Here is a 72,089-nt window from a genome sequence, read left to right as displayed (position 1 = left end):
TTTGGTTACTTCCTTTTAAAATGTTTTCATAACATTTACACCCTCTCTGAGATGAAAGGGTAATTTGTAGATCTTCTTCCCATTGCTCCATGGGTTTACATTTCAAGTCAACCTTGGATTTATTGAATTTATTATATAAATCTGATACAAGGCCCTTTTTCAGAGGGTCGTGTAAGCACTTCAGTTCATAAGTGGTTGGTTTTGGATTTGGTGCATTAATAGTTAAGGTCTGCAAGAAGTGAAATATTTGTTCTAATCTGAAATCTTCGGACGTTGGTACTTGTCGTTTTATAATGAACGTTTGTTTCGACATTAATTTTAAGTGAGTAGTTAAACGCTTGTATCTAGTTATGTTATTTTGCTTCCACCCGGAGTGATTCCTGGATGCTACTCCCGGGGGAAACATGGGGTTATCAAACAGTCCTAAAAGTGGTGATGGTTGTCACTGTAGAGCAAATTGAAACCTGTTGGCTCTCCATATACGTAGTGAGTGGGATGTAAATGGTGAGTGTATAGCCAGGTCTTTTGGTAAAGGTCCAATAGCCCAAATGAGACTTTCCAGAGAGTAAGGCGCTAGATTTGAGCTTTCTATTTGAGGCCAGAGAGACGAGTGTTGATCTGCATTCACGGCTGCCAATTGTGCAATCTGGGCTGCTCCGTAATAATGAGCAAAATTCGGTAAAGAAACCCCTCCCTGTCGTTTGTGTCTGAATAATATCTGTTGTGAAATACGAGTTTTTTTTGCTATTCCATATAAAATGTCGTTTGTGCGAGTGGAGTGTTCTAAAAGTCATGGAAGGTATCGGAATTGGCAGTGAACGAAATAAATATAGACATTGATGCAGCGTTACCATTTTTGTGGAATGAACTCTCCTTAAAAAGGAAAGAGTGGACCATTTGGATAGATTTTGTATAAATTTTTGTGGCAAAGGAGTGTAATTGTCTTTAAACAAAGTATTTTTGGAAGGCGTGAGATTGATTCCCAGATATGTGATATATCGCTTTGAGTGTTGGAAATGGAAATTAGTTAAAATAAAATTTTGAGCTGTAAGAGGGGTATTGAGAAACATAATCTCCGATGTGTCAACGTTGACCTTCAGGCCGGAAATTTCTTCAAAATGATGAAGGGTTTTTATAAGGTTTGGTAGGGATAAATGAGGGTTCGTTAATGTTAGCAAGAGATCATCAGCAAATAAGCTGTCCTTATATTCATATTTACCTATTGTTTGGCCCGAAATATCGGGATGTAAGTGAATCTTTTGAGCTAAAGGTTCCATGACCTAAGCGAATAGGGCTGGAGATAAGGGGCACCCTGGCCTGGTTCCCCTATTGATAATTATTGGTTCAGGAGATGTTGAAGGTAATTTTAGATAAGCCTCTGGATTGTTTTAGAGGAGTCTAAGTGAATCAATTAATTGCAGTGATATCCCCATTGTGTTCATGATAGTGAACAGGTATGGCCAGATAAGTGTCGAAGGTCTTCTCTATATCCAGAGTCCAAAGAGTTTTACGTTTGTTAGCAGCATGGACAAGGTTAAGATTTTTGCGAATATTATCTGCAGCTTGTTTTGTTGGTATGAATCCAACCTGATCTTTATGGAACAAGCTGGGAAGACACCTATTGATCCTATTCGCTATAATGGCCGAGAAGATTTCAAGATCTAAATTTATTAAAGATATGGGCCCGTCATTTTTCGTACGTAAGGGATCTCTCTTTGGTTTTGGAATGACTGTTATATGTGCGGTATAAAATTCTAGAGGCATTGCTCGACCCTTCAGCATGTTGTTGCAATATACTTGAATGTGTTTTGTTAAAATGTTCAAGAATTTTTTATAATATAAGGCAGTCAGCCCATCTGGGCCTGGGGCTTTTTCTGCTTTTAATCGGTTTATGGTGAACTTGATTTCATCCTCAGAGATGGGAGAATGCAGCATTGCAGCGAAACTTAGAGTCAGGGCTGGTAAGGGAACTTCCGTTAGGAAGGCATCTATGAGACATGGAGAAATTCGTAGTGTCAGTATACAATTTCTGGTAATAATTTTGAAATGTTTTATAGATTTTATTTGGATTAGAGGTGATTTGAGATTGTTCATCTTTTATAGAGAAAATGGAATTCAAGCGTTCTTTGTTTTTTAGTTTACGTGCTAGCATTCGATGACATATAACAGCTAGGGCATGAGAATTATTTTAACAAGATTTGTGTGACCCACAAAAGATAATGGTAATTGACACCAGGTGTTGACTTTTGCTTGGAATTTCATGTATAGCGGATCCAAATTGTGGTATAAACGATCTAACATTTGTTGAAACTTGAATGCTCAAATATTTAACCCCTACCCCACTATAGTGGGTACGGAAAGTATTCAGACCCCTCTAAATGTTTCAGACTATGAGAAATAAGATTCTCTGGTCTGATGAGGTGAAGATAGATAAAGAATAACCCCAAGATCACTGTGGCTAAGCTCCATAGATGCAGTAGGGAGATGGGAGAAAGTTCCACAAAGTCAACTATCACTGCGGCCCTCCACCAGTCAGGCCTTTATGCCAGAGTAGCTAGACGAAAGCCTTTCCTCAGTGCAAGACATATGAAAGCCCACATAGTTTGCTAAAAAACACCTGAATGACTCACAGACTATGAGAAATAAGATTCTCTAGTCTGAGACGAAGATAGAACTTTTTGGTGATAATTCTAAGTGGTATGTGTGGTGTAAACCAGGCAATGCTCATCACCAGTCCAATACAATCCCAACAGTGAAATATGGTGGAGGCAGCATCATGATATGGGGTGTCTTTCAGCTACAGGGACAGGATGACTGGTTGCCATTGAAGGAAACATGAATGCGGCCAAGTATAGAGATATCCTAGATGAAAACATCTTCCAGAGTGCTCTGGACCTCAGACTTGGCAGAAGGTTCACCTTCCAACAAGACAATGACCCTAAGCACACAGCTAAAATAACAAAGGAGTCACTTCAGAACAACTCTGTGACCATTCTTGACTGGCCCAGTCAGAGCCCTGACCTAAAGCCAACTGAGCATCTCTGGAGAGACCTGAAAATGGCTGTCCACCAACATTCACCATCCAACCAGACGGAACTGGAGAGGATCTGCAAGGAAGAGTGGCAGAGGATCCCAAAATCCAGGGGTGAAATACTTGTTGCATCATTCCCAAGAAGACTCATGGCTGTACTAGCTCAAAAGGTGCTTCTACTCAATGCTGAGAAAACTGTCTGAATACTTATGACCATGGGATATTTCTGTTTTTCTTTTTTAATAAATTTGCAAAAATTTCTACATTTCTGTTTTTCTTTCAGTCAAGATTGGTGCAGAGTTTACATTAACCCCTTTACCCCCAAGGGTGGTTTGCACGTTAATGACCGGGCCAATTTTTACAATTCTGACCACTGTCCCTTTATGAGGTTATAACTCTGGAACGCTTCAATGGATCCTGGTGATTCTGACATTGTTTTCTCGTGACATATTGTACTTCATGACAATGGTAAAAATTCTTTGATAGTACCTGCGTTTATTTGTGAAAAAAATGGAAATTTGGCGAAAATTATGAAAATTTCGCAATTTTCCAACTTTGAATTTTTATGCAATTAAATCACAGAGATATGTCACACAAAATACTTAATAAGTAACATTTCCCACATGTCTACTTTACATCAGCACAATTTTGGAACCAAAATTTTTTTTTGTTAGGGAGTTATAAGGGTTAAAAGTTGACCAGCAATTTCTCATTTCTACAACACCATTTTATTTTAGGGACCACATCTCATTTGAAGTCATTTTGAGGGGTCTATATGATAGAAAATACCCAAGTGTGACACCATTCTAAAAACTACACCCCTCAAGGTGCTCAAAACCATATTCAAAAAGTTTATTAACACTTCTGGTGCTTCACAGGAATTTTTTGAATGTTTAAAAATAAAAATGAACATTTAACTTTTTTTCACAAAAAAATTAATTCAGCTCCAATTTGTTTTATTTTACCAAGGGTAACAGGAGAAAATGGACCCCAAACATTGTTGTACAATTTGTCCTGAGTATGCCAATACCCCACATGTGGGGGTAAACCACTGTTTGGGCGCATGGCAGAGCTCGGAAGCGAAGGAGCGCCGTTTGACTTTTCAATGCAAAATTGACAGGAATTGAGATGGGACGCCATGTTTCGTTTGGAGAGCCCCTGATGTGGCTAAACATTGAAACCCCCCACAAGTGACACCATTTTGGAAAGTAGACCCCCTAAGGAACTTATCTAGAGGTGTGGTGAGCACTTTGACCCACCAAGTGCTTCACAGAAGTTTATAATGTAGAACCGTAAAAATAAAAAATCATATTTTTTCACAAAAATTATCTTTTCGCCCCCAATTTTTTATTTTCCCAAGGGTAAGAGAAGAAATTGGACCCCAAAAGTTGTTGTACAATTTGTCCTGAGTACGCTGATACCCCATATGTGGGGGTAAACCACTGTTTGGGCGGATGGGAGAGCTCGGAAGGGAAGGAGCGCCGTTTGACTTTTCAATGCAAAATTGACAGGAATTGAGATGGGACGCCATGTTGCGTTTGAAGAGCCACTGATGTGCCTAAACATTGAAACCCCCCACAAATGACACCATTTTGGAAAGTAGACCCCCTAAGGAACTTATCTAGAGGTGTGGCGAGCACTTTGACCCACCAAGTGCTTCACAGAAGTTTATAATGCAGAGCCGTAAAAATAAAACAAAATTTTTTTCCCACAAAAATTATTTTTTTAGCCCCCAGTTTTGTATTTTCCTGAGGGTAACAGGAGAAATTGGACCCCAAAATTTGTTGCCCAATTTGTCCTGAGTGCGATGATACACCATATGTGGGGGGAACCACTGTTTGGGCACATGGGAGGGCTCAGAAGGGAAGGAGTGCCATTTGAATGCAGACTTAGATGGAATGGTCTGCAGGTGTCACATTGCATTTGCATGGCCCCTAATGTACCTAAACAGTAGAAACCCCCCACAAGTGACACCATTTTGGAAAGTAGACCCCCTTAGGAACTTATCTAGATGTGTGCTGAGCGCTTTGACCCACCAAGGGCTTCACAGAAGTTTATAATGGAGAGCCGTAAAAATAAAACAAAAATTTTTTCCCACAAAAATTATTTTTTAGCCCCCAGTTTTGTATTTTCCCGAGGGTAACAGGAGAAATTCGACCCCACAATTTGTTGTCTAATTTGTCCTGAGTGCGCTGATACCCCATATGTGGGGGGGAACCACTGTTTGGGCGCATGGGAGGGCTCGGAAGGGAAGGAGCTCCATTTGGAATGAGGACTTAGATGGAATGGTCTGCAGGTGTCACATTGCATTTGCAGAGCCCCTAATGTACCTAAACAGTAGAAACCTCCCACAAGTGACACCATTTTGGAAACTAGACCCCCTAAGGAACTCATCTAGATGTGTTGTGATAGCTTTGAACCCCCAAGTGTTTCACTACAGTTTGTAACGCAGAGCCGTGAAAATTAAAAAAAAAATCTTTCCCCCAAAAATTATTTTTTAGCCCCCAGTTTTGTATTTTCCCGAGGGTAAGAGGAGAAATTCGACCCCAAAAGTTGTTGTCCAATTTGTCCTGAGTACGCTGATACCCCGTATGTTGGGGGAAACCACCGTTTGAGCGCATGGCAGGGCTCGGAAGGGAAGGAGCGCCATTTGGAATGCAGACTTAGATGGAATGGTCTGCAGACGTCACATTGCGTTTGCAGAACCCCTAATGTACCTAAACAGTAGAAACCCCCCACAAGTGACCCCATATTGGAAACTAGACCCCCCAGGGAACTAATCTAGATGTGTTGTGAGAACTTTGAACCCCCAAGTGTTTCACTACAGTTTATAACGCAGAGCCGTGAAAATAAAAAAATCCTTTTTTTTCCCACAAAAAATATGTTTTAGCCCCGAGTTTTGTATTTTCCCAAGGGTAACAGGAGAAATTGGACCCAAAAAGTTGTTGTCCTATTTGTCCTGAGTACGCTGATACCCCATATGTTGGGGTAAACCCCTGTTTGGGCACACGGGAGAGCTCGGAAGGGAAGAAGCACTGTTTTACTTTTTCAACGCAGAATTGGCTGGAATTGAGATCGGACGCCATGTCGCGTTTGGAGAGCCCCTGATGTGCCTAAACAGTGGAAACCTCCCAATTATAACTGAAACCCTAATCCAAACACACCCCTAACCCTAATTCCAATGGTAACCCTATCCACACCTCTAACCCTGACACACCCCTAACCCTAATCCCAACCCTATTCCCAACCGTAAATGTAATCTAAACCCTAACTGTAACTTTAGCCCCAACCCAAACTGTAGCCCTAGCCCTAACCCTAACCCTAGCCCTAACCCTAGCCCTAACCCTAGCCCTAACCCTAGCCCTAACCCTAATGGGAAAATGGAAATAAATACATTTTTTTAATTTTTCCCTAACTAAGGGGGTGATGAAGGGGGGTTTGATTTACTTTTATAGCGGGTTTTTTAGCGGATTTTTATGATTGGCAGCCGTCACACACTGAAAGACGCTTTTTATTGCAAAAAATATTTTTTGCGTTACCACATTTTGAGAGCTATAATTTTTCTATATTTTGGTCCACAGAGTCATGGGAGGTCTTGTTTTTTGTGGGACGAGTTGACGTTTTTATTGGTAACATTTTCGGGCACGTGACATTTTTTGATCGCTTTTTATTCCGATTTTTGTGAGGCAGAATGACCAAAAACCAGCTATTCATGAATTTCTTTTGGGGGAGGCGTTTATACCATTCCGCGTTTGGTAAAATTGATAAAGCAGTTTTATTCTTCGGGTCAGTACGATTACAGCGACACCTCATTTATATCTTTTTTTATGTTTTGGCGCTTTTATACGATAAAAACTATTTTATAGAAAAAATAATTATTTTGCATCGCTTTATTCTCAGGACTATAACTTTTTTATTTTTTTGCTGATGTTGCTGTATGGCGACTCTTTTTTTGCGGGACAAGATGACGCTTTCAGCGGTATCATGGTTATTTATATCTGTCTTTTTGATCGCGTGTTATTCCACTTTTTGTTCGGCGGTATGATAATAAAGCGTTGTTTTTTGCCTCGTTTTTTTTTTTTTTTCTTACGGTGTTTACTGAAGGGGTTAACTAGTGGGCCAGTTTTATAGGTCGGGCCGTTACGGACGCGGCGATACTAAATATGTGTACTTTTATTGTGTTTTTTTTTTTATTTAGATAAAGAAATGTATTTATGGGAATAATATTTTTTTTTTTTTTCATTATTTTGGAATATTTTTTTTTTTTTTTTTTTACACATTTGAAAATTTTTTTTTAACTTTTTTACTTTGTCCCAGGGGGGGACATCACAGATCAGTGATCTGACAGTTTGCACAGCACTCTGTCAGATCACTGATCTGACATGCAGCGCTGCAGCCTTCACAGTGCCTGCTCTGAGCAGGCTCTGTGAAGCCACCTCCCTCCCTGCAGGACCCGGATCCGCGGCCATCTTGGATCCGGGGCTCGAGCAGGGAGGGAGGGAGGTAAGACCCTCGCAGCAACGCGATCACATCGCGTTGCTGCGGGGGCTCAGGGAAGCCCGCAGGGAGCCCCCTCCCTGCGCGGTGCTTCCCTGCACCGCCGGCACATCGCGATCATCTTTGATCGCGGTGTGCCAGGGGTTAATGTGCCGGGGGCGGTCCGTGACCGCTCCTGGCACATAGTGCCGGATGTCAGCTGCGATAGGCAGCTGACATCCGGCCGCGATCGGCGGCGCTCCCCCCGTGAGCGCCGCCGATCGCGCTGGACGTACTATCCCGTCCATGGTCATAGGGGCCCACCCCACATGGACGGGATAGTACGTCCGATGTCAGAAAGGGGTTAATGAGAAAAAAATGAACTTTTTTGAATTTACCAAATGGCTGCAATGAAACGAAGAGTTAAAAATGTAAAGGGGTCTGAATACTTTCTGTACCCACTGTAACAGCTGAGGATCATTTTAACCATATTTGTGCGACCCACTACTGATAATGCTAATTGACACTAGGTTTTGATTTTTGGTTGGAATTTCATGTATAGCAGATCCAAGTTCCGAGGTATAAACGATCTAACATTTGTTGAAACTTGAATGACCAAATATCATCATGGGTGATTTCAATGTCCCCATTGACACTTTCACCTCAGCTACCTCTAAACTTTTATCACTGACTGCCTCCTTTGGCCTCACTCAATGGTCCTCTGAGGCCACTCACAAAGATGGCCACACGCTGGACCTCATCTTCACCCGCCTCTGCTCCCTTACTAATCTCACTAACACACCCCTCCCCCTGTCTGACCACAACCTACTGACATTCTCGTCCCTCTCCTCTCCTAGTGTGCAACCCCCACTCCACAAACTCACTCACCCTCGCAGAAATCTCAAACATCTCAACTTACAATCACTCTCGGAGTCCCTTCTCCCTCTCACAGACATAGCTTCCCTTCATGACACAGATGCTGCTGCCACTTTTTATAACACCACAATAACAACAACACTCGATTCGGCCGCCCCACTCATGCATAGTAAAACTCGTACAATTAACAGGCAGCCCTGGCTGACCAGCCTGACCAAAGAATTGAGACGGGCTTCCAGGATTGCCGAGCGGAGATGGAAGCGATCCCACTCTGCCGACCACTTCACTGCATACAAGCAGTCCCTCGCCAGCTTCAAGTCTGCGCTCACTGCCGCAAAACAAACTTACTTCTCATCCCTCATATCCTCCCTGTCCCACAACCCTAAACAGCTTTTCAACAGTTTCAATTCTCTACTCCGTCCCCCCGCACCTCCTCCCTCCCCCCTCATTTCTGCTGATGACTTCGCCTCTTTCTTTAAACAGAAGATCGATACGATCAGAGAAAGCTTTGGCCCACAGCGCCCACTGCCCCTCTTAGCTGCTCAACCCTGCTCCTCCAAAACCAGCTTCTCCACCATGACAGAAGATCAGCTCTCCACCCTCCTGTCAAGATCACACCTCACCACCTGCACGCTTGACCCGCTCCCATCCCACCTCATCCCTAACCTTTCCACGGTCTTCATCCCAACCCTAACGCACCTCTTCAACCTCTCACTCACAACAGGTGTCTTTCCCTCATCCTTCAAGCATGCCAAGATCACACCCATCCTCAAAAAGCCCTCCCTCGACCCATCCTCTGTGTCTAGCTATCGCCCAATATCTCTTCTCCCTTATGCCTCCAAATTGCTGGAGCAACACGTCCATCTTGAACTGTCCTCCCACTTCTCCTCCTGCTCCCTCTTTGATCGGTTACAATCAGGCTTCCGTTCCCATCACTCAACTGAAACTGCCCTAACTAAAGTCACCAATGACCTACTAACTGCCAGGAGCAAGCGACACTACTCTGTCCTCCTTCTCCTGGACTTGTCTTCTGCCTTTGACACTGTTGACCACTCCCTTTTGCTACAAATCCTCTCATCCCTTGGCATCACAGACTTGGCCCTTTCCTGGATCTCGTCATATCTGACAGACCGAACATTCAGTGTCTCCCTCCCCCACACCACCTCCTCACTTCGCCCCTTGTCAGTCGGTGTTCCTCAAGGCTCTGTTCTAGGACCCCTACTCTTCTCCATCTACACTTTCGGCCTGGGACAGCTCATAGAATCCCACGGTATGCAGTACCATCTCTACGCTGACGACACGCAGATCTACCTCTCCGGACCGGACCTCTCCTCCTTGCTTACCAAAATCCCGCACTGTCTGTCTGCCATTTCAGCCTTCTTTTCTGCTCGCTTTCTACAACTGAACATGGACAAAACAGAATTCATCATCTTTCCCCAATCTCACTCTACCCCTCCACCACATCTATCCATCAATGTCAATGGCTGCTCACTATCCCCAGTCCCACACGCCCGGTGTCGCGGGGTGATCCTCGACTCTGCCCTCTCTTTCAAGCCACATATCCAAGCCCTTGCCTCCTCCTGTCGTCTCAAACTCAAAAATATTTCCCGGATCCGTGCTTTCCTTGACCGCAACACTGCAAAAACGCTAGTGCATGCCCTTATCATCTCCCGCCTCGACTACTGCAACCTCCTACTCTCTGGACTCCCCTCTAGCACCACTCCAATCCATCCTACACTCTGCTGCCCGACTAATCCACCTGTCCCCCCGCTATTCCCCAGCCTCTCCCCTGTGTCAAGCCCTTCACTGGCTTCCTATCGCCCAGAGACTCCAGTTCAAAACCCTCAGACTGACATACAAAGCCATCCACAACCTGTCTCCTCCATACATCTGTGACATGGTCTCCCGGTACCTACCTACACGCGACCTCCGATCCTCCCAAGACCTCCTTCTCTACTCCCCTCTCATCTCTTCTTCCCATAACCGCATCCAAGACTTCTCCCGTGCTTCGCCCATACTCTGGAACTCTCTACCCCAACACATCAGACTTGCGCCTACCATAGAAACCTTCAAAAAGAACCTGACGACTCATCTCTTCCGACAAGCCTACAGCCTGCAGTGATCCTCAACCTACTGAACAGCCGCACAGCCAGCTTTTCCCTCTCCTAGTGTATCCTCACCCACCCCCTGCAGACTGTGAGCCCTCGCGGGCAGGGTCCTCCCTCCTTATGTACTCGTGTGCCTTGTTATCTGCTCATGTTTAATGTATTTGTCTATATTTGCCCAGTATTCACATGTAAAGCGCCATGGAATAAATGGCGCTATAAAAATGTATAATAATAATAATATTTAACCCCTTTCCCACTTTCAGTCTCGTTTGACTCACTTTGGATGCTTGAGAAAGTTCATCTACTGGCATCAACATAGATTTCTCCCAATTAATACAAATCCCCGAAAAATCCCCAAACTGGTTAATCATAGATATAGCGTTTATCAATGACTCCTCTGTATCCTCAAGAAATCCCAACAGGTCATCTGCATCCAATGCCGCCCTTCCTTCCACAGAGCGATGCACAAAGCCCTTTATCTCCCCACTAGTCCGGAGTTTAATAGCCGGGGGTTCTATCACCAATGCGAGCAGGACAGGGGGCAGCCCGGCCTAGTTCCCCTATACAGCGCAAAAGCCGCTGACCTACAACCATTTATAATTTTGGCAGATGGATTAAAGTATAAAAGCTTCATCCAGGACAGGAATACGGGACCGAAAACCAAGACCCTCATGACCGACCACAAGTACTCCCACTTTAGGTTATCAAAAGGTTTCACCGCATCGAGCGATGTGCCTGTAGATTAATAGAGATGTCGCAAATTTACACCTCGAACACACGGCTCCACACACCCCGTACACACACACGGCTCTGCTCCGTACACCCCGTACACACACGGCTCTGCTACATCCACACTGTAAACCCCTCCTGACCCCACATAAACTTCCCCTCATCCAGCTCCATGACAACCAGCACAGCAGAGTCCTGTAGACACTGAGGCCCTGATCATGTGACCACTGACTCCTCCCCTCCTGTGACCTCATCACAGGTCCTGTGCACACAGAAAAGCCATATATGTGGAGTGCTGCTCTGCGGGTGGAGGTCGGTGCTGGAGGCTCCATTATTCTCTATGTGGAGTGCTGCTCTGCGGGTGGAGGTCGGTGCTGGAGGCCCCATTATTCTCTACGTGGAGTGTGGCTCTGCGGGTGGAGGTCGGTGCTGGAGGCTCCATTATTCTCTATGTGGAGTGCGGCTCTGCGGGTGGAGGTCGGTGCCGGAGGCTCCATTATTCTCTATGTGGGGTGCGGCTCTGCGGGTGGAGGTCGGTGCCGGAGGCTCCATTATTCTCTATGTGGAGTGTGGCTCTGCGGGTGGAGGTCGGTGCTGGAGGCTCCATTATTCTCTATGTGGAGTGCGGCTCTGCGGGTGGAGGTCGGTGCTGAGGCTCCATTATTCTCTATGTGGAGTGCGGCTCTGCGGGTGGAGGTCGGTGCTGGAGGCTCCATTATTCTCTATGTGGGGTGCGGCTCTGCGGGCGGAGGTCGGTGCTGGAGGCTCCATTATTCTCTATGTGGAGTGCGGCTCTGCGGGTGGAGGTCGGTGCTGGAGGCTCCATTATTCTCTATGTGGAGTGCTGCTCTGCGGGCGGAGGTCGGTGCTGGAAGCTCCATTAGTCTCTGTGGAGTGCGGCTCTGCGGGTGGAGGTAGGTGCTGGAGGCTCCATTATTCTCTATGTGGAGTGCTGCTCTGCGGGTGGAGGTAGGTGCTGGAGGCTCCATTATTCTCTATGTGGAGTGCTGCTCTGCGGGTGGAGGTAGGTGCTGGAGGCTCCATTATTCTCTACTAAATGGTGGCCCGATTCTAACGCATCGGGTATTCTTGAATCTGTATGTAGTTTATTATGAAGATTTAAGAATAATGCAATGAATACGCAGGATTCGGCTGCCCGGCCGGGCGTGACCAATCAGTGAAGCCAAGGCTGGCTCAAGGTTCTTGAGGGCCCCGGGCGAAAGAGTCTCGGTGGCCCCCCCTTTAACACATACCACGATTCATGATGCACAGATACAGCATAGAAATATAGCACAACCACGTAGCATATAACACAGCCCACATAGCATATAACACGGCCCACGTAGCATATAACACAGCCCACCTAGTATATAACACAGCCCACGTAGTATAACACAGCCCACGTAGTATAACACAGCCCACGTAGTATATTGCACAGCCCACGTAGTATATTGCACAGCCCACGTAGTATATTGAACAGCCACGTAGTATATTGAACAGCCACGTAGTATATTGCACAGCTACATAGAATATAACACATCCCACGCAATATATAACACAGCTCACGTAGCATATAGCACAGCCCACGTAGCATATAACACAGCCACGTAGAATATAGCACAGCCCACGTAGTATATAACATAGCCACGTAGAATATAGCACAGCCCGCATAGTATATTGCACAGCCACGTAGTATATTGCACAGCCACGTAGTATATTGCACAGCCACGTAGTATATTGCACAGCCACGTAGAATATAACATCCCACGCAGTATATAACAGCTCACGTAGCATATAACACAGCTCGCGTAGCATATAGCACAGCCCACGTAGTATATAACACAGCCACGTAGAATATAGCATAGCCCACATAGTATATAGCACAGCCCACGTAGTATATAGCACAGCCCACGCAGTATATAGCACAGCCCACACAGTATATAGCCCAGCCCACGTAGTATATAGCACAGCCCACGTAGTGTATAGCACAGTCCACGCAGTATATAGCACAGCCCACGTAGTATATAGCACAGCCCACGTAGTATATATCATAGCTCAAGTAGTATATAACACAGCCCACGTAGTATATAGGGTCATTCCATGTCAAGTGAACCAATGATTTTTACCTCTATATTTTTAATTCTTTTGAGATTTTGGTAATATAGTGTCAGAGAATGCAAAATGTGAAGAAAAAAAAATTCTAGATTTTTTTTTTTATTAATTGATTTTCAAAGTTTGGAAAAAGTGCGAATTTCAGTGTTGCCTGCCTTTACATTTCTCCTCATAACTCAGGCTAGAAAAAAGATAGAGAAACAAAATAATCACCATTCTACTCAGGACTGTACAGGCTTTCACCAGATATGTCACAAGAGTATCTTTGTTAATTTTTTACCCATGCGAACGGAAACGCAAAATTTTAAAACGCATTTCCAAAAAAAAATGTTTAATTTCAAAATGCCAAAAACTGCACATGTACCTGCTATGCTCCTCGCCATATCTGTACCAAAATACAAGTTGGGATCGTGATGGGATCATATTTTAAAAAATATTAGTGTCAATTCGAAAATCTTGATTTCAGATCTGTTCAGCCTGTGGTCTAACAGTGTGGGGTCTATATTTACCAAATAATCCATGATTTTTAGATATGACTGTATTATTTTATTATGTTACAGCTTAGAAGCAGGAGAGGACAGAGGAGAAAGCTTTGTTAGGGCTGAGAATGACCAGGGGTAGAGGGTGACTGCAGAGCAGATAACAGGCCGGCAGCTCGAGCCTCCTGAGGCCATATTCACACCAGATCTTACCACCCATGATTGTTAGATAATACTGTATTAATTTATTATGTTACAGCTTAGAAGCAGGAGAGGGCACAGGAGAAAGCTTTGTTAGGGCTGAGAATGACCATGGGTACAGGGTGACTGCAGAGCAGATAACAGGCCGGCAGCTTGAGCCTCCTGAGGCCATATTCACACCAGATCTTACCACCCATGATTGTTAGATATTACTGTATTATTTTATTATGTTACAGCTTAGAAGCAGGTGAGGGCAGAGGAGAAAGCTTTGTTAGGGCTGAGAATGACCAGGGGTAGAGGGTGACTGCAGAGCAGATAACAGGCTGGCAGCTCGAGCCTCCTGAGGCCATATTCACACCAGATCTTACCACCCATGATTGTTAGATATTACTGTATTATTTTATTATGTTACAGCTTAGAAGCAGAAGAGGGCAGAGGAGAAAGCTTTGTTAGGGCTGAGAATGACCAGGGGTAGAGGGTGACTGCAGAGCAAATAACAGGCCGGCAGCTCGAGCCTCCTGAGGCCATATTCACACCAGATCTTACCACCCATGATTGTTAGATATTACTGTATTATTTTATTATGTTACAGCTTAGAAGCAGGAGAGGGCAGAGGAGAAAGCTTTGTTAGGGCTGAGAATGACCAGGGGTAGAGGGTGACTGCAGAGCAGATGGCAGGCTGACAGCTCGAGCCTCCTGAGGCCATATTTACACCAGATCTTACCACCCATGATTGTTAGATATTACTGTATTATTTTATTATGTTACAGCTTAGAAGCAGAAGAGGGCAGAGGAGAAAGCTTTGTTAGGGCTGAGAATGACCAGGGGTAGAGGGTGACTGCAGAGCAGATAACAGGCTGGCAGCTCGAGCCTCCTGAGGCCATACTCACACCAGATCTTACCACCCATGATTGTTAGATATTACTGTATTATTCTATTATGTTACAGCTTAGAAGCAGGAGAGGGCAGAGGAGAAAGCTTTGTTAGGGCTGAGAATGACCAGGGGTAGAGGGTGACTGCAGAGCAGATGGCAGGCTGACAGCTCGGGCCTCCACAGGCCGTATTCACACCAAATCTGAACACCCAGGAAACTCCTCAAATGGAGGGAGAAAAATATTCTTAACATCTAGTTCATATATTGTTCAAATCAGGACTACGAAGAGGAGGAGGAGAGTTTGTGAAAACATCGGTTACAGGAAGCAGAACCCATCACAGGGACTCCGCAATACCGCATTGTCATCCCATGTAGGGAAACAAATAAAAACAAGGGTTTTTTCATTCAGCAAAGAGAGTGACGTCCATGACGTGGTAGAAGGCGGCACAAGATCGGCAATGGATGGCATAACTGGTGATGTGACCTGTGAATATGATCGGCGCTGGTGGCGGCTACTAGACTCTCCAAAGATTGTGAAAATGAAGACGTAGAAGTGACTTTTCTGCAGCTTCTGGTCCAGCACCGTCCTCTGTGTATCCAAGAAAACCAGACATTGTAAAAGTTACAAAAATCAGATATTGACTCGGGTGGAGCCGAACACCATGACCGGCCGTACATACTCTGACACAGAAGGAAACGGCCATTGCTAGTAAGCCCTTATGGACAAGATGACATTTCACCCACTAGAAGGGACACATTGATGATAACAGGCCAGTGTAAAAACCTACTATTAATTGTTTGATTAGTTCATATTTTATAAAACGAGGATTTAACTACTGTACTATTCTTCTTAAACACTTCATAAATGACATGTTTAGTGATGTAACAGAAAAATAATTGTTCCATGTATAAATAGGTGGTAAAAATATTGGTTCTTTTAATCTTGTTTTTAACATATAATTAGGATGAGACTGTATTTAGAAAATCACACTTGAGGATGTGATCACCTTTTTTCTTTTGGCTTGTTCAATGAATTCAGGTTGAAAATGCTGAGAAAGTTGTGATATGATGATTAAGATGTATTTATTCTGCACTTCGGTATTTGTTTTTTGTGTTTCTTTATTGTTCCATATAAATGTTGAATGCAATAAGTTGTAATTTGAAAAGAAAAAGGGAAGGAACGCACACAAACATAAAATCAAAAATGATTCAAGGCTTATAAAAAAATTTTAAAAAATTTGATCGGTCCCAAGTTGAATCCCTGTACAAATATAAACAAGAACACAACTAACTCACATGCATGTTTTCACAATTTTAAAACATACGTTTTGTTCACAATTGCACATCAAAATTTTGAATTTGATTTCTCCAAAACAAAATTTAAAGAAATATAGTCTTGTGACATATCAAACGGAAGCCGGTACCGTTCTGAGAAAAATGATGCCTCTCCGACCTCTTTATCTTAATTCTAGCCCGAGATATGATAAAAAATGTAAAGCCATACCAGGCCAAAATCTGCACTTTTTTGAAACTTTAGAAATCTGTAAAAAAATTAACTGATGAAGAAAAAAAATTCAAAACTTTTAATTTGTAATTAACTAAAGTTGTACGTCATAAAAACAAAAAATAAAAAAAAATATCTATGGACGTGAGGTAAAAAAAATATTCATATTTGGATCACTTGATATGGAATGACCCTAACACAGCCACGTAGTATATAGCAGTGTGGACACCATATCCCTATTAAAATAAAAGATAGTTATATACTCACCTTCCAGCGGCCCCCGGATCCAGCCCAGGCCTTTAGCGAAGTTCCCGCCAGGTCCGTTCCCAGTGATGCTTTGCGGGAATAACCCGTGATGATCTAATGGTCTCACGAGACCGCTACGCCATCTAGGGTCATTACCACAAAGCATTACTGGGACCGGAGCATCGCAAGCAGCGGGAAAAGCTGCTGGGGACACCGGAAGGTGAGAATATCACCATTTTTTTTTTAAATTATTTTTAACATGTTTTTACTATTAATGTTGCATAAAATAAAAATGATTAAAAAAAATCAAAAATCATTATATACTCACCTTTCGCGACGCTCTGGTGACCGCTCCATGCAAGCGGCAGGTTCCGGTGCCACGGATAGTATGGGAGAAGGACCTGCCATGACGGCACGGTCATGTGACCGAACTACAAGGGCCCCCCGGAAGGTGAGTATATGTTTATTTTTTATTTTTTAACCTGTGACATACGTGGCTGGGCAATATACTACGTAGCTGGACAATATACTACGTGACTGGGCAATATACTACGTCACTGGGCAATATACTACGTCACTGGGCAATATACTACGTGGCTGGGCAATATACTACGAGACTGGCCAATATACTACGTCGCTGTGCAATATACTACGTGACTGGGCAATATACTATGTGGCTGGGCAATATACTACGTGGCTTGGCAATATACTACGTGACTGGGCAATATACTACGTGGCTGGGCAATATACTACGTGGCTGGGCAATATACTACGTGGCTGGGCAATATACTACGTGACTGGGCAATATACTCCGTGGCTGGGCAATATACTCCGTGGCTGGGCAATATACTACGTGGCTGGGCAATATACTACGTCACTGTGCAATATACTACGTGGCTGGGCAATATACTACGTGGCTGGGCAATATACTACGTGGTTGGGCAATATACTACGTGGCTGGGCAATATACTACGTGGCTGGGCAATATACTACGTCACTGGGTAATATACTACGTGAGCTGTGCAATATACTACGTGGACATACATATTCTAGAATACCCGATGCGCCACCATCTAGTATATACTTGTAGATAGATAGATAGATATGGAGGTCGGTGCTGGAGGCTCCATTATTCTCTGTGGAGTGTGGCTCTGCGGGTGGAGGTCGGTGCTGGAGGCCCATTATTCTCTATGTGGAGTGCGGCTCTGCGGGTGGAGGTCGGTGCTGGAGGCTCCATTATTCTCTATGTGGAGTGCGGCTCTGTGGGTGGAGGTCGGTGCTGGAGGCTCCATTATTCTCTATGTGGAGTGCGGCTCTGAGGGTGGAGGTCGGTGCTGGAGGCCCCATTATTCTCTATGTGGAGTGCGGCTCTGTGGGTGGAGGTCAGTGCTGGAGGCCCCATTATTCTCTATGTGGAGTGCGGCTCTGTGGGTGGAGGTCGGTGCTGGAGGCTCCATTATTCTCTATGTGGATTTCGGCTCTGCGGGTGGAGGTCGGTGCTGGAGGCTCCATTATTCTCTATGTGGAGTGTAGCTCTGCGGGTGGAGGTAGGTGCTGGAGGCTCCATTATTCTCTATGTGGAGTGCGGCTCTGCGGGTGGAGGTCGGTGCTGGAGGCTCCATTATTCTCTATGTGGAGTGCGGCTCTGCGGGTGGGGGTCGGTGTTGGAGGCTCCATTATTCTCTATGTGGAGTGCTGCTCTGCGGGTGGAGGTCGGTGCTGGAGGCTCCATTATTCTCTATGTGGTGTGCGGCTCTGCGGGTGGAGGTCGGTGCTGGAGGCTCCATTATTCTCTATGTGGAGTGCGGCTCTGCGGGTGGAGGTCGGTGCTGGAAGCTCCATTATTCTCTATGTGGAGTGTGGCTATGTGGGTGGAGGTAGGTGCTGGAGGCTCCATTATCCTCTATGTGGAGTGTGGCTCTGCGGGTGGTGGTCGGTGCAGGAGGCTCCATTATTCTCTATGTGGAGTTTGGCTCTGCGGGTGGAGGTCGGTGCTGGAGGCTCCATTATTCTCTATATGGAGTGTGGCTCTGCGGGTGGAGGTCGGTGCTGGAGGCTCCATTATTCTCTATGTGGAGTGCGGCTCTGCAGGTGGAGGTCGGTGCTGGAGGCTCCATTATTCTCTATGTGGAGTGTGGCTCTGCAGGTGGAGGTCGGTACTGGAGGCTCCTTTATTCTCTATGTGGAGTGTGGCTCTGCGGGTGATGGTCGGTGCCGGAGGCTCCATTATTCTCTATGTGGAGTGCGGCTCTGCGGGTGGAGGTCGGTGCCGGAGGCTCCATTATTCTCTATGTGGAGTGCGGCTCTGCGGGTGGAGGTCGGTGCTGGAGGCTCCATTATTCTCTATGTGGAGTGTGGCTCTGTAGGTGGAGGTCGGTGCTGGAGATTCTCTGTTAGGGTATGTTTCCACTGTCAGGATTGGCTCAGGATTTGACACAGGTGAAATCTGCATCTGAGCTCACTGGCAGGTCACCTGCGGTTTTGGTGCGTTTTTTACATGTGTTTTTGATGCGTTTTTTCATTGCATGAGTTTTTTTTGTCACTTGAAATAAAGCTAATTGAAAGTTGGCTTCTGGAAAGAAAAAAAAGTGATTTCCTGTTTGCAGATATATTAGGGTATGTGCACACAGTCAGTAAAAGCTGCAGCGTCAAACCCGGAGCGTCCAGATGTTACAGCATAGTGGATGGGATTTCAACAAATACCATGTCCACTATGCGTTCAAAGACGCCTGCGGCAGCCCTGCGTAGATGGTCATGCGGCGCTTCTTTCCAGACCGCAGCATGTCTATTTACGATGCGGAGACCCCTTAGCTTAAATTTCCCATAGACTATAATGCGGCAAAACCGCATCTAGTTATTAGTCACATGCCTAATAACTGTGGAAACGCAGCTTATTATGCATGTGTACTAATTTACATAATGGTGAATCTTGTGTCACATCCAGAAGTACGTGACAGGCCGGGGTCACTCTTGCAAGTGTGATGCGAGAAACTCGCACTAGTCTCTCGCATCAACACCAGGCTCTCGCATCAACACCAGGCTCTGCCGATGGCACTCGTGACCGGAGTGTGCGGCTGCATAGAAATACATGTTTATAGCCTGGGAAGGGGGTACTACCCATGGTGCTTCCCAGGCTATTAATATCAGCTCACATCTGTATATTTAGCCATTACTGGCTATTAAAAATGGACCTCCCAAAAAATGATGTGGAGTCCCCCTATAATAGCCAACAAAGGCTATGCAGACAGCTGTGGGCTGATATTAATAGCCTAGGAAGGGGCCATGGATATTTCCCCCCCACCCCCCCGGCTACAAACACCAGCTCTCAGCCGCCCCAGAAATGGCGCATCTCTAAGATCCGCCAATTCCGGCACTTAGCCACTCTCTTCCCACTGCCCTGTAGCGGTGGCAAGTGGGGTAATAGTTGTGGGGTTGATGTCACCTGTGTAGTGTCCGGCTTAGTAATGGAGAGGTGTCAATAAGACACCTATCCTTTACTAATCCTATAGTTGTTTTAGGTTAAATAAAAACATAGCCAGAATAAAGTATTTTAATTCAACAAAACACCACACAATTTTCCCATTTTACTATTCAGCTAATCCATTCGACGCCCTCGATCTCCTGTAATAAAAATAAAATAATAAACCAACTCCAATACTCCCTGTTCTGGTGTAGTCCAAAATAACGAGTGCCCCACAGTGACTCCAGCCCTGCTACATCTGGATGCCTGGCATCCAGAGGTAGCAGAGCTTGTAGATGACCACCGGAGATAGCTTGGTCTCCGGCGGTCACCTGCACTGCAGTTTTCACGACCATCTCAGTCATCGCAAGAACTGCAATGGACGCGAACTTCCGGCTGTGTTACAAGGTAAGACTTGTGACACAGCCTCTGACTCTGTGTCAAGAGTGGGAAAAGAGGGTTGCATTGGCAATCCAACACAATGGGCAGCACTTTGAACACATTTTATAAGTGGTCATAAACTTGTAAATAACTCATGAAAGAATAAAGTTACGTTAAAACCAAGCACACCATTTTTTTTTCTTGTGAAATTCTCATTAGGTTTGATGTGTCACAAGACCCTCTTCCCATTGAAAAATATAAAGTTTCATCCAAAATGGACGACTTCAAAATGGCCACCATGGTCACCACTAGTAATGAGCGAATATACTTGTTGCTCGGGTTTTCCCGAGCATGCTCGGGTGACCTCCGAGTATTTATGACTGCTCGGAGATTTAGTTTTCATTGCGGCAGCTGAATGATTTACAGCTACTAGCCTGCTTGATTACATGTGGCGATTCCCTAGCAACCAGGTAACCCCCACATATTCTCAGCCTGGCTAGTAGCTGTAAATCATTCAGCTGCCGTGATGAAAACTAAATCTCCGCGCAGTCATAAATACTCGGAGGTCACCCGAGCATGCTCTGGAAAACTGAGCAACGAGTACACTCGCTCATCACTAGTCACCACCCATCTTGAAAAGTTTCCACCCTCCCATATACTAATGTGCCACAAACAGGATGTTGATATCACCAACTATTCCCATTTTATTTAGGTGTATCCATATAAATGGCCCACTCTGTACATGAATACATGAACAGACCCACCATCAGTACTTTACTACGTCACCAGAACCACCACAGGTTTATGAATGCATGACCAGAACCAAGAGTACTTAAATACTAGAACCAAGCTTAGTAGAACAATCAATTGTGATATCAATTCAGCCCCATAAACCATTGTATCGCATGAATTTACAACCCTACAACTCCCAGTATGTCCTTACCATGATTAGAAGATACTTAGAGTTATTAACAGCCATCATCACACTGTGGACCATACAATGATCATTTACATCCAAGTATATTATGGATTACATCTTCTCTAGAGTCGTCTTTCTTTCCATCTCCATCTTGTCTAGATGACATGATGACTTTCCACAGCTGGTCTCTGCAGACCTCCATCATCTTTGGTCTTTTGCAGCAAATCCTGGTCAGTCCCAACAAACTTGTGATTCCTACAGCTAATCAGTTGCCGAAGCAGTGGCCAACTCAGCCAGTGATTGAGAGCATGGAGGAGATGTCTTCAGTAATTCAACTCGTGTTCCAGTCCATACAGGACTAGAGAATGTGAAGATGCTGTACATTCTTTCTCCTGGTTTATGATGTTACATTGGCTCACTTTCTTCGTATTCATTTCCCCACAATATCAGATCCTCTCAGTGGACATCTTGCATATTAGGAGAATTTTTCTGAATTAATCATCAAGGATGGATATGGACAGGGACCAGATGGCGGAGAGAATATTACACCTCACCCTAGAGATCCTCTTCCGGCTTACTGGAGAGGTGAGAGATTCTGATGACGTCACATTACATCATTCTTATCTATGGGAATAACAGATGGACAGAACTGGAGAGGTGAGGACTCTGGAAATGTCTGTAGTGAGATTTATTAATGTATCTCTCCATAACCAGGATTACACAGTAGTGAAGAAGACCTCTAGTGAGCTATGTCAGGACCCTGTGTCTGAGGGATGGGGAAGACCACTGAGCCCAATCACAGGGCCTCCACCTCACCTGATACATGAGGACATCAATGACCAGAAGATCCTAGAACTCATCTACAAGATGGTTGAGCTGCTGACTGGAGAGGTGACACTGCTGGGAATGCTGGGACATTATACAGTAACGCTATGAAGGGATCGGGGGGATGACGGTATCATTGTATATGTCAGGTTCCTGTAAGGTGTCAGGATGTCTCCATCTATTTCTCCATGGAGGAGTGGGAGTATTTAGAAGGACACAAATATCTGTACAATGACGTCATGATGGAGGTTCCCCAGCCCCTCACATCACCAGGTAACACAGGACTAAATACACACGGCCTATAATTATCTGTATATAAAGAATGAACTCAGTCCCTGTATGTATTTCCTCCAGATCTATACAGTAAGAGGACAACACCAGAGAGATGTCCCCGTCCTCTTCTTCCACAGGAATGTAAACAAGAAGATCCCAATGTTCCTCAGGATCATCAGGTAGATGGAGAGGGGTCATGAGATCTCCCCTATGATGTGTAGATGGCTGTGAAGGTCTTGTTTTATCCACCAGTATTATATGTTTTATACTTGTGTAATGAGAACAGTGGAGATGGCAGGATTAGAGCTGATCATAGATGTGACTTCTCCATCTGTCTGTGACTTTTACAATATTTGTTTCAGGGTGAAGATCTGACCCATATTAATACTACAGAGACATATGTATTGGGTGATGAGTGGTGTAAAGAGGAGATTCCTACATATGACTACCCAGGTGAGTAGTAACCACTAAATGCAGAGAAGTCACAGATTCTTCTCAGTCATCAGCTATTGCTACTTTATCAGTGGAGTAGTTCGGCCGTATCACAATCCTGTGATCACCATTTTGCCTCTAGAGTATAACATTCTCCTCCATCCAAAAATGTTCAAATTATTGTGCGAAAGCCCTTTCCTATAGAACTTACCACCTGGAGGATCCACCTACCTCAAGGGATTAGAAGATTCTGACCGTTACCTGCCCAGTTCTGTAAACTACAAAGCCAAATAAGTGTGCGTAAACGTGCTGATAAGTTAGCAAATTATTATTATTATTATTTTATTTTTTTTAACCATTCAAATTTTTATTGCATAATAAAATACAAAGGGAATACAGAAACAGGATAGGAGGGAAGGGTAGAAAGGGAATACAGACCATATTGAGGATCGTCATAGAAAACAGCCCAATATACATAGGAATATGTACACATGTGAGAAACGAGCTTATACACATCATTAGGGGGATGAGGAGGAGTGGTGGTCCGGAGAAGAGATATAAGGCGACGAAGTCCAAGGATCCCACCATGTAAGAATCTTATTCTTCTTCGAAAGACAGTCAGCAATAATTGATTCATAACTAAAATGAAGATTAATCTTAGCAATTAATTCAGCTTTGGAGGGAACAGTCGAAGATTTCCAATGCTTTGCAATACAAAGTCTAGCTGCTACAAGAATGTTGGATATGACAGGTTGTAAGGAGGTCGGGAATTCTATCAGTGAAATTCCCAAAACTGCTAGTGGGCCTGTTAAAGTGACAGGAATTTGGGTTACTTCTGATATAACACCCTCAACCTGACGCCAAAACAACTGCACCTGAGGGCAACTCCACCACACATGAGCGAGCGAACCTGAGCGATTACACTTTTTCCAACACATAGGGGAGGATTGAGGATATATTTTGGTTAATTTGACAGGTGTAAAATACCACAAAAGTTGAGGTTTTTTGGATTGTTCGAGATGACCAAGACACGAGGAGAATTTAGATGGGTGTAGCATAGCTAAGGTCCAGTCATCCGGGGGCGGGGGGGGCTTCAAACAAAAGTGCCGCCTCCTATGTGGCCATAAAGGCGGGTCTTTCTCAGAGGTCATGAGAGAGGAGAGCTTTGTAGATTATTGAAATGCCATGTGGGATTACAGTGTTAGGTCTAAAAAATCTCTGTACAGGAGTCTCCTCTCCCGGGGAAGACGCGGGGACACCAAATACATTCCGCTGCTTCAGGAAGCTATGAACTTGAAAGTACTGAAAGAGGGCCTTAGGAGGTAAACTATAACGAGTGTAAAGATCCGCAAATGACTTCAGACCAGAGTCATCATAGAGATCACTTACCCGGTGTATCCCGCAGCTCCCCCAGGCGGAGAGAGACAGACCCTCCACTGCGTTTTCCAGTGCCCGAATAGAGATATAATCAAATAAGAATGGGAAATGGGAAGGGCAGGATTTTGTCCAAATCTTTGTAGCGGCGGAGATTGTTTTGAGAGAAGAGCTCGGTTCAGTCGAACGGAGTAGGCATAATTCTAGTAATAGTCTGAGCGAGGACCGAGGGGCGAATTGCGATTCAATATTAAACCATTGGCGAGAAGAGTTCCCCTCCCACCAGATTTTTAGGGGCTCTATAAGAGCGGCTTTGTGGTATAATTGAATTTTGGGGACTCCCAAGCCTCCTTTGGAAGACGGTAGTGTCATTAACACCAGCTTTATTCTATGAGGTTTGTTATCCCAAACAAACCGGTCAATAACTGATTGGAAAGCTGAGAGATCCCTGGAGGGGATGGAGAGGGGGAGACATCTAAAAAGATAAATAAGTTTAGGGAGGATTAGCATTTTAGATGCTTGTATTCTAGCCATCCATGATAGATGAGAGCTCGTAAAAAGACCTATTTCTTTTTTAATTTCGAGAAGAGTTGAGTCACAGTTAACACGAACTATATTTTTAGTATGGGTGATTTGTATGCCCAGGTATGTAAAGCCCCCCGGGGACCAAATAAAAGGGTATTTAGTTTGAATTTGGAGCTGGAGGGAAGATGAAATAAACAAGGGGAAAATTGTAGACTTGGATAAATTAAGTTTATAGTAGGAGGCCTCGGCAAATTGGGAGAGGATGGAGGAGACCGCAGCTAGCGAACTAAGAGGAGTAGAGCAAGTTAAAACTACATCGTCCGCATAGAGGCCAATTTTGTGCTCCTGATTCCCCACCATCACACCCCCAATATCTGAACATTGTCTAACCGCAGCTGCCAAGGGCTCCATGATCAGAGCAAAGATGATGGGAGAGAGGGGGCAGCCCTGTCGGGTTCCATTTGAAGTAGAAAAGACACGGGATTTAAAGCCAGCATAACAGACAGAGGCACATGGATTGGAGTATAGAGCCATAATGGCTGAGAAGATTGGACCTGTAAGACCAAACCTACTCAAAGTGGCAGCAATATAACCCCAGTGCACTCTGTCGAACGCCTTTTCCGCATCAAGGGATAGGAACACAGAGGGAAGTTTCCCCCTCTCCACCACCTCCAGCAGGTCAATCAAGCGTCTTGTACCATCCCTAGTCTGTCTGCCTGGTACGAAGCCCACCTGATCCGGGTGAATTAAGGATGGGAGAATCGACATCAACCTATTAGCCCAGACCTTTGCATAGATTTGACATCACAGTTTAGCAAGGCGATAGGGCGGAAATTGCCAGGAGAAGTCATGGGTTTCCCGGGCTTAGGTAGAGTTGATATGCATGCCTCCAATCCCTCCTTCACAATGGAGCCAGTTGTGCGCCAATAGTTGAATAAGCGTAAAAGAAAAGGGGACAAAATAGAGAGGTACTGAGAATAATATGAGAAGGAAAAACCATCTGGACCTGGAGCTGAGCGTTTTTTGGCTTCCTTGACAATTTGTAAGATTTCAAATGCCTCAATAGGGGCATTAAGGAGAGATAACTGTTCTGGGCTAAGTGAAGGGAGATTCGTTTTGTTTAAGAAGGCAGCTATTGAAGTCTGGGACGGTTGGGGGGTGTTCGGGTCAGAATTAAGATTATACAGGGAGGCATAGTAGGAGACAAATTCCTCCGCAATGTGGATGGGGTTATAAATACGGGTACCATCTGATTTAAGTAGAAAGGCAATTTTAGATTGGGTTTCTGTTTTTTTAACACGTCTAGCGAGTAAAGTGCCAGCTCTGTCACCCATGGAGTAAAATTTAGCTTTGGATTTCCTTAGCGAATTTTCCGTTCTATGGAGGAGAAGTTAGCGGAGGTGAAGACGTTTAGTTGAGAGGGTAGAAAGGAGATGGGCAGAAGGGTGGGCCTTGTGGCGGGACTCCAATTGGGCCACTTCGGCTAAGGCAGACTGAAGGTTTGAATTATATTTACGTTTAGCTGACGCAGCCATTTTGATAAAAAGACCACGTGCTACTGCTTTATGAGCAAACCAAAGAGAGTCCTCGCGTACATCCGCAGAGTCATTAAAGGCAAAAAACTCTTGCAGAGAGCGTTCAATTTGTGAGGAGTTTGCCTGCTCAGAAAGGAGGTGGGTATTAAGGCGCCAGTGTGAGGGAGGTCTAATTGCAAGAGGGTCGTTAAGGGTAACTGAAGTTGGAGCATGGTCAGACCAGGTGATGTTACCTATGGATGCAGCGGTACAGTGAGGGAGGGCTACGTCATTCACTAGGATATAGTCTATCCTGCTGTAGGAAGCATGGCGAGGCGACCAAAATGTATAATCTCTTTCATTACAATGGAGATATCTCCAAATATCATGGAGATTATATGAGTTAATCAAATGGGCCGCCTCGCCCCTAGAAACAGAGGATGACTAACAGTCTAGATTTTTGGAAACTGGAATATTAAAATCTCCGGAAATTAGCTTATAACTTTGCTGAAAATTGCCTAGTGTTGTAAAGAAACTATTCATAAATTTAGTTTGACCAGTGTTTTGACCATATACCGAGGCGATGGTGTAGGGGTTATTATTAATTGAACAAGAAAGTATAATATATCTGCCTGCAGGGTCGACCACAGATCTATGTAACTGGAAAGAGTTAGTTTTACTAAGGAAAATAGCTACCCCGGCTTTTTTGGATTCCCCGTTTGCGAAGAATTGGTGAGGGTATAGGTTAGAGTACATTCTTACATTGTCTCGCTCTAGGAGATGGGTCTCCTGTAAACATATAATGTCATGCTTAGATTTAGCAAGTTGGCGCCAGACAAGTGATCTCTTGCTGGGGGAGTAAGGCTATATTCACACTTTGCGGATTTTGCTGCGGATCCGCAGCGGATTTGACCACTGCGGATCCGCAGCAGTTTCCCATGAGTTTACATTTCAATGTAAACCTATGGGAAACAAAAAACGCTGTGCACATGCTGCAGAAAAATCCGCGCGGAAACGCTGCGGATTACATTCCGCAGCATGTCACTTCTTTTCTGCGGATTTTCAGCTGCTCCAATAGAAAACTGCAGTTGAAAATCCGCAGAAGAAAACGCAGTAAAAACCGCGATAAATCCGCAGTGAAAACGCGCTGCGGTTTTCACTGCGGATTTTGGAATTCTGCTGCGGAAAAATCCGCAGTGGAATCTGCAAAGTGTGAACATAGCCTTAGGACCATTGACATTAATAGAATATAATGAAACACTCATGATAAACAGTTATAAGGTTATGAAAGCAGGCATACATACTTATGCTCAGTAAAATAATACCGCAATACCATGGGTTACTATGTGGCAGTGGTCTGAGATATGTAGGGTGGGGGAGGGAAGAGGGAACAAGGGGAAACCAAACAAACAATAACCAGACATTACAACAAAGGACCATCCAGGGAGTTCCTGTGTCCAAGGTGAATAGCAAAACCGTTCACCTAAGGGGCAATAAGCTGAGGAAGGATCAGCCAGTGATCAACCTCAGCAAAAAATCAGCAAGAGAAAAAAAAGGTAGGACAAAATAAGAAAGTACTATAATTGTGCGGGAAGAGGAAAAAAAAAGAGATTTCCCTTTTCTTTCCAACCAGGAAATGGAGACGGTTAGCACTTCAGGCGACCTTCCAGTCGGGGGTAATCCGGCGTCTTCGGGAGTTAGAGCTTCCAGATTTGGAGGAAGGAACAGCAGGGAGGGGTCCAGGGAGATCAAAGCCCCATTGCGACAAAGTCTTAGCTGCCTGCGACCGGGTTAGGCACGTGGTGACGGATCCATCCTTACGGATGCAGAGCTTGGTGGGGAATCCCCAGCGGTAGAATATGCCTTTTTCCCTTAGGATTGTGGTATAGGGCATGAACGCCTTACGCAGGGCTAGGGTACCTGGCGATAAGTCAGGAAAGACAGTAGTGGACGCAAAACGTTCAGGCAGAGTTGGTTTGGCTCTCAGGGCCTGCAGAAACTCGTCCTTCATAACAAAGAAATGGATGCGGGCTAAAACATCTCTAGGGACCGAGGGGTCTAGTCCTGGGGGCTTAGGGATCCGGTGAATGCGGTCAATTATGATGCCTTCTTTAGTGTAAAGTGGGAGGACAGTAAGGATAAAATCTTGAAAGAAGGCTTTAAGATCCTCAGATCCAACCGATTCGGCGATGCCCCTGAGTTTGACATTATTCCTTCTAGATCTGTCTTCTAAATCTAGAGTTTTGGCATGTGTCCTTGTAGCAAGCAATTGCAGATTGTCATGAGCGTCCCACAGGTCATTATGGGAGGCCACCAGCTCAGCCATTTTATTTTCTAGGTGGTCAGTGCGGGCCCCTAGTTCCTCCACCTCTCCCCTGAGCTCAGACATCATGGAGCGCATATCCTCCTACAGGGAGGCTCGGAGATCCCCCAGCATGTCCCTGAGAAGCGACGCTGTGACCGGGGCGTCAGGAATATCGGCTGCTGCAGCGCTTGAGGCAGAGGACTGAGAGCCTCTGCGCGCTGCCCGGGAAGATCTGGGAGACAGCGGCGCCATCTTGGATTTCTGGGGCTGCTGCGGGGAGGCGGCAAAGAAATCCACTATGCGCCTGGACAGGTCACCGGAGCCGGACTTAGATTTCCCCATGTACTCACCGGCCGGTAAGGTTGCCGTGCAGGTAGTTTGGGGGAGGAAGGTGCCGTTCGTGTGCCGCTATGAGCCGCTTAATATGTCCTGGGTGCGGAGCTCCCGCGCTATGCGACCTGTGCCATCTGCAGCCAGGCCACGCCCCCCTATTATTATTATTTATTGTTATAGCGCCATTTATTCCATGGCGCTTTACATGTGAGGAGGGGTATACATAATAAAATCACTTGAAGAAAAATATTATGATGGTCCTCTAAGAGAAAGCGGAGGGTAATGATGCTGTTGGCTTCCTAGAATGGAATGAGCGAATGTGCTCCATGATACTCAGATTTCACTTGATTATCTGGGTGCCTGTTTCTCGGCAACACATGAGCCGATGCTTGATTTCAAACTATAATCACCACCCCGCGTGTGTGGCGCCTGTTAGGCTACTTTCACACTTCCGTCGGCACAGGGCCGTCGCAAACCGTCGGCCCGACGGACGTTGTGCAAAATAGTGCACAACGTGGGCAGCGGATGAAATTTTCAGACGCATTCGCTGCCCATTATGAGTTCCGGGGAGGAGGGGGCGGAGTTTCGGACGCGCATGCACAAAAAAAAAGGAGGGGGTCCATACGTCGCGATGCGTCAGTAATACAAGTCTATGTGCAAAAAACGCATCCTGCGGGCAACTTTGCAGGATGCGTTTTTTGCACAGAACGACGCATTGCAACGTCTTTATAAAGACGGAAGTGTGAAAGTAGCCAACACAGCCAACATAATGATAAACAGTCGCACTCAAAAAATCATATCTTTAGTAAAGAAAAAGATTTACAGTATTTCAATCACAAAATAGTGCAATTCACTGCAGTCAGCTCAAATGAGGAAGGCAAAGGTGCATATATTGTGATTCATAGTGTATTACGTCCTTTGTGGTACATTTTGTTATATAAAACTCCAAAAAAGTGTTACAATTTTTTTTCTGTATTCACTTACTCATCCATTGAGAATTCCGTGCTCTTGGGTATATTTCTGTGCCATATAACACTCCAAAAAGGGTAACAAAAAGGGTAACATTTTTTTTGTTTGATTAAATTACTTGCCCATAGAGTATGGGTTACATGCTCTGCGTTCCATTTATGTGATGTATATCACTCCAAAAAAGTGTTTGAAACATTTTCTTGATTCAATTAGTCATCCATACAGTGTAACTTGCTTAGTGGGTAACAAAGATGGCGGAACCACGTGAGGCTTCCGAGGGAGTGACCAGAGGTATGTTGGAGCCAGAGAAAGCTTGCGCAACAGCAGGGGTGTGCAGGAGCTGAATGCTTTCCTGGAACTACGAAGGAATAACCCAGGCGGCAGCCTTTACTGCTGGGATCTTGTGGACTGCAGTTGGGAGTGTCAGGATCAAGGAAGTGGTGAGCGGACTGTGGAACCTAGGGTAGTCAGAAGAGACAACGAGGCAAGCCAGGGCTACAAAAATGCTGTCTGGCCCACTAGCCATAAGGTACTGACAGTTGGCATCTCAGGCAAGGTCGCTGCGTACAACTGGCAGCGGAGATGGGAGTCCATAGAAGAGTTTAGGACCCTTCATCACATCTCATTCATCCAGTGGGCCAGTAGAGGTGGAACACTTGCCTTGAAGGCTAGAATAGCTGATTGCTGGAACCAGTTGTCACGTTCCTCGAAATGGAGGGGCAACATCGCTGGTATGCGGTGGGTGTGATCCCAGAAGGAAGGGAGAAGGATGAACCCTTCTTGAGGAATGAACGGGCCTGGGAGAAGCTCCTCAATGCTGCTCGAGACCACTCCCAAGAGATCGTACTGTCCTTGAGGTTCTCCACCTCTTATGATCACCCTGATCCTCCTTCCTCCCACCATTCCGAGTCCCCGGAGACAGCTAATCTCACACTTGAACACTCTGAAGAGCTGTTCACTTTTCCATTTATAGATTCAGGCCTCTCACCCAATCCACTTGAAGCGGGGCAAGAGGAGAACACATGTAGCGATGCACAAATATTTGAGCAGCCACGGTCACATGAAGGCAATTGTGGCAAAGTGTCCCCAGAGGTGGACGATGATGAGACACAATTTCCAGTAAGTCGGGAGGAGGACCAGGATGTGGAAGTGGAAGACGAGGTGGTGGATGATATAGTAACTGACCCAAGCTGGCAGGAGGACATGCAGAGCAAGGACAGCAGCACACAGGGGGAGGCATATCACCCTAACAGGCAGGAAGAAGCAGTGAGGTGGCCGCAGACAGAAGGCGGGCAACCGTTCCCCGTAACACCAACATGTCGGAAGTTGACAGTCCAACTTTTAGGTCTTCCCTAGTCTGTTTTTTTAAAGACTCCAAAAAGGTAATTTGCACCACCTGCCAGGCCAGCATCAGCAGGTGTAGCAAAACTACCAGCCTGACCACTACCAGCATGATCAGGCATGTGGCAGCAAAGCAACTGACTTTGTGGGCCGAACCCCAGGGTCCAGGAGCAGTGTCTGCGGGTGACAGCACTGCTTCTTCCGCTGTTGTGCTTGCAAGCCAATCCCGTGTCCATGGTGCATGCGAAGATGCCTCCTGCCCTGCACCTGTCATTGCACACACTCAACTAGCACCATCAGCAAGCACTTCCTTGTCCCAGCACAGCGTTCAGTTGTAAATACCACAGTCCTTGGAACACAAGCGCAAATACGCAGCCAATGCCCCAAAGGCAACACTACTAAATTCCCACATTTCACAACTGCTTGCGCTCAAAATGTTGCCTTTTAGGCTTGTGGAGACTGAAGCTTTCCGCAACCTGATGGCAGCCGTCCCTCGGTACTCTGTCTTTAGCCGCCACTTTTTCTCCCGGTGTGCCGTCCCCAGTATGTGTCGCACAACAATGCAGTTACTGGGAAAGTCCACTTAACCACGGACACGTGGACAGGTGCTTGTGGGCAGGGACAGTTCATCTCGCTGATGGCACACAGGTTAACATAGTGGAAGCCGGGACCCAGTCGGATCTTGGGATGGAACACCTCCTCCCGACGCCGAGGATTGCTGGCTCTAGGTAAATCAGTGTTGCCCCCACAGTCTATAGCTCCTGCACCTCATCCTTCTATTCAGGCTCAATCCAGAAATGACTACATCAATCCCAAGCTGGAAGCACTGCAGCACTGCCTCAGCCAAGTGGCAACAAGTTGTGCTGAAGCTAATATCCTTAGGTGACATACCGCACAGTGCTGAAGAGTTGTGGACATCTCTGAAAGAGCAGGCAGATCTGTGGGCAATCCTTCTGAACCTACAACCAGGCATGGTCATGTGTGACAATGGCCAGAACTTGGTGGCGGCTGTGAGGCGAACTCACATGTGTACCATGCCTAGCCCATGTGCTTTATAAATATAGCCGTAGGCACAACTATAGGTTGTAGTGCTCAAGTAGGTGCCCAAACCGTACAATATTAGAGATAAACTTGGCACACACGTAGTGAAATGCAGTGAAGATTTAATTAAATAAGGAGAGTACATACAGTAGACGTTTCAGTCAAAAATTAGACCTTCATCAATGTACCTCTCTTAGAGCATTTTAAGTTTTTTTGGGGTCACAAAGGGGTTAAACCCCACTTCTAGTAGAGAGTCAATTTAGAAAAGGCCAAACCCGGCGCAAAAGGAAGGACTGATGGACGCGGTATCCACCGCTCGTACGAGCATGTATTTCTATGCAGCTGCATGCTCCGGTCTTGAGTGCCGGTGACAGTGCTGGGTGTTGATGCGAGAGACTCGGACGAGTCTCTCGCATTATCACATCCGCAAGTGTGACTCCAGCCTTATAAAAATGAACAAGGGCTGGATTGGGCCAGACTTTTCAACACCACCAAATGATAGCAGCGTAACAAACTCAAAACCAGTGTCTTTTTTTGGGAGGTCTACACCCATGCGCCTCTTCACACCCACACATAGGTATACGCTTCCTGATGTTTCTACTTGCTGCTGTCCTCCTCATTCTCCTCATCCTCCACCACCATATCACCATGGTGACCGTGGTCTGTGATGCAACATCCACATAATTTTTTTTAAAGGGTGTTTTTGATGAAAGTAAAAACAAATGGTTATACAGTATGTTCATGCATACCCAACAGGGGTAAATGTTCTCAGCCCATACACTTAGTGCATGGGCATTACAAGTATAGGAGACCCGCTCCTTTCAATTGCGAACATTTTTTTTATGAGGTCCTCCTCCACGTCTCTTCCAAGGGGCATTGGAGTGCCTCCAAATTGTTGCCAGGCCTTGTATTCACTGCATAGGCAAACAGTATGTGAGAATCACTTCCTAATAATGGGAACATTGTTTTCAGGAGGCCCTCCTGTACGTCTCTTCAATGGGGAATTATGGTGCGTCCTAAAGGTACCGTTACACTTAACGATTTACCAACGATCATGAACAGCAATACGACCTGGCCGTGATCGTTGGTAAGTCGTTGTGTGGTCGCTGGGGAGCTGTCACACAGACAGCTCTCCAGCGACCAACGATGCCGAAGTCCCCGGGTAACCAGGGTAAACATCGGGTTACTAAGCGCCGGCCGGAAAGCAGAGCGGTGACATCACCGCTGTGCTCTGCTTTACGGCCGGCCGGCGCTGACACTGGGGGACGCAGGGAAGCTGACGCTGGGGAACGTGACAGGAATGTAAGTATGCAGTGTTTTTTTTTTTTTACTTTTACAATGATAACCAGGGTAAACAGCGCGCTTAGTAACCCGATGTTTACCCTAGTTACCAGTGAAGACATCGCTGAATCGGCGTCACACACGCCGATTCAGCGTTGTCAGCGGGTGATCCAGCGACGAAATAAACTCCTGATCATTCCCCAGCAACCAACGATCTCCCAGCAGGGGCCTGATCGTTGGTCGCTGTCACGCATAACGATTTCGTTAACGATATCGTTGCTACGTCACAAAAAGCAACGATATCGTTAACGATATCGTTATGTGTGACGGTACCTTAAGTTTTGGCAGTTCTTGCATTCACTGCATAGGCAAACAGTATGGACGCCCCACCCCCTGTTGGAACCCCCAGTATGGAGTGGGTTGCTTTCCCACAGAACTTCCATCCCCTGGTATCTCTTGACCAGTCCGACCAGTTCATCGACATTCCGGGGATCACCCTGAGCAACCCAAGTCTGTTAGGGCCTCAGCAGGGAGTGCACAAATCGGTCCATCACCACCCGTTCTACCATCTGCTCAGGCATAGAGGACTCTGGCTGCAGCCACTACTGGACCAGGTGTAACTGGTCAAACATTTAGGAGCGCGATGGTTTGTTCTGGTGATATGCCCAATGGTGAACCCGCTGTGTCCTGAGAGTCATTGTTACCCCCAAGCATGCAAGAATCTGTTTTTAGCTTGCCATTCTCTATAGCATCCTGAAAAGCTAAATCATAGTATGCTTTCTGGGGTTCCCCCATCAAGTATGGTGCCAGCTCCTTCTCCCACTGCTCTGGCAGGAATTTCTCCCTCTCGGCAACCCTTTCAAACACTGTCAGGAAAGCCTCAACATTGCAATTCTCCATTGTAGATTCATCAGCCTCAACAATGCAGTTCTCCACTGCACATTGTTCAGCTTCAACAATGCAATTCTCCACTGCAGGTTCTTCAGCTTCAATATTGCAATTCTCCACTGCAGGTTCTTCTGCCTCAACACTGCAATTCTCCACTGCAAGTTCTTCAGCTTCAACATTGAAATTCTCCACTGCAGGTTCTTCAGCCTCAAAACTGCAATTCACTGCAGGTTCTTCAGCCTCCACATCATCCCTGGGAGTAATTTTCTGCAAAGCCTGTTTTACCGCCTTCCTGATAAGCGCGTCATCAGCCGGACCTGGGGTTTGGGTGCTCGTCCTGCCTCGGATGGCGGTCACCCGAAGCTGCATCTTGCAGCTGCTGGTCCTGCTTGCTCTGTTGGATCTGTTGTAACAACAGCCTGTTGGTTTCTTGCTGCTGCTGCGATTGGACCAGGTGTTTCAGCAGGTCCTCCATGTTGTCTGATGATGTTTGCGACAGACTTGACATGCAGTCCTTCTTGTAGCAGTCTCATGTCTCTGCTGGGAAGCCTGTTTATATTCTCCACCAATTGTAGGGGTTGTACTCGCTCAGGTACGACGGAAGGAAAACAGGAGGCATGTTCCTTTAAAAGGTTCATGTGGGTTTATTTCTTCATAAACACCAGAAACACAAACAGAAAATAAATAACCTTTAGCTCAAGCAAAACAAAGTACAAATGTCCATAGCAGGGCTCTGCTCCTCCTGTGGGCACACAGGCTGGAGTAATGTCCAGTAGTTCAGGCTCGTTCTGGAGCCTCACACACACAGGAGGCCTTCTACCTCCCAATACACAGATTATGTGCTAAACAACAGGCTCCATTCATGGGCGGACATACCGCCGGTTCAACCTGTGCAACTGCAGCGGGGCCCGGAGCAGGAGGGGGCCCTTGAAGGACCGAGAAAGCAGGGCGGTGAATGACAGCTAACAGGAGAAGCAGGGGGCCGCTCTGCTGCACGCACATGATATGAAGTTCAAAGGGGCCCCCCTGCTGACCTCACCTGTTAAGGTACCGTCACACTTAGCGACGCTGCAGCGATACCGACAACGATCCGGATCGCTGCAGCATCGCTGTTTGGTCGCTGGAGAGCTGTCACACAGACCGCTCTCCAGCGACCAACGATCCCGAGGTCCCCGGTAACCAGGGTAAACATCGGGTAACTAAGCGCAGGGCCGCGCTTAGTAACCCGATGTTTACCCTGGTTACCATCGTAAAAAACAAACAGTACATACTTACATTCAGCTGTCTGTCCCTTGCCGTCTGTTTGCTGCACTGACTGCTGGCCGCAAAGTGAAAGCAGAGCACAGCCACAGCGGTGAGTCACCGCTGTGTGACTCACCGCTGTGCTGTGCTTTCACTTTCACTTTGCGGCCAGCAGTCAGTGCAGGAAATAGACGGCAAGGGACAGACAGCTGAATGTAAGTATGTACTGTTTGTTTTTTTACGATGGTAACCAGGGTAAACATCGGGTTACTAAGCGCGGCCCTGCGCTTAGTTACCCGATGTTTACCCTGGTTACCAGTGAAGACATCGCTGAATCGGTGTCACACACACAGATTCAGCGATGTCTGCGGGGAGTCCAGCGACGAAATAAAGTTCTGGACTTTCTTCCCCGACCAGCGACAGCACAGCAGGGGCCTGATCGCTGCTGCCTGTCACACTGGACGATATCGCTAGCGAGGACGCTGCAACGTCACGGATCGCTAGCGATATCGTCTAGTGTGACAGTACCTTTAGTATTCATTATGCTGCTGTCCGGCAGTCACTGGTGCGGTGGCCATGGTGACGGCAGACGCTGGAATAGAGGAGCGAGGGAGGGGGAGGGGGAGTGTCTGTGAGTCACTGAAGCTTCCGCTCTGTTTGTGAGTCCCTGTGCTGCTGCTGTGCGCACACTCAGTGATCCCTCAGGACTGGGATACATGAGAATGGGGGGAGAGGGGCTGAGGAGGGATCACTAGGTTAGGAAGGAGAAGGGTCGGGTACTAAAATGATCCACTATATAGGGGGGATGGGATGGCGATCCCCTGGTGCAATGTCTAAGATTACATGGAGTGCACAGTGACAATTGTGCATCGTTACCTCAGGGATGTCTGTGCTCTGGAGTCCGCAGCTTGGAGCGGGAAGCTGCTGCAGACTCAGTGCAGAGGACGAGTGTGGACCAGGCTGACAGGATCTTTGCTGCCTGGTGGAAACGTTGTAAGTATACAGTTTTGTTTTGAAAAAATAAAGAAACAACAATTTCTATATGAACCATGTTGGGAGTAGTGATCAATAGTCATAAGCGAGCATGTTTGGATAAGGCGTTATCTGAGCATGCTCAAGTGCTAATGGAGCATCTTCGGCGTGGTCTTATAATATGTCCGAGTCTCCGCTGCTGCACGATTCGTGGCTTTTTTGACATCCGCAACACAAGCAGAAATGATTCCCTGTTTGTTACGCAAAACCCCTGCATGTGTGGAAGCGGTGGGGAGTCGAAAATAAATATTATTCAAGCACGCCAAAAACACTCCGCACACAAGCATGTTCAGATAATGCCTTATCTGGGCACGTTCACTCTTCACTAAAGCCGGAGACCTAAGGAAAGTGACATATCTTCATATTCAGTGCACAGTGCCCCGCTAGTGACAGCACCAGCCTGGTCTTTGTCCGCTGCAATCTCTTTCACATAGACCATAAGGGTGTGTTTCCACATGGCGGATTTGCTGCGGATTGGACACTGCGTTCATCCACAGCGGCAGATGTTACAGCATAGTGGGGGATTTTATGAAATTCCATCCCCACTATGCGTACAAATACGCAGGTGGCAGACCTGTGTGTATGCACATGCAGCGTGGTATATGTATCTAAAGTGTATGTATGTACGGTATATGTGGGTGTGTGTATGTACGGTATATCGGTATATGTATGTAAGGTGTATGTATGTACGGTATATGTATGTGTATCTGTGAATGTATGGTATATGTATGTACGGTGTGTGTATGTATGTACGGTATATGTATGTGTGTATGTACGGTATATCGGTATATGTATGTAAGGTGTATGTGTATGTACGGTATATGCATGTGTATCTGTGTGTATGTATGGTATATCGGTATATGTACAGTATGTAAGTTGTATGTACGGTATACCGTATGTATGTGCATCTGTGTATGTATGTACGGTATGTGTATGTACGGTGTGTGTATGTATGTACGGTATATGTATGTAAAGTGTATGTATGTACAGTATATGTATGAGTATCTGTGTGTATGTACGGTATATGTATGTACGATGCATACGTGATCCATCGGATCGTGGCTAACTTGCTGATCACTGGGCATTTGGCCACTGCCCCCCAGAGATTCGGAGAACAGGGCTCATCCTAGATGGAGCAAAGTTGTGCATGCTCGGCCTCAGCTCTATTCATTATCTATAGAGCTGGTCAGCTATTTCCATCGGTTCCATAGACAATGAATAGAACAGATACCAGACATATAATGTAATATATATACAGTGGGGCAAAAAAGTATTTAGTCAGTCAGCAATAGTGCAAGTTCCACCACTTAAAAAGATGAGAGACGTCTGTAATTTACATCATAGGTAGACCTCAACTATGGGAGACAAACTGAGAAAAAAAAATCCAGAAAATCACATTGTCTGTTTTTTTTAACATTTTATTTGCATATTATGGTGGAAAATAAGTATTTGGTCAGAAACAAACAATCAAGATTTCTGGCTCTCACAGACCTGTAACTTCTTCTTTAAGAGTCTCCTCTTTCCTCCACTCATTACCTGTAGTAATGGCACCTGTTTAAACTTGTTATCAGTATAAAAAGACACCTGTGCACACCCTCAAACAGTCTGACTCCAAACTCCACTATGGTGAAGACAAAAGAGCTGTCAAAGGACACCAGAAACAAAATTGTAGCCCTGCACCAGGCTGGGAAGACTGAATCTGCAATAGCCAACCAGCTTGGAGTGAAGAAATCAACAGTAGGAGCAATAATTAGAAAATGGAAGACATACAAGACCACTGATAATCTCCCTCAATCTGGGGCTCCACGCAAAATCCCACCCCGTGGGGTCAGAATAATCACAAGAACGGTGAGCAAAAATCCCAGAACCACGCGGGGGGACCTAGTGAATGAACTGCAGAGAGCTGGGACCAATGTAACAAGGCCTACCATAAGTAACACACTACGCCACCATGGACTCAGATCCTGCAGTGCCAGACGTGTCCCACTGCTTAAGCCAGTACATGTCCGGGCCCGTCTGAAGTTTGCTAGAGAGCATTTGGATGATCCAGAGGAGTTTTGGGAGAATGTCCTATGGTCTGATGAAACCAAACTGGAATTGTTTGGTAGAAACACAACTTGTCGTGTTTGGAGGAAAAAGAATACTGAGTTGCATCCATCAAACACCATACCTACTGTAAAGCATGGTGGTGGAAGCATCATGTTTTGGGGCTGTTTCTCTGCAAAGGGGCCAGGACGACTGATCCGGGTACATGAAAGAATGAATGGGGCCATGTATCGTGATATTTTGAGTGCAAACCTCCTTCCATCAGCAAGGGCATTGAAGATGAAATGTGGCTGGGTCTTTCAACATGACAATGATCCAAAGCACACCACCAGGGCAACGAAGGAGTGGCTTCGTAAGAAGCATTTCAAGGTCCTGGAGTGGCCTAGCCAGTCTCCAGATCTCAACCCTATAGAAAACCTTTGGAGGGAGTTGAAAGTCCGTGTTGCTAAGCGAAAAGCCAAAAACATCACTGCTCTAGAGGAGATCTGCATGGAGGAATGGGCCAACATACCAACAACAGTGTGTGGCAACCTTGTGAAGACTTACAGAAAACGTTTGACCTCTGTCATTGCCAACAAAGGATATATTGCAAAGTATTGAGATGAAATTTTGTTTCTGACCAAATACTTATTTTCCACCATAATATGCAAATAAAATGTTAAAAAAACAGACAATGTGATTTTCTGGATTTTTTTTTCTCAGTTTGTCTCCCATAGTTGAGGTCTACCTATGATGTAAATTACAGACGCCTCTCATCTTTTTAAGTGGTGGAACTTGCACTATTGCTGACTGACTAAATACTTTTTTGCCCCACTGTACATGGTCGGGCTCTGCCGTTTTCAGCAGTTATCACATAAGCAAGAGGATAGGCTTTGTGCACTTGCTGTCATGTGCCAACTAGCGTGTCAGCCATGTCTGCAGTGCTCTATTCATTGACATAGCCGACCCTAGTTGTCACTTGGCTGCAAGTCTGACTGCGCTGAAACCAGCAGAACCAAATGATAATCAATAGAGATTATATATATATATATATATATATATATATATATATATATATATATATATATATATATATATATATATATATATATATATATTTATTACCCACACATACCGTATACTGTGTGTGTGTGTATATACATATATACAGTGGGGCAAAAAAGTATTTAGTCAGTCAGCAATAGTGCAAGTTCCACCACTTAAAAAGATGAGAGGCGTCTGTAATTTACATCATAGGTAGACCTCAACTATGGGAGACAAACTGAGAAAAAAAAATCCAGAAAATCACATTGTCTGTTTTTTTAACATTTTATTTGCATAATATGGTGGAAAATAAGTATTTGGTCAGAAACAAAATTTCATCTCAATACTTTGTAATATATCCTTTGTTGGCAATGACAGAGGTCAAACGTTTTCTCTAAGTCTTCACAAGGTTGCCACACACTGTTGTTGGTATGTTGGCCCATTCCTCCATGCAGATCTCCTCTAGAGCAGTGATGTTTTTGGCTTTTCACTTGGCAACACGGACTTTCAACTCCCTCCAAAGGTTTTCTATAGGGTTGAGATCTGGAGACTGGCTAGGCCACTCCAGGACCTTGAAATGCTTCTTACAAAGCCACTCCTTCGTTGCCCTGGCGGTGTGCTTTGGATCATTGTCATGTTGAAAGACCCAGCCACGTTTCATCTTCAATGCCCTTGCTGATGGAAGGAGGTTTGCACTCAAAATCTCACGATACATGGCCCCATTCATTCTTTCATGTACCCGGATCAGTCGTCCTGGCCCCTTTGCAGAGAAACAGCCCCAAAGCATGATGTTTCCACCACCATGCTTTACAGTAGGTATGGTGTTTGATGGATGCAACTCAGTATTCTTTTTCCTCCAAACACGACAAGTTGTGTTTCTACCAAACAGTTCCAGTTTGGTTTCATCAGACCATAGGACATTCTCCCAAAACTCCTCTGGATCATCCAAATGCTCTCTAGCAAACTTCAGACGGGCCCGGACATGTACTGGCTTAAGCAATGGGACACATCTGGCACTGCAGGATCTGAGTCCATGGTGGCGTAGTGTGTTACTTATGGTAGGCCTTGTTACATTGGTCCCAGCTCTCTGCAGTTCATTCACTAGGTCCCCCCGCGTGGTTCTGGGATTTTTGCTCACCGTTCTTGTGATCATTCTGACCCCACGGGGTGGGATTTTGCGTGGAGCCCCAGATCGAGGGAGATTATCAGTGGTCTTGTATGTCTTCCATTTTCTAATTATTGCTCCCACTGTTGATTTCTTCACTCCAAGCTGGTTGGCTATTGCAGATTCAGTCTTCCCAGCCTGGTGCAGGGCTACAATTTTGTTTCTGGTGTCCTTTGACAGCTCTTTGGTCTTCACCATAGTGGAGTTTGGAGTCAGACTGTTTGAGGGTGTGCACAGGTGTCTTTTTATACTGATAACAAGTTTAAACAGGTGCCATTACTACAGGTAATGAGTGGAGGAAAGAGGAGACTCTTAAAGAAGAAGTTACAGGTCTGTGAGAGCCAGAAATCTTGATTGTTTGTTTCTGACCAAATACTTATTTTCCACCATAATATGCAAATAAAATGTTAAAAAAACAGACAATGTGATTTTCTGGATATTTTTTTCGCAGTTTGTCTCCCATAGTTGAGGTCTACCTATGATGTAAATTACAGACGCCTCTCATCTTTTTAAGTGGTGGAACTTGCACTATTGCTGACTGACTAAATACTTTTTTGCCCCACTGTATATACAGTGCCTACACGTAGTATTCAACCCCCTGCAGATTTAGCAGGTTTAATAAGATGCAAATAAGTTAGAGCCTTCAAACTTCAAACAAGAGCAGGATTTATTAACAGATGCATAAATCTTACAAACCAAAAAGTTTTGTTGCTCAGTTAAATTTTTATAAATTTTAAACATAAAAGTGTGGGTCAATTATTATTCAACCCCTAGGTTTAATATTTTGTGGAATAACCTTTGTTTGCAATTACAGCTAATAATCGTCTTTTATAAGACCTGATCAGGCCGGCACAGGTCTCTGGAGTTATCTTGGCCCACTCCTCCATGCAGATCTTCTCCAAGTTATCTAGGTTCTTTGGGTGTCTCATGTGGACTTTAATCTTGAGCTCCTTCCACAAGTTTTCAATTGGGTTAAGGTCAGGAGACTGACTAGGCCACTGCAACACCTTGATTTTTTGCCTCTTGAACCAGGCCTTGGTTTTCTTGGCTGTGTGCTTTGGGTTGTTGTCTTGTTGGAAGATGAAATGACGACCCATCTTAAGATCCTTGATGGAGGAGCGGAGGTTCTTGGCCAAAATCTCCAGGTAGGCCGTGCTATCCATCTTCCCATGGATGCGGACCAGATGGCCAGGCCCCTTGGCTGAGAAACAGCCCCACAGCATGATGCTGCCACCACCATGCTTGACTGTAGGGATGGTATTCTTGGGGTCGTATGCAGTGCCATCCAGTCTCCAAACGTCACGTGTGTGGTTGGCACCAAAGATCTCAATCTTGGTCTCATCAGACCAGAGAACCTTGAACCAGTCAGTCTCAGAGTCAGTCTCAGAGTCCTCCAAGTGATCATGAGCAAACTGTAGACGAGCCTTGACATGACGCTTTGAAAGTAAAGGTACCTTACGGGCTCGTCTGGAACGGAGACCATTGCGGTGGAGTACGTTACTTATGGTATTGACTGAAACCAATGTCCCCACTGCCATGAGATCTTCCCGGAGCTCCTTCCTTGTTGTCCTTGGGTTAGTCTTGACTCTTCGGACAAGCCTGGCCTCGGCACAGGAGGAAACTTTCAAAGGCTGTCCAGGCCGTGGAAGGCTAACAGTAGTTCCATAAGCCTTCCACTTCCGGATGATTCTCCCAACAGTGGAGACAGGTAGGCCCAACTCCTTGGAAAGGGTTTTGTACCCCTTGCCAGCCTTATGACCCTCCACGATCTTGTCTCTGATGGCCTTGGAATGCTCCTTTGTCTTTCCCATGTTGACCATGTATGAGTGCTGTTCACAAGTTTGGGGAGGGTCTTAAATAGTCAGAAAAGGCTGGAAAAAGAGATAATTAATCCAAACATGTGAAGCTCATTGTTCTTTGTGCCTGAACTACTTCTTAATACTTTAGGGGAACCAAACAGAATTCTGGTGGGTTGAGGGGTTGAATAATAAATGACCCTCTGAAAAGACTTTTCACAATTTAAAAAAAAAAAAAAGAAAGAAATAACATTCTTTTTTACTGCAGTGCATTTCACACTTCCAGGCTGATCTACAGTCCAAATGTCACAATGCCAAGTTAATTCCAAATGTGTAAACCTGCTAAATCTGCAGGGGGTCGAATACTACTTGTAGGCACTATGTGTATATATATATATATATATATATATATATATATATATATATATATATATATATATATATATATATATATATATATATATATATATATATATATATATATATATATATTGTAGCGTGGCTAAAGGTCATGTGATTAATGGACGGTATGTATCGCAGAGGTGGGTGGCCCTGTGATGGAAGCCTGGGTATGTTTTGCTCAAGCAGATCTACTGCTGAGAGATTTGTTTACATTGGGTAGGCTTCCAGGTGACTGGAGAGATGGGTGGGTTCAGTCACCTACAAACCCACCCTAAGAGGCGTGTTTGAATACCTAAGATGGTTTTGTGTTGAAGGACCTGTGGTGATGTCACACTCACCTGACTGGCCATGTGACAGGTATCTGGGTGTGGTTACACTTATGTAAAGAGGTGTGTGTAGCCCATGTGGTGAGAGTGTTTGGGAGTCTGTCAATGTGGACAGACTTCCATGTGTCCTGGCTGGACACTGCAGAGTGGCCTGTGTGTTGGACGGTTCCAAGTGGGGACAGACGTCCTGAACAGCACACAGAGACCATATTTAGGCTGGAGAGCCTACGTACTGGACATAGCACAGCCTGTGTGCCCACAGGCCTGAGAAGAGCAGAGCCTTTCTATGGACTTTTATGCTATGTCGGCCTGATGTACGGACTGTTTTCCTTTCTGTTCCTGTCTTGCTGGTTTATGGAGCAAATAAACCCACATGGACATTAAAGAGAATGTGCCTCCTGTTTCCTCCTACGCACCTGAGCGGGTACAACGTTACAATATATATATTTATATTAGATGGTGGCCCGATTCTAACACAGACTAAACCAGACAGAAGGGCCCGCAAACAACAAGCAACTGAAAGCCACCGCAGGAAGGCCTGGCCGAGCATCAAAAAGGAGGAAACAGAGTCTTGTGATGTCCATGAGTTCAAGACTTCAGGCAGTCATTGCCAACAAAGGGTTTTCAACCAAGTACTAGAAATGAACATTTTATATAAAATTATTGAATCTGTCCAAATACTTTAGGTCCCTTTAAAAACAGGGTGGCACATGTTAAGGAGCTGAAACTCCTAAACCCTTCATCCAATTTTAATGTGGATACCTTCAAATGAAAGCTGAAAGTCTGAACTTCAACTGCATCTGAATTGTTTTGTTTAAAATTCATTGTGGTAATGTCTATAACCAAAATTAGAAAAATGTTGTCTCTGTCCAAATATATTTGGACCTAACTGTATTTTTTAGAGCTATGGGGAGGCCCAAATAGAACTTTTGCTATGTGGCCCTGTGATTGCTATGTAGTGCCCTGCTTGCAGGTGGATAATGAGGGAAATCTGCCTTGAGTCACACTACCGTAGATTACAGATGAATGCTATGCGATAAAATAATTGCATAGCACTCGGACCAGTATTCCTCTATGGGGCAGCTCCCATCACCATATTTTTTCTCAGCCGTTTTCAGTGTGGGAGTGAAATCGCAGCATGCTGCGATTGTCACGGATACTCGGCCGAGTCTCGGCTCACTCGCACCCATATAAGCCTATAGGTGTGAGTGAGACAACGCACATCACTCAGATATCATCCGAGTGCTGTGCGATATACGCTGACCCCGGCAATGGAGGAGATGGAGAAAGTCATTTCTCCGCCTCCTCCGCAGCTGTGCTCCGATTCTCTCTGTGCGAGAGGCTCGGAGCACAGACGCATGACACCGGGCTCCTGCTCGCAGCAGAGCAGGAGACGGGGGTCATTAGCATATCGCATCCGATGCCATACGCTCATCTGACGCCGGCCTACGCAGCATACCGGGCAGGGAGGGGGGCCCAGACACATTTCTTGCACAGGGGCCCCAGGCTGTTAGTGTCCACCCCTGCCTCCATTATATAGGCTGTAACCACACAAAGGGGTGAGGTATGCGGGTAGCCAAACCCGCCCATCTCTCATAGCTACCTGGACCCAGGTGCAACTAATGAACCTCTTGGTGCTTTCATGCACTAGAGAAACACTCCGGCCTACATCAGAGACAAGTCATCTCTGTGATACATACCTCCCATCGACTATGCGACCCTTAGCCACACTACAGAACATTGTTTTATGAAGCCCTCCTCCACATCTCTTGCAAGGGGTATTGGGGTGCTTCCCAATTTTTGGCAGCCTTTGCATTCACTGCATAGGCAAACAGTATGGGGGACCCACTTGCTAATAATGGGAACATTGTTTTCAGGAAGCCCTCCTGTACGGTCTCTTCAAAGGGGTATTATGGTGCTTCTAAATTTTGGCCAGGCCTTGCATTCACTGCATAGGCAACCAGTATTGGAGACCCACTTCCTAATAATGGGAACATTGTTTTTAGGAGGCCCTCCTGTATGTCTCGTCAAAGGGGTATTGGGGTGCGTCCTAATTTTTGGAAGCCCTGCCACTCACTGCATAGGCAATAACAGTATTGGAGACCTACTGTTTAATAATGGGAACAACAAAGCATAGCTGGCTGATTAATCTCTAAGAATAGTAAAGGCCATCTGATTGCCCTACAAAAATTGGCTTTGTGACGTTCATAGTCCCTCCATAAATGAAACAAGATGAGATGTGTCTGATGATGTGTCACACACCACATGGCCAGCTAAGGTTGTGAAATGTTACAATGACATTTCCCAGTGAATACATTTGTTATGGTTGAAAGCAATGCTAAAGTTCAAAAATGCATTAAAAGCTCTACTTGTGAACATAGTCCAAGGTGTGGAGGAGCATTTTTGGTTTTGGTTATTTATTTTGCCTTATATACAAGTCATTACCCTGGAAAGGATGTTCCTTAATATTTTTCCCAGGAAAATCCATTTTGGTTTAGTGTTTGTATGCTTTATTGTGAGTCTGTAAAAGTGGCGTAAGACTCTAACAACATTGTTCACAGCAGTGATGGGAGTCAGAAATGGGAGTCATTTGAGCACTGTTCCTATCGATTTCCCCAATTTCTAGTCCCTCTAAAGACCGAGGGACGCTGGAAAAATGCTCAAGTTTCCCATAGACTTACACTTGGTTCGTTGCTCGGGTCGAGCACCCTAGCATTCCAGTTTTCTCGACCCGATCAATGAACACCCGAGCATTTTAGTGCTCGCCCATCACTACAGAGGACTGAACCAGAGGAGAACAAGCTTGTATCTAGCACCTTTCTGGCAGAGATGATATTGCTAGATTGATTTGTAGAAGCCATGTTGCTTTTCAAAAGTCTTTGAGCCACTAATAATGTGGAAACCTGTTTTTCCACTTACAGATGATGAACCTGAGTGGGGACTCTTTTCAGATGACTGGAGTTTTTATTGGTATTATTTTTGCCTACAATACAGTTTGGTGGCTTTTTATTCAATATTTAGGAAGCACTGTGAACAACAGTTAAGCACCACAATCTACTCTTGCATCTTATGAGGTTTTCTATTAGCCTATGAACTGTCATTGTCTTGGTACATCAATATTTTCACAACACTCTCCTTCACTATCCCCAAACCCCAGCACCCTCTAACCAAGTAATAATCTTTCCTTCCTTTCCTTCCCTCTTGCCTCCACACTTGACCTCCTCCGCTGACCTGCTCCTCAACCTCGGATCTCTCCTAATAAAACACAAAACAAGCCACCCACTCTCCTTCTCCCACCTGCTCTTTCTCTCTCTGCTTCTCCTCACTGCTGGTGACATATTTCCCAATCCTGGACCACCACATCTCATACCTCCCATTATTACCTCCTTCTATCGCTCCCAACCCAATATAAACACCCAAAATCATGCCCACCTCAAATCCGTGCCCTTGACGCCCACCACTCTGCTCCCTCTCTCTGAATCACTCTGGATTGCCCGCTCCGTCTGCAATAAACTCCACGTGATTCACGACCTCTTTACGTCTCGTAGTCTTTCAATCCTGGGCCTCACCGAAACATGGCTGACACCCTCTGACACAGCCTCCCCTGCTGCATTATGTTACAGCGGCCTCCACTTCACCCACACTCCTCGCCCTGGTGACAGACATGGTGGAGGAGTGGGCCTTCTCCTTTCTTCCAACTATACCTTTAACCCAATCCCACCTCTACTCTCCCTTATCCTCCCCTTTTTGAAGTCCACTCTGTCTGCATCTACTCTCCCTCCAACCTCCAAGTGGCCGTCATATACCGACCTCCGGGCCCGACCACTGCTTTTATTGACCAATTCTCCACCTGGCTTCTTCACTTTTTCTCTGCTGACATTTCCACCATCATCATGGGTGACTTCAACATCCCCATTGACACCCACAAGTCTGCAGCCTCCAAACTCCTGTCCCTTACTTCATCTTTTGGACTTACTCAGTGGTCCTCCTCAGCCACTCACACAGAGAGACACACATTAGACCTGGTCTTCACCTGTTTCTGCTCCCTATCTAACTTGACAACCTCCCCTCTCCTTCTCTCTGACCACCATCTACTCACTTTCTCATCACTGTTCTTCACACCTGTCACCCATGTCCAGCAACATGTGCACCCACGCAGAAAGCTCGCACATCTAGACACTCCCACACTCTCTGACTCTATTCCACCGCTGTCCTCCCTATCTTCACTCCACGACACAGACACTGCCACTAGTTTCTACAATGCCACTCTGGCATCAGCCAATAATAATAATAATGGAACCAGGCGCACTATTATGCAAAGACAATCATGGGAGGTGCAAAAGCCAGTAATAAAAACAAATAATGATGCCAAAAAGAAGAAATGCACTACTGTAAGGCATGCACACTACATCAAAATAATAAAATATAATGTTATTGACCCACAATTACTGAAGCAGAAAATATAAAACACATATAGCTCCTAATAAATATTTATCCAATGCACCCTGGGATATCAATCATCCGGACATGTCAAAATTTGGACGATCCCTAATATGCCCTAAAAGGGACCAAATAAGGAGGAAAAAACTCAGTGTTGGAGAACCAGCACAGAGCATCCATACAATTAGGGTAAATGTAAGAAACCCCCAAAAACCTGGGTTTATACTATGAGCGTTGTGAGTAACGGATCAGTCAAATAGGATTGATAATGATAACCAATGACTGATAAGCCACTGAAGGAATAATGGCCAAAAATGGCCAAATGTACCAGAAAAGACACTCACAGCAGGAAAGCCCAGAAAAGATGAGCCAGGCAGGAACGTGCAAACAGCAGGGTATATGCGTGTGGGACCCCGAAATGACCCAATGGCATTAGCCATTGACTCGGTCACCCCTGTCATGCATAGGCATAGCAGAGTGCGATGAATCCATGGACAACCTTGGCATAATCACATCACAAAAAAGCTTCGGCAAGTATCCAGAATTGCAGAACGGCATTGGAAGAAAACTCATTCACAAGATGATTTCACTACACTCAACCATGCAACTCTCGCATTCAAATCAGCTTTCACCTCTGCTAAACAGGCCTACTTTACATTACTCATATCATCCTTGGGCTACGTTCACATTTGCATTGTGCGATGTTGCGTCGGATACGCAACGCACAATGCAAACAAAAACGCACCAAAACGCATGCTAAAACGCATAGTTTTGCGACACATGCGTCCTTTTTTGCCGAATTTTGGACGCAAAAAAAATGCAACTTGCTGCGTCCTCTGCGCCCTAACGCTTGCGGCAAAAAAAACACATGCGTCACAAAACGCAGCACAACGCATGTCCATGCGCCCCCATGTTAAATATAGGGGAGTATGACGCATGCGTCGTCGCGGTTGCGCCCAACGCAACGCAAATGTGAACGTAGCCTTATCTCACTACCCCAAACAGTTGTTCAACACTTTTAACTCCCTCCTCCACCCACCACTGCCCCCTCCGACTTCCCTAATCTCTGCCGAGTACTTTGCCACACACTTCAAAAATAAGATAGACCAACCAAGGCAAATCTTTATTGTTCAACCACAACAACCCCTTTGTATGCCAGACCAATACCCTAACCACATAAGTTCCCTCTCCAAAATCACTGAAGGCCAGTTTGCTCATCTTCTCTCCAAATCACACCTCACCACTTGTGCACTTAGAATCATAGAATGTTAGAGTTGGAAGGGACCTCTTGGGTCATCTGGTCCAACCCCCTGCTCAAAGCAGGATTCACTAAATCATCGCAGACGGGTGTCTGTCCAGCCTCTGTTTGAAGATTTCCATTGAAGGAGCACTCGCCATGGTAGGTGGAGCCGCATATTCATCACTGTAATGAGCGGTACCACATGACCGCTCACACAGGACAAGCTGCCGGCGCTGAGAGGAGACATTGCGGGAGCTGGGTGAGTATTTCTCTGCAAGCGGGTGGGTGCGGGGGGGGGGGGGGGGAGGGGTGCTACACGGGAGGTGACCCCAAACTTTATTTTTAACAAAAAAAACTTGATCTTTCATCCCTTCTCTCCTGCAAGCGCTACTTTCAGCCGAGCAGGACAGAAGGGATGAATGCCGGCTTCATCACCACACGCAGGGGACAGCGCTTAACTGTAGTGCTGTTTCTCCTGCTGCGGTACGTGCACACGGAGGAGAGTGCACGCTGTTCTCCGTGTGCGGGACGCTTTGCTGCCAGAGAAAAGCGGACATGTCTCCGTGTTTTGCACACGGACACACGGTCCGTGAAAACACTCAGGCATGTGCATAGACACTACCTGTGTCACTGTCTCCGGTATGTGAGAAAACTGGCCTAAATCATTGATAAAGATGTAGAACAATACAGGGCCCAGGACAGAGCCCTGTGGTGCCCCATTCGAGACATTCTTCCAACAGGATGTGCAGCCATTTACAACCAATCTGTTGGTCCGATCACTAAGCCAGTTATGAATCCACCTAACAGTTGCCTTGCCCATTCCATACATAGTCATTTTTTCAATATGAATTGTGTGAGATACTTTGTCAAATGCTTTGCTGAAGTCAAAATATACTATATCTACAGCATTTCCCTAATCCACCCAGTCAGTGATTCTGTCATAGAAGGAAATTAAGTTAGTCTGACATGACTTATTAGTTACAAACTCATGCTGACTGTTTAATCACTTAATTCTTATCCAGGTACTTACATACATGTTTAATATTTTGTTCAAAGATCTTTCCTGGTATAGAAGTCAGACTCACCGGCCTATAGTTCCCTGGGCTCACCTTCTTCCCCTTTTTGAAGATAGGAACAATATTTGCTCATCTCCAGTCTTCTGGGACTTCTCCTGTTCTCCAAGAATTTTCAAAGATTATGGAGAGTGGTTCAAAAATGTCTTCTGCTATCTCCTTCAGTACTCTGAGGTGTAATTCATCTGGACCCGAAGACTTGAATTCATTTATGTTAGCTAAATGTTTCCTCACTATCTTTCTGTTTAGAGATATTCTGGATTCTTCCATTCCCTTAATAGGACAGTGAAAATCAGTTGATGTTACATTTTCTTTCTGAGAGAAAATCGATGCAAAATAGCAATTTCAGTTCGGCCTTCTCAACATCCTTTCTTACCATTTCATCATTTTCATCCTGTAGCATCTTTGACTTTTCTTTTACTTTTGACATATCCCTAAAATTCTTTTTTATTGCTTTTGGCATCTCTTGAAAGCCTTAATTCATTGTCAGCTTTAGAAATCTCATTTGTGCCCTGCAGGTTCTGCATACAGCATTATATTCTTCTTTAGATATAACTCCCTCTTTCCATTTGATAAATATTTCTTTCTTCCTTTTTAGCATGTGTTTAAGTTCTGTGTTCATCCATCCTGGTATCCTCAGGCTGGGTTCACATTGCGTTAATGGCGTCCGTTAGACGGACTACGTTACAACGCGGCATAACGCGGTGGTAACGTAGTCCCTAACGCCGCCATTAACTCCTATGTCGGACGCATCGCTAGCGCATGCCCACAATGGGCGTGCGCTAGCGATGTGCCGTCATTGAGTGATGGACCCCGAGACGCGGGCTGCAGCATTTCCGGGTCCGTCACTGCTAGCGCAGATAGAGCTAGCAGATTCTCTTTCTGAGTCCCTTAAAATCTGCCTTCCTGAAATCTAACTTTGACATCTGAGTCTTCACAGTTCTTTCTCCTCTAGTTATCCAAAATTCTAAAATAGCATGGTCGCTACTGCCTAGGCTCCCAGCCACTCTTACCTCCTCAACCATTTCCTCCCTGTTTATAAGGATTAGATCCAAGGTAGCAGATCCCCTTGTTGTGTCCCCTACCTTTTGGAAGATAAAGTTGTCAGCAGGAGAAGATAAGAATTTGCTTGACCTGTTAGTTTTGCCTGAGAGAGATTCCCAACAAATGTCTGAATAGTTAAAATCTCCCATGACAACTATGTCATATTTTTTGGAAAGCTTGGCCATTTGATGCATAAAGAGTTCATCCATATCTTCAGCTTGCACAGGCGGCCTGTAGTAAATGCCTACAATTCCGTTGTTCTCTCCTTGTATTCTTACCCAAACTGTTTCCACAGAACTCCCAGTCTCTGAAGCTTCCAATCTCTATGCAGATATACGCTTTTCTAACATACAATGCGACACCTCTTCCTTGTTTATCAAGTCTGCTTCTTGCAAATAAGTTGTATCCTTCTAGCCTTGTATTCCAATCGTGTATAGTCCCACCAAGTTTCAGTGATTCCAATGACATATTTCTTTTCCTGCGTTAGTAGTTCCAATTCTCCTTGTTTTTGCCCATGTTTTGTGCATTCGTATAGAAACATTTCAGTTTGTGATTGGTTTCTCTTTCTCCAATATTTTTGTTATTTAGATATTCTTGTCTTTGTTCTTCCCTTCCACTTCTAATAGCAGAGTTCTACCGCATCCCACCTCCTCCCCAACCTCACCACTACAACTTATCCCATCCATAACCCATCTCTTCATTCTACAACTAACTTCTGGTACCATCCCCTCTGCTTTAAAACATGCCACAATCACACCTATCCTCAAAAAGCCTTCCCTTGACCCGAGCGCTATGTTCACCTATCGCCCCATATATTTGCTCCCATTTATTTCCAAACTCCTTGAGCAGCACATCTATGCTGAACTTTCCTTTCACCTTGTAGGTTATCGAAGAACGAGTTAGATGCAATCTGGCTTCCATCCCCACCATTCCACTGAGACTGCCCTGTCCAAACTTAAGACTTGCTTACAGCCAAAGCTAACAGACAGTGCTCTATACTCCTCCTTCTAGACATGTCCTCTGCCTTCTACACAGTTGACCACTGCCTCCTACTACAGATCCTCTCTTCCTTTGGTGTCAAAGACCTTGCCCTATCCTGGATCTCCTCATACCTTACCAACTGCACATTTAGCATTTCCAACTCCCATACTACCTCTTCATCTCGCCCCCTCTCTGTTGGTGTCCCTCAAGGGTCTGTCCTAGGACCCTTTCTTTTCTCAATCTATACCCTTGGCCTGGGGCAACTCATAAAGTCATATGGCTTCCTGTTCCATCCATATGCTATTGACACTCAGATCTACCTCTCTGGCCCTGATGTCACCTCTCTGCTTTCCAGAATCCCAGAGAGTCTATCAGCCATATCCTCCTTCTCCTCTCGCTTTCTCAAACTCATTGTGGACAAATCTGAACTAATTATTTTTCCTCCATCTAACACACCTTTCCTACCTGATCTATCTATCACAATAAATGAATTCACACTTTCCCCTGTCCCGGTAATCCACTGCCTCAGAGTAACCCTTGACTCTGCCCTGTCCTTCAAACCGCATATCCAATCTCTCGCCACCTCCTGTTGCCTCCAGAATCCGTCCTTTCCTCAACCCTCACTCTACCAAAATGCTTTTGCATGCCCTAATCCTCTCCGGCCTCGACTACTGCAACATCCTCCTTTGTGGCTTACCTTCTAACACACTCGCACGTCCTCATCTCTGCTGCCCGACTAATTAATCTCCTTTGTACATTCCTGCTTCCCCTCTTTGCAAATCCCTTCACTGGCTCTCAATTTCTCAGCATATCCAGTTTAAACTACTAACACTGACCTACAAAGCCATCCATAACCTTACTCCTTCGTATATTTCTGAACTAATCTCTCAATATCTGCCCTCACGTAATCTCCGGTCCTCCCAAGACCTCCTTCTCTCCTCCACTCTTATTTGCTCCTCACCCAATCGCCTCCAAGACTTCTCAAGAATATCCCCCATCATCTGGAATTCTGTGCCCCAATAGGTCCGGTTATCCACCACATTTGGATCCTTCAAACAAAACCTGAAACCCATCTCTTCATAAAAGCTTACAACCTGTAGTGACCACACGGCCACCTCAACACCATCGGAGCTACTGCAACCCCCTACCTACTGTCACCTTCCTCATAATCCTGTAGAATGTAAGCCCGCAAGGGCAGGGTCCTCTCCTCTCTGTACCAGTCTGCCATTGTTAGTTTTGTTTACTGTTAGTGATATTTGTATTTTGATGCAACCGCACCATGGAATTAATGGTGCTATAAAAATAAATAATAATAATTTGCTATTTTTACAGACAATTTAAGTAGAAATGTTCAAAAATATAAGTCAAGGATATTTTATTCAAAATTAATAATTGATTTTGTTCTTGGCAGATGACTGTACCAGATCAGAGGGACAGCCAACATCTTCAATTTTTAAATCAGATGATCTTGAGATTCCACAGGATACAATTAAAGTGACTGCCATTACTCCAGATATACCATCATCCCTTCACAGTGATGATGTCTCATCTGATCCTTTCAAACAGGTCATATCTTCTGATTCATTACACACTACTAAGGAAAATCTAAGTCACAAAATAAGCATTAAAAAACTAACTGCTCATAAAGCAAAAAATTCATTTTCAGGTTTAGAATATGGAAATAGTTTTCCTTTTGAAAAATCTTTTCTTAAACATCAAAAAAATCATACAGTAGAGAATAACTATTCTTGTTCCAAGTGTGGGAAATGTTTTAACAAGAAATCAAATCTGGTTGATCACCAAAGAATTCACACAGGGGAGAAGCCATTTTCATGTTCAGAATGTGGGAAATCTTTTAACAAAAAATACAGTTTGGTTATTCACCAGAGAACTCACACAGGGGAGAAGCCATTTTCATGTTCAGAATGTGGGAAATGTTTTACAGATACATCACATCTTATCAAACATCAGAGAACTCACACAGGGGAGAAGCCTTTTTCATGTTTAGAATGTGGAAAATGTTTTACAGTAAAATCATGGCTTATCGAACATCAGCGAACCCACACAGGAGAGAAGCCTTTTTCATGTTCAGAATGTGGGAAATGTTTTAACCGGAAAACGCATCTTGATAGACACCAAAGAACTCACACAGGGGTGAAACCATTTGTATGTTTAGAATGTGGGAAATCTTTTGCAGCTAAATCAAATCTTGATTCACATCAGAGAACTCACACAGGTGTGAAGCCATTTTTATGTTCAGAATGTGGGAAATCTTTTGCAGCAAAATCGACTCTTGATACACATCGGAGAACTCACACAGAGGAGAAGCTTTTTTATGTTCAGACTGTTGGAAATGATTTAACTGACAACAACTCCTTGTGATTCCTCATGCTTGGCCTCGTTAAAATTAATACGCTCATCTCCGCTTCCGTGCCAGCGCTGTTTCAGCAGTGTCGGGACTCACATACCCGAGGCTCACGTGAGGTTGTTACATCACATAAGCCCTGCTCTCAATCAGTGCTGGCTGTACTGTCCCCGTCTTTGGATGTATTGAATATCAACTGGCAGCCAGGGCTGCGGCTGCTTTCTGACAAACTCATGATTTTCGATTTGTCCGAAGGTGGGGGATGGTGACGCCAGTGCTGATTTGGGGGTAGGTTTCACATGATGAAACAACCTCACATGAACCCCGGGAAGGCAGGTGCCGACACTGCTGGAAAATGCCACACAGAGAAAATCAATTACCATACCTGGAGTGTGAAAAATGAATTACTGGAAAATCATATTTTATTGACCGTCAAAAATAACTCAGACTGGGAGAAACAATATATGTTATTGACAAATTGTACAAAAAGATATAACAGACAGTCGTATAATTGAATGAGAACGGGAGATTACTTTACAACTTACCATAGTTTTTTAACTATAAGACACTGTTATAAAAAAAACATTAAAATCCATACAGTAATACCTGCCTATAAGCCCCAAATCAGTAGTGGTCAGATCGCTGACTCCAGCCAAGTCATGTTTACTATCTATATGGAAAGGTAAAATTGCGATAAAAAACATAGCGGCGATCTTGAACTTCTTCAGTCTTCAGGAGTGAAACTTTTGTTAATGTTGGGAATTTTATAAAATCCTGAAGGGCTGAGAACATCCCACCACCCGGCCCACGTGAGGTCATCAAGGAGGGGTGTGTGGGTGTAACTTAGGTGCTGATAAAAGGTCAAGGTTAATTATGATCTGGGTTCATGCAGAAAGATATATATCTGTGTATGTACGATCCCGTTCACTGGACGTTCCCAATCGCAGTGCTCTCCTTCACTAATCCAAATCATCTCTGTGATTACCATAGTAAGTTTCCTGTTTTAATGTTGTTTATTTCATGCTCTGCATATGATGTATTGTTTAACCCCTTTATAAAATCTTTTTTATAAATCATATAAATTTTTCTACATACAACAAAAGACAACACCCATCCAACCCCCCCACCCTCCCCCTCCCTCCTTGTTCCGGACCACATAGCAATTAGCAAGTATCTTATTATATTAAGCAACATATTTAATCTGAATACGGCAATCTGTGCACTCATGTGAAATTAAACATTATGAAAGATAAGTCCCAAGTCTCCAACTTCTTTAGTTTTCACCTGAAACAGGAAGGACATTATGGAAACAGATTTATATGCTTCACTCCAAGGACCTTAATTAGACATATGTAGCTCAAGACAAGTAATATCATATATACTCGTGTATAAGCCAAATTTTATTACCCAGCACCACCAAGTAGGGACATATTATCCATGTATCGCACAGACAGAGGTCTGTTGTGGTCTAAATCCAGGACAGGTGGCTGGGGTTTATAGTCCCACAAACCTGTATGTCTAGTAATGGGCTGGATTTAGGGTTAACCAGACGTGATGGATGGGACTGGTTAACCACACACCTCCTAAGGGGTGTCCTCCTGGAAAGATAGGAAGGTATTTTGTTTCCTGTGTGCAGAACATGGGAGAGGCCAATGTGTAAGGCTACTTTCACACTTCCGTCGGTACGGGGCCGTCGCAAACCGTCGGCTTGACGTACCGACGGACGTTGTGCCGCGGCAAATTTTAGGCCACGCCCCAGACCACACCCATTCATAATTAGTCACACCCATATCCACGACCCAACCACACCCATTTAGCACTGCTGATCACACTGTTTCATATACAATAATTATAAACAAAAAAATATGGCCACACAGTGCTCCATACTGTATAATGGCCGCACATGAAGCTCCATACTGTATAATAACCCCACATGATGCTCCATACTGTAAAATGGCCACACATGATGCTCCATACTGTAAAATGGCCACACATGATACTTCGTACCATATAATGGCGACACACAGCACTTCGTACCATATAATGGCGACACACAGCACTTCGTACCATATAATGACGACACATAGCACTTCGTACCATATAATGGCGACACATAGCACTTCGTACCATATAATGGCGACACATAGCACTCTGTACCATATAATGGCGACACATAGCACTCCGTACCATAAAATGGCGACACCTCGCACAAACGCGGCTCCGCTCCGTACACCTTGCACACACGCGGCTCCGCTCCGTACACCTCGCACACACGCGGTTCCGCTCCGTACACCTCGCACACACGCGGCTCCGCTCCGTACACCTCGTACACATGGCTCCGCTCCGTACACCTCGTACACATGGCTCCCCTCCGTACACCTCGCACACACGCGGCTCCGCTCCGTACACCTCATACACATGGCTCCGCTCCGTACACCTTGCACACACACGGCTCCGCTCCGTACACCTCGCGCACACACGGCTCCGCTCCGTACACCTCGCACACACACGGCTCAGTTCCGTACACCTCACACACACACGGCTCCGCTCCGTACACCTCGCACACACACGGCTCTGCTACATCCACACTGTACACCTCCTGACCCCACACAAGGCAGCATACTTACCTCATCCTGCGGCTGCAGCACCATGTTGGCAATTAGCACAGGCAGCCGAGTCCTGCAATCCCGATCATGTGACCGCTGACTCCTCCCCTCCTGTGACTTCATCACAGGTCCTGTGCACAGAAAGCAGGCAGCCATACGGAAGGGTAAGGGCCCGGGGCATGGCTTAACATAACGGGGCGTGTCGGTCCTGCTGTCTGCGGGTGCGGGATCAGAGCGTCCCGTGCAGGACAGCAGGGCAAAGGTTCAAAACCGGGACAATCCCGCACAATGAGGGACGGTTGGGAGCTATGCAGGAGGCACTGAGGGTCCGGGGTGACAGGACCCATTTGAAGCCAGGCTGGGAAACCTGAGGACCTCGTAAGCAGGTAACCCTGAGAACTGTTTGGGTTTGGCTCCAGACCGAGCCTGAATCCTGGACAAATAACCAGGCCTGTGTGATCAAAGGTCTGATGGAGCAAAGCCATGTTTATGGACATTGTTGTTTTTGTTTTGCCAGATCTAAAGGCTGTTTTACTTTGTGTTTGTGCTGCTGGGGTTATGGAGCAATAAACCCAGGTGAACGTTTTAAAGAAATACAGTCCTCCTGCATGTTTTATCGCTGCCAAGCGAGTTCACCCCAACCCGCTAGTGATTGAAACGTCACAGTGCATAGACCCATTCGTTTGAATGGGTCTGTGTGTGTCAGTGTCTCCGCTACGTGTGAAAGCTGTCACCACACATACTAGAGGCACTGACATGTGAAAGAGGCCTTAGACTGCCGTCACACTAACAGTATTCGGTCAGTATTTTACATCAGTATTTGTAAGCCAAAACCAGGAGTGGGTGATAAATGCAGAAGTGGCGCATATGTTTCTATTATACTTTTCCTTTATTTGTTCCACTCCTGGTTTTGGCTTACAAATACTGATGAAAAATACTGACCAAATACTGCTAGTGTGACGGCAGCCTTAAAGTGAGGAAGGTGGTTAAATCTTTGGGCATTCTAGTTTCAACAAATGTTAGATCATTTTTTCCTCTGAATTTGGATCCGTTATACATGAAATTTCAAGAAAAAATCAACACCTGGTGTAAACTACATTATCAGTAGTGGGTCACACACATTTTGTTAAAATGATTCTCATGCCCCAGCTGTTATAGGTCATCCATAACGCCCCGGGGTGGATTCCTCTGAAACATTTTTTACAAATTTCAAGCTATGTTCAGAGAATTACCATATATACTCAAGTATAAGCCGACCCCCCTAATTTTGCCACAAAAAGCTGGGAAAACTTATTGACTCGAGTATAAGCCTAGGGTGGAAAATGCAGCAGCTACCGGTGAATGTCAAAAGTAAAAATAGATACCAATAAAAGTAAAATTAATTGAGACATCAGTAGGTTAAGTGTTTTTGAATATCCATATTGAATCAGGAGCCCCATATAATGCTCCATAAAGTTTATGATGGCCAATCAGCTGCAGCTCAGATTCACCAAGCTGTTGCACAACTCTTAGGGTAAATAGTATATAGCAGCTAGAAGAGTATAACCCAATAATATTAAAACATAACCTTTACTGATTAGATTAAAAAATGGACAAACAAAACACATATCAAAATAAAGTGCTCTCGCCGAAAACTGTGCTCTAGTAAAAAACTGGTTTGATCTCACCAATTATGGACGAATGGTACCCACACAGGTAATACAGGGTCCCAGGGAGGGTCCAACAGTAGTAGGATGAGGTAGAGGGGACGGGACCTTTTTCCTAAACCCCTGTCGTGCCCCAGCAATGACTCCTGTCCTCACAAGGGCAGGCCCAAATGTACCCTACTATGGACACCCACCACCACGTAAAATGTAGTAAACGCCTCCCTACGCGTTTCTTCTCCAATCGCGGATATTCATCAGGGGAGTTTCCAGTGGCCAAGAGGCCCAAATATTAGCTCAAATGTCCATGAGCAAAGTCAGCTCAGATGTCCAAAATAAGGGATATCAGCAGTGGCTGTATAGTGTCCCAAAAATGAGCAGTCCTCTGTGACAGTGTGTCACAACATGAGTTTATGATGGCCCCATAAGATGCTCCATATTAAAATATGCCCCATATAATCCTGCATAAAGGTTAATAATTGCCCCATAAGATAGACATATTTGCCCAATATAATGCTGCACAAATGCTGATTATGGCCCCATAACATGCTCCATAAAGATATTTGCCCCATATAGTGCTGCACAAACATTATGGCCCCATATAGACACTTGCCCCATATAGCGCTGCACAAACGTTATGGCCCCATACAGACACTTGCGCCATATAGTGCTGCACAAATGTTATGGCCCCATACAGATACTTGCCCCATACAGTGCTGCACAAACGTTGTGGCCCCATACAGTGCTGCACAAACGTTATGGCCCCATACAGTGCTGCACAAACGTTATGGCCCCATATAGTGCTGCACAAACGTTATGACCCCATATAGTGCTGCACAAACGTTATGACCCCTTATAGTGCTGCACAAACGTTATGACCCCATACAGTGCTGCACAAACGTTATGGCCCCATACAGTGCTGCACAAACGTTATGGCCCCATACAGTGCTGCACAAACGTTATGGCCCCATACAGTGCTGCACAAACGTTATGGCCCCATATAGTGCTGCACAAACGTTATGGCCCCATATAGTGCTGCACAAACATTATGGCCCCATATAGTGCTGCACAAACGTTATGACCCCATATAGTGCTGCACAAACGTTATGGCCCCATAGATGCTCCATACAGACACTTGCCCCATTTGCTATGATAAAAAAAAAAATCACATACTCACCTCTCCGTCGCTCAGGCCCCCAGCACTTTCAATAGTCATCTGCTCCTCATTCCGGCGCCGCTCCATCTTCAGCACTGGCGTTCAGGCTGAGGGAGCGCACTAAGTATGTCACCGCGCCCTCTGACCTGAGTGCCACTACTGAAGATGGAGCGGCGCCGGAACGTTGGACAGGTGACTATCACGCAGCGCAGTGCTCCCCTTCCCCGTTATACTTACCTGCTCCTGGCGCGGTCCCTGCAGGTCCCTGCTTCCCCGACGCTGCAGCTTCTTCCTGTAGTGAGCGGTCACCGTTACCGCTCATTACAGTAATGAATATGCGGCTCCACCTCTGTGAGAGGTGGAGCCGCATATTCATTACTGAAATGAGCGGTACCATGTGACCGCTCAGTACAGGAGGAAGCTGCAGCGCCGGGGAAGCAGGGACCTGCAGGGGCCGCGCCAGGAGCAGGTAAGTATAATTAGACAGCCCCCACTCCCCCTCCCCTGCCGACCCCTGGGTATGACTCGAGTATAAGCCGATAGGGGGAATTTCAGCCCAAAAAAGTGGGCTGAAAATCTTGGCTTATACTCGAGTATATACGGTAATTTGGAAAAAAAGGCACAGCTCAGACTAAATGACACATTATAGAGGCGTGAGGATTGGCTGCCCCTAACCTATGGCTGTGTTTTATAGCCTCACAATTGCAGCATCTTAAACTGCTTCAGGGCTCTATAGCTTCCATTGTCCGGGGGTATATGAGGGAAACCCAATTATCTCATTTTTGGAAGCAGGTTATTTGGGGGGAAAATAAGATGAAGCTCCCTACTCTAGTCCTTATGATTAAAAGCTGGGAAAAAACTAAGCAGCTCCTTAATATTGATGGGCCAGTTACTCCTATATGGCAAAACCCAAAGTTGCTGGAAATATTCAGGTTAGAGGGCTTTAGCCCCGGTGACGAGTAGGGATCCCAATTATAGATCAGCTTCAGTTGGATGGAGTCATTAAAAGATTTAAGCAGTTAAGAGATGAATTCCAGCTACCACATAAGGACTTTTTGTTTTCTATGGGAACCAGGATTGTGTCACTGGTGCAATTTCTAGATTTTATCCACTACTCCTTGCCTAGGTAATAGATAAGCAGCCCTTAAAGCTTAAAGAGAAATAAATGCAAGATGTTGGGATAACTGACAATGATCAGTGGGGTGACATATTATCCTCGATTCCCCGCTGTCCACTAGTGAGGCACAAAGGCTGTCACAGATGGACCTGCTGCATCGGGTACACAGGACTCCAAAATTCCGACATAAAATTGGGGGAAGAGAGGAGGACTTGTGTCCGAGATGCGGTTCAGGCCCTGCAGATTTGCTACATATGTTTTGGTCATGTGGTTCCATGTGGAGTTTCTGGACCCAAGTCATAGACCACAGAATCACAGTGTTTAGGGTTGTGATTCCTACGTATCCTCTGGTTTGTGTCTTGAGTTTTGTGGACGGGGTTGCTGAAGATGCAAACATAAGGTTGGTACTTAAAAAAACGTTATATCAAGCCAGGAAAATTGCAGCAGCACACTGGTTGGACAGGGCGTCACCTACATTTAGGGAATTTATGGAAAAAATTAATCTTCTGCTACGTCTGGAAGAAGGGGTATATAAAAAGAGGAGAGCCCTGCATAAAATCTGTAAAACATGGGAGGACTAGAAAATTGACCAAAGGATGGATATTATGTCCTTACTTGGTGGTGCTGGGTAATATTACTGTATATACTAGGGTATTCGCCGACCCGAGTATAAGCCAAAGAACCTAAAATTGGGTTTCCCCTGTATACCCCTGTACAATGGAAGCTATAGAGCCCTGAAGAAGTTTAAGCTGTTCCAATTGTGAGGCTAGAAAATCCAGCCACGGGTTAGGGGCGGCCATTCCTCCCGCCTCCTTCTCCCTCTGTAAGGGGCATATTTAATCCGAGCTGTGCCTTTTTACAAAATGAATTCTCTGAACATAGCTTGAAATTTAGAAAAGAATAGGATATAATCTCCGCGCTAACTGCATAAAATGAAGGGTACAACAGACCTAGAAAATGCCAAAAAAATAGGAATATACAAAATATATATATAGAAGGGGATAAGATATGATGTACTCACTTATTATAGAATATTTGCTGGTTTGGGCAGCTATATGGGAGCTTTGATGCTTGAAAAAGGAGAGTATATGTACAATATGCTGGAAAATAATAAAATGATATTAATACCGAGACTATGGGCTATATATAATGTGCTGAGGATAATGAAGAGTACTTACTAGCAGACAATGCTGCGTAAATAATACAGTGAATCCTCAGTACATAGTGGGCATAGACTGGATAGATGACCAGCACACGGAGAATGCTTATAGTAGAGAAGTGCACTGGAACAATGTATTGCGGAGCTACTGCCGTACATAAAAATGATATATTGATAATATATTACAGGGTAACGTTACCCTGACGAAGAGAGGAGACACCTCTCGAAACGCGTTGGTCAATTCCCTATTGGGCCTCCGTCCTAGCTACCTTGTGACGTCGCATCTTAGCCCCGCCCACCCTTCGCGCCGCGTCTCAGCGCTGCTCTCGGCCGGAGCGCGCTTGATACGACTGCGATTCTGCCCTTAGCGGCTCCCCACCTAGCCGCTATCTGCGGTGGCACCTTTCCCCATCGGCGGCCAGCCTCGGCTCTGTACTTCGGCGCTGTACCGCCGCTATCATTGGGTCCTGCTCAGCACACCTGCTCACTAGTGTGCCTCCCTCCAGAGGCTTCTCATCCACCTGCTATCTGCACCAGCACCTTGTCCCATCGTCGGCTAGCTACATCTCCGTACTCCGAACGCCACAATCCTGCTGCCTCTGGACCCAGCTGGAGCACATATACTAGTAAGTGTGCATTTCTACTTTATTATCCCTAGGGCACCGCATTTGTTACCCTGTAATATATTATCAATATATCCTTTTTATGTACGGCAGTAGCTCCGCAATACATTGTTCCAGTGCACTTCTCTACTATAAGCATTCTCCGTGTGCTGGCCATCTATCCAGTCTATGCCCACTATGTACTGAGGATTCACTGTATTATTTACGCAGCATTGTCTGCTAGTAAGTACTCTTCATTATCCTCAGCACATTATATATAGCCTATAGTCTTGGTATTAATATCATTTTATTGTTTTCCAGCATATTGTACATATACTCACCTTTTTCAAGCATCAAAGCTCCCATATAGCTGCCCAAACCAGCAAATATTCTATAATAAGTGAGTACATCATATCTTATCCCCTTCTATATAGATTTTGTATATTCCTATTTTTTTGGCATTTTCTAGGTCTGTTGTACCCATCATTTTATGCAGTTAGCGCGGAGATTATATCCTATTCTTTTCTAGTTCATTCATCCTTTACAGGTATACGCACAGAGCCTGTTTATATCTCCAGCAGCTTCTGCATTTCCATTTTACCCCTGTCGTTAGTGGTAAGCGCCAGTGGTATTTTTCTGTTTTTTTCCATAGCTTGAAATTTGTAAAAGTGTTTCAGAGGAATCCCCCCGGGGCGTTATGGATGACATGTAACAGCTGGATTGGTGCGACCCACTACTGATAATGGTAATTGACACCAGGTGTGGATTTTTTGTTGGAATTTCATGTATATCGGATCCAAATTCCAAGGTATAAATGATCTAACATTTGTTCAAACTTGAATGACCAAATATTTAACCTCTTTCCCACTTTAAGTCTTGTTTGACTCACTTTGGATGCTTGAGAAAGTTCATCCACTGGCATTAACATAGATTCCTCCCAATTAATACAAAGCCCCGAAAAATCCCCAAACTGGTTAATCATAGATGTAGCATTTATCAATGACTCTGTATCCCTAAGAAATCCCAACAGGTCATCTGCATCCAGTTAGTAGGCCCAACCAAACAAGTAGGCCAAATGCAGTTTAATATCTGAAACAGGATTAAAATTGAGGCTCAGCTTTGTTCAGTGGAGGAGAACAACAAGCAGCGGCAGACACCGTTAGTAGGCCCAACCAAACAAGTAGGCCAAATGCAGTTTAATATCTGAAACAGGATAAAAATTGAGGCTCAGCTTTGTTCAGTGGAGGAGAAAAGCAAGCAGCGGCAGACACCGTTAGTTCGCCCAACCAAACAAGTAGGCCAAATGCAGTTTAATATCCAAAACAGGATGAAAATTGAGGCTCAACTTTGTTCAGTGGAGGAGAACAACAAGCAGCGGCAGACACTGTTAGTAAGCCCAACCAAACAAGTAGGCCAAATGCAGTTTAATATTTTAAGCAGGAGTAAACTGGCGGCTCAGCTTTGCTCAGTGGAGGACAACTGTAATGGTAGGCAGACACAGTTAGTAGGCCTAAATAAGTAAGTAAAGATAAAAATTGGCACAAGGAATGTAAAATTAACAAGTTTTATTAATGAATTATTTGTTAAACATACATCATAATTACCTAGATACCTCAAACAACAACTAGACGCCACTAGGCGTAGGGCACAAATAACCACAACTACTATATTATTAATAATGAGAGATACACTCATACAGCATAATACCACATACACATGGTACCTCCCTATACTACCTAGTTTAAGCCACTGGCGCACGCCTAAGTGGCAGAAAAAACCAAGGGAGACTCTCCATGTACTTAGTAAAATACCTGCGTAGTATAAAAGTACTTTAAATAGTAAGTGAATAGTAAGTGAAGGTATATTACCTATATAGTGCCCACGTCCTAATGCGCGGCCCACCCCGACGCGCGTTTCGCGTGTTCTTCCGGGGGCGTGTATCCTTAGGGAGGTAGGCGGACCTTATAAATGCCCCTAAACCAATCAAAAGAATGGCGTCCCTGGTAACCCTGCATCATGTGTCTGTGACGTCTAATGTAAACAAAGGCGGGGTTATAACGGCGCATCCGGTGCCCAATATCACCGCCGAAAGAACGGCGTCTCTGGTACCCTGCATCATGAGCCTGTGACGTCTAATGTAGACAAAGGCGGGGTTATGACGGCGCCCAATATCACCGCCGAAAGAACGGCGTCCCTAGTAACCCTGCATCATATGCCTGTGACGTCTGGTGTGAACAAAGGCGGGGTTATGACGGCGCATCCGGCGCCCAGTATCGCCGCCGAAAGGACAACCCCTCGCCGGTCAAAGGCATTGGCCGCATTGCGCCCAGCACATTGCTGAGCGGAAGTCAGACAAAACCAAAAAGACCAGATCAGGGTGGGCCGCGCATTAGGACGTGGGCACTATATAGGTAATATACCTTCACTTACTATTCACTTACTATTTAAAGTACTTTTATACTACGCAGGTATTTTACTAAGTACATGGAGAGTCTCCCTTGGTTTTTTCTGCCACTTAGGCGTGCGCCAGTGGCTTAAACTAGGTAGTATAGGGAGGTACCATGTGTATGTGGTATTATGCTGTATGATTGTATCTCTCATTATTAATAATATAGTAGTTGTGGTTATTTGTGCCCTACGCCTAGTGGCGTCTAGTTGTTGTTTGAGGTATCTAGGTAATTATGATGTATGTTTAACAAATAATTCATTAATAAAACTTGTTAATTTTACATTCCTTGTGCCAATTTTTATCTTTGCATGGGTTGGTACTGTGGTCCTTTGTACTAGTACGGAATGTGACCAAGCCTTGAGCTTAGGTCATTTGGATTTAAATGTATGCTAAATAAGTAAGTAGGCTAAATGCAGTTCAAAATTGGTAAGAGGAGTACACAGGCGGCATAGCTTTATTCAGCTGAGGAGGACACCTGTTATGAGAGGCTCACACAGACTTAGTAGGCCTAAAATAAAAAAGTAGGCTAAATGCAGTTCAAAATTGGTAAGAGGAGTACACAGGCGGCATAGCTTTATTCAGCGGAGGGGGACAACTGTTATGAGAGTGTGACAATATATAGGTACTAAGGAATCTGATAGCGTGGGATAAAACCAGTCTGAGAGCAAAGCTGCAGTAAAAGATGTATTTAAACAAAACTAACACAGATATTCCTGCAGTTATAACAAGGTGCTCAGCACAATATGGTAAACAGAAAAGCAAACAGAACTAACACAGATATTCTTGCAATTGTAACGAGGTGCTCAGCACAATATGGTAATCACAGCACAGTGAATAGCGGGATGCGACCGCTAATATGAACCAGTCCAGCAAGGATATGACGAGGGGGCAAGCAAGACACTTGACAAGGAAGTCCAGTAGGTTATTAGTGAAAATGCACACAGTACTTAAACTTGGGAATCCAGCAGAAGTGAAGTAGAAATGCACACAGTACTTAACGAGGAAGTCCAGCAAAACTTGATCCCACATGCGCAAAGCACTTGTTTGTGGAAGTTCAATAATATGCAAGTGGTGCATTGAGCATGAAGTCCTGAGAAAGTATGAAGGGAAAAAGAGGGAGAGCGCTATCAAAGCGTAATAAATGAGTAAGAACTCTCTTGATGAGAAAAGCAACACTAGAATCTTGCTCACCTGGTGTGGTTGTGCAAAGAGGCACAACACTGGGAAAAGCTTAGCAAACAAGGGAAATCCTTCCCCAGGTGTGCTGCCTGTTCTGTTTGATGAATCCTGTCATAAATCACACTCTGTGAGTATCTCCAGGCTCTTTATTCACATCATGTCTCAACCTCCATTACATGAATTCCGAGTACAACAACTTCCAACAAGTTCCAAACAAAGAATATAGAACACACATAAAAGTAGTGAGACCCCTAGAGGCCACATGAACATATAACATATTGCTACATCCTTTCTCTTTTAACTAGAGGAACAATAAAAAATACTAAACTAATGTATACTATGACAAAGTTAGAAAGTAACGTAGTACGTCTAGTTAGATATAATCTTTGAGGTGCGCCGGCTTTTTGCTACTTCTGCCAGCTCTGGTAATATAAGATGTGTCACTTTCTACATCTGGTACATCTGGTAGTTCTTCTGATATTGTCTGTCTCTGGCCAGAGTCCTCACCCTGATGGTCAGCTGTCACTGTTGTTGCCTGACTTGTACTTGCTGCCTCGTTGTCTTGGGTGTCTGGATACTGTTCAAAAGGCCATGAATCATCTCTTTCTTGCGTTTTCCTCAAATATCTTCGATTCCTCCTTAGTCTTCTTCCGTCGTCTGTTAGAATTTCGTAAGACCGAGGTCCCAGTTTCTGGACAACCTTTGCCTTTTGCCAGTGTTTGTCAAATGTAGTGCTTGGCTGCAGCCATATGTTGTCATTTCTCTGGAGTTCAGGCAGATCCTTTGCAGATTTATTGTAATAGAAAGCTTGCCTAGCTTGATTCTTCTGTAATTTAGCTTCAATGTTTCCCAGCAGCTTTGGCTCTAACAGATGACACGCAGTTGGTACTAGTGCCTTTGTACGCCTACTCATGAGCCTCTGTGCCGGACTGCTGTCTAGGCCTTGGGTGGGTGTGTTTCTATGATCCTTTATAGACAGATATACATCAGCACCCACCTGGTTTGCTTTCTGCATGAGTCTTTTGGCCGTTTTTACTGCTGACTCTGCTTTCCCATTACTCTGAGGATATCTTGGAGAAGACGTCTGGTGTTCAAATTCCCATTTCTTACTGAAAGTTTTGAATTCTTCCGACGTAAACCGTGCCGCATTGTCAGAGAAAACGATATCTGGAATGCCATACCTGGCAAAATGGGCCTTGAGTTTTTTAATCACTGTTCTCGCCCTTGTGTCCTGCACCAAATCAACCTCCCAGAAGTTAGAGAAATAGTCCACTGTAATCAGGTATTCTTTGTCATTCCATGTGAACAAGTCTGTTCCTATTTTTGACCAAGGCCTATGTGGAATTTCATGAGGTTGCAATGTCTCCTTTGGTTGCTTATCATTGCAGGATGCACATATTTCACATTGTGCTATGTAATTTTTTATGTGGTCATTCATTCCTGGCCAATAAACTGATTCTCATGCACGACGTAGGCATCCTTCCATGCCTAAGTGAGAAGAGTGCAATGTCTTTAATATGCCTCTTCTGAGAACTTCAGGTATAACAGCCCTGTCTCCTTTAAAGATGATTCCTTGCTGCACTGACAATTCATCTCTTATGTGGAAGAATGGTGAGACTTCCCTCGGAGCATGTTGCTTGTATTTTGGCCAGCCCTGCAAGATGACAGTCTTTAAACTCTGGAGACTTTTATCCTTCTCTGTAAACGTCTGGATTTGCTTGACCTTTTCTTTTGACACTACAAGGTAGTTACACATATTGATGGTTTCAATGTCTTCCTCCTCATCATTTGTGATAGGAAGGTAAGATTGCTTAGCGTATCTGCAATCAGTAAGTCTCTTCCTGGACAGTACCCGATGTCAACATCATATTTCTGAAGTCGCAACAGCATGCGCTGTAGTCTCTTTGGGGCATTTAGTAATGGTTTCTTTGTAATGCTCTCCAATGGTTTGTGATCCGACTGCACTGTTACCCGTCGACCATAGGTGTACTGGTGAAACTTCTCCATCCCAAATACCACAGCCAGTAGTTCCTTCTCAATCTGCGCATATCCCTGCTCTGTTGTTGTAAGGGCTCTGCTTGCAAATGTAATAGGCTGTTTGTTCTGCATTAATGTGGCTCCAAGGCCTTTTTCCGAAGCATCACATTGTACCACCACTTCTCGATCTGGATCGAAATACTTTAGGGTTGCTGTATCTGCAATGGCATTCTTTACTGCTCGGAAAGCAGTCTCCTGGCTTTTTGTCCATTCCCAGCGCACATCTTTGTGGGTTAGCTGTCTCAGTGGCTCACACATGTCTGACAAATGTCTGCAAAATTTTGAGAGATAATTCACCATGCCCAAAAATCGTTGTACTCCAGACACATCAGTAGGGGTAGGCAAATCTTGTATTGCTCTCACCTTTTCAGGATCCACTTTGACCCCAGTTGAAGTCAGTCGATGACCAATATAGGCCACTTCTGTCATTTTCAATTTGAATTTGTCCAAATTCAGCTTTATGTTTTTTTCTCTGCATCTGTCCAAAAATTGTATCATTTTCTGATCGTGATCCTTGATTGCAGATTCCATATTTTCACCTTCTCCCACTACTAGGATATCATCCACTATTGTCTTCACTCCAGTAAGTCCTTCCAAAGCACGCATCAATTTCTGCTGGAATATCTCTGGAGCAGGTTTTAGTCCCATGGGCATTTTCAGCCATTTAAAGCGTCCAAATGGTGATGAAAATGTTGTCAATAAACTTGAATCTTCAGTCAGGGCCACATGCCAGAATCCATTTTTTACATCACATACAGAAAATATTTTAGCCTTTGATAAATCTGGTAGAACATCATCTAATGTTGGCATTGGGTAATGATTTCGTTTCAGCGCCTTGTTGAGTGGCTTAGGATCAATACATATTCTTAACTTGCCCGATGGTTTCTGCACTATGACCAAACTGCTGATCCAATCTGTGATCTTATAGACTGGTGCTATCATGCCTCTTCTCTGTAGATCTTGCAGTTCTACTTTCAGCGGTTGCATTAAAGCTACAGGCACTCTTCTTGTAGGTAATCTGGTGGGCTGCACTGTGTTGTCAATTTCTAGCCTATATTTACCTTCAAAGCATCCATCACCTTCAAATACATCAGCATACTCTGCTTTTATTTTCTGCATGTCCAAGTTGTGCTCTGCATTTAGTTTTGGATTTTGTATATCCTGGGCAACTTCAACAGACATAATGTTCTGAGACTGTACTTTTATTAAGTCCATTGCCTGAACTGCTTTTACTCCCAGTAATGGTACATGGTTACCACCCCGTAACATGGTAAATTCAACTCTATAACTCTTTCTGTTACATGGGTTTCGTATTTTTAGCTTACATGTCCCCATTGGTTTCAGAACACTTTTGTTGTACATCACCAGTACCTTGTCAGTTGGCTCAATAGAAACCTGTTTGTTTAGCAGATCAAATGAAATTACATTGCAGCTTGCTCCACAATCCAGCTGAAATCTAATGGGCTTCTCATCCAACAAGAATGTTGCATAAAGCTGCTTGGCATCCTTCACTACTGACTGCCCGACTACATTGACTTTCTCTGTTGTAGACTGCATTTGTAGCCATGTAATGTTCTCTGCACTGTCAGTGTCTGGTGTCACAGTGTGGAGCTGTCTGTACTGTTTGCCTCTTCCTTGCCTGCAGACAGCAGAGGAATGATTCTTCTTGCCACATGACCTGCAGGTTTCCCCATATGCTGGACACTTGGTTTTGTCTCTCTCGTGTCTTTTCCCACAATACTTGCAGTGGACAGTGTTTATAGGGTAGTCTGGTCCTGTCTTTCCTTTCATAGATACTGCATGTACCTTGTCATCATCATTCTCACTGGTGCCTGCCATCATCTTCAGGCTGTGCTTTGTGAGCTCAGCAGCCCTGCAGATTTGCATACATTTCTCTAAAGTCATGCCTTCCTCTCTCAGTAATCTGTCTTTGAGATGACTGTCCTTTATGCCACACACCATTCTGTCCTTGATTAGACTGTCCCTGATCTCTCCAAAGCCACATGTTTCTGCAAGTCTCCTCAGCTCTGTCAGATATCTGTCCACATTTTCACCATCCTCCTGATGTCTTGTGAAAAACTTATATCTTTCCACTGTCTCATTCTTCTTTGGGTCACAGTGTTTATCAAATGCCTGCACAATGTCCGCTAGTAGGAAGTTGTCTGTGTCTGGGAACAAGGTGTGGGCTAATTCTCTGCCATTTTCCCCAATTAGGTAATAAAACAGCTTTACTTTCCGTTTGTCATCAGTGGGGCCCACAGTCAGATCCACATACAGTGTAAACTCTTCCTTCCAATGTCTCCACGTCTGGGACAGATTACATGAAGTGACATCCAGTCTCTGAGGGGGCTTCAGACCAGTCTCCATTTTTTCTGTACTGTCAGGGAATCTGTACTTACAATTGCAGTGATCTGTGCAGTTCCAGCCTCATATAAGCTCTAAGAATTTGCAGGTTATGTGCCCGGCTGCCACCATGTTCTGTTTGATGAATCCTGTCATAAATCACACTCTGTGAGTATCTCCAGGCTCTTTATTCACATCATGTCTCAACCTCCATTACATGAATTCCGAGTACAACAACTTCCAACAAGTTCCAAACAAAGAATATAGAACACACATAAAAGTAGTGAGACCCCTAGAGGCCACATGAACATATAACATATTGCTACACTGCCAGTCACAGCAGTTCCAGAGGTGAGATGCAGCTGTAAGGGGCAAGGCAGACCACCGAGTAGTGAGAAGCTGAAGCAGGACAACACAGGCAGAAGCTCAGGAGCCAGCAGCACAAAATACTCAGGCACAGAACACCACATGACTCGGACTTAAATAATCAGGACAGACAGGAAGTTCCATGACAGGGTGAGATCCAAGACTCCATCTTGGATCAGGGCGAACAGGAACAAGGGAAGTCCGGAATCCTTACATTACTCCCACCTCAGAAGCGGCCTCCGGACGATCCAGGACCAGGCTTGTCAGAATATTTCTGATGGAACAGAGCAATTTTTTGGGGAGCACAGATATTGCCCACTGGCTCCCAAGAGTTCTCCTCAGACTGATAACCTTGCCATTTGTGTTGTGAATTCTGCGGCAGAGCTCCCTCCTGTGGTCACAAGCAGTACTTCGGCTGATTCTCTCTATGAGCTTCCGTTGGTGGAGGAGAGTGGTACTGCGGCTTCTGAGTTTCCTTCCGCAGGTGATGTGGTGAAGTCGTTAGGTGCTGCTCTATTTAACTCCACCTAGTGCTTTGATCCTGGCCTCCAGTCAATGTTCTAGTATTGGACCTGTTTCCTCCTGGATCGTTCCTGTGGCCTGCTGCTCTGCATAGCTAAGTTCCGCTTTTGCTATTTTGTTTGCTGTTTTTTCTGTCCAGCTTGCTTTTTGTTTTTTCCTTGCTTGCTGGAAGCTCTGGGACGCAGAGGGTGTACCTCCGTGCCGTTAGTTCGGTACGGAGAGTCTTTTTGCCCCCTTT

General features: G+C 45.0%; 1 protein-coding gene across 2 annotated transcripts; it reads left to right on the top strand.

The window, feature by feature from the left end:
* The first annotated feature begins 11,804 nt into the window (after positions 1-11,804).
* On the top strand, positions 11,805-55,743 carry LOC138666931 (oocyte zinc finger protein XlCOF22-like). Of its 2 annotated transcripts, XM_069755124.1 has the most exons (7): positions 11,805-12,134; positions 21,847-21,981; positions 22,111-22,287; positions 22,371-22,494; positions 22,576-22,673; positions 22,857-22,947; positions 53,719-55,743. In XM_069755124.1, the coding sequence occupies exons 2-7, from the start codon at positions 21,904-21,906 to the stop codon at positions 54,687-54,689; spliced, it is 1,539 nt and encodes a 512-aa protein (XP_069611225.1). In that variant the 5' UTR covers positions 11,805-12,134; positions 21,847-21,903; the 3' UTR covers positions 54,690-55,743. The 2 variants fall into 2 exon arrangements, with proteins under 2 accessions (XP_069611225.1, XP_069611226.1); XM_069755125.1 differs by lacking the exon at positions 11,805-12,134 and having other exon boundaries at positions 21,131-21,981.
* Positions 55,744-72,089: the final 16,346 nt, after the last annotated feature.

The sequence above is a fragment of the Ranitomeya imitator genome, chromosome 2 (genome assembly GCF_032444005.1).
Source record: "Ranitomeya imitator isolate aRanImi1 chromosome 2, aRanImi1.pri, whole genome shotgun sequence".
Classification (NCBI taxonomy): Eukaryota; Metazoa; Chordata; class Amphibia; order Anura; family Dendrobatidae; genus Ranitomeya; species Ranitomeya imitator.
This window is presented reverse-complemented; position numbering and strand designations above follow the sequence as displayed.

Coding starts and splice junctions, on each gene's coding strand:
- LOC138666931 (XM_069755124.1), top strand. CDS start 21,904: ATGGATATGGACAGGGACCAGATGGCGGAGAGAATATTACACCTCACC. Junction 22,288..22,370: donor TTGAGCTGCTGACTGGAGAG/GTGACACTGCTG, acceptor TGTATATGTCAG/GTTCCTGTAAGGTGTCAGGA. Junction 22,495..22,575: donor CCAGCCCCTCACATCACCAG/GTAACACAGGAC, acceptor TATTTCCTCCAG/ATCTATACAGTAAGAGGACA.